Source organism: Dinoponera quadriceps, unplaced genomic scaffold (assembly GCF_001313825.1).
Source record: "Dinoponera quadriceps isolate SergipeBrazil2010 unplaced genomic scaffold, ASM131382v1 scaffold5229, whole genome shotgun sequence".
Taxonomy (NCBI): Eukaryota; Metazoa; Arthropoda; class Insecta; order Hymenoptera; family Formicidae; genus Dinoponera; species Dinoponera quadriceps.
This window is the reverse complement of record NW_014559163.1, coordinates 326517-392664: the sequence shown is the minus strand read 5'-3', so window position 1 is coordinate 392664 and position 66148 is coordinate 326517. Positions and strand designations below refer to the sequence as shown.

At 46.0% G+C, this 66148-nt stretch overlaps 1 protein-coding gene across 1 annotated transcript; it reads left to right on the top strand.

The window, feature by feature from the left end:
* The first annotated feature begins 23702 nt into the window (after positions 1 to 23702).
* Positions 23703 to 60793, top strand: LOC106750227 (agrin-like). The gene is made up of 18 exons (XM_014630418.1): positions 23703 to 23934; positions 25387 to 25573; positions 30551 to 30648; positions 36533 to 36674; positions 36934 to 37167; positions 39095 to 39244; positions 39959 to 40219; positions 40767 to 40913; positions 41303 to 41539; positions 51799 to 51972; positions 52814 to 53153; positions 53716 to 53943; positions 54034 to 54665; positions 54913 to 55324; positions 55718 to 55971; positions 56241 to 56337; positions 58019 to 58193; positions 58541 to 60793. Exons 1-18 carry the CDS (start codon positions 23797 to 23799, stop codon positions 58796 to 58798), a joined length of 4164 nt encoding a protein of 1387 aa, XP_014485904.1. The 5' UTR covers positions 23703 to 23796; the 3' UTR covers positions 58799 to 60793.
* Positions 60794 to 66148: the final 5355 nt, after the last annotated feature.

Sequence of the window (66148 nt, the reverse complement as noted above, 5' to 3'; positions counted from 1 at the left end):
TCATTTTACAATGATAATACCAAATGGCTTGAACGGAAAGTTCAGCGTGTACGCCCCACGCGGCAGGGAACGTGTTAATAATGTCGTCTCTCTCTCGGCGCGGAACGCGAGAACGATGAGATCGGAGAGAGCGGAACTTTCGGTAAGAGTTGCGTCGGTAGGCGCGCTGGTGGAAATGTACAAATAGGATTTTCGCGAAATTTGGGGAAATTTTAGTGGCTCCAATGTGGAACTGAAAGAAGAAGCGGAACGTGCCTGGACCTCGCGCCACGTAGTAGATACTCTCGGTACATCGTCAGACATCGCCGAGACATTTCCCTTATTCACTCGCGCGCTCTCTGCCGCGATCCTCGTCGCAAACTCGCGCCGCGAGACGACCGATCTCCCGGTGTAACGAATACTAAGTATGCGGGTGAAAAATGTTCCGCTTCCCTGGCGGCCCCCGCACCATTTTCTCAGGTCGCTGGCCTCGCCCAGACGAATCACTGTCCGACGCAACAAACGAGCCGCGCATTATTTTTACGAGAGCTCGCGTATTTCCCCGGAGGTGTCGGAGGACCCGTTAGCCGGCGTTTTTCCTTCCCTCCCATCGTTCGCCCGTTACTCGCTCCCTCCCGTTGCCGCAGCCGGCACTCCGATACGTCTCTCTCTCTTTCTCTCGACGAGTGAACAAAGTTGCCATCCGAATTCGTTAACGCAATACCGCGAATTAACTGTCCGCGTTACCACAAGATATCGTGGGCGAGCGTGCGGTGGAATCGGACGCTCGAAATCGCGCGAGATGGAATTTATACTGGATACAAAGCTTGCGGCGCAATCGAATTAATCAGTTTACAAGCTTGACAACAACAGTATTATGAGCAATATCGCGAGCCTTAAGCGAGGAATCATTCCTTTCGAATGTTTTATGCCGTTTGGCAAAATATTCTAAGTATATCGAATACCTTTTACAGCTGCTAAGCTGAATCTCTGGTAAACGTAACAACAACATTAATAATATTAGATTGATTCAGTCTTTTCTAGTAGAATACACATTTCATCTGTCGACATATTTCTATTTTTTTAATGTTTTGTTCGTGCCGACATTTGTTCAGCATTTACGTATTGAGGGAAAAAAATATTTAAAAAATTAAAAAAATATTTATTCAGTGGGTACCGACAACATATTTAATTTTATTAATATACATATTTTCACTGAAAAAGCATTTTTTTTCAAATGAGAAAATATACATTGTCTTAAAACAGTAGCTTTTCACGAAATCAATTGTTTATTTTATTAAATGTATTTTATTGAAATATAAGAATTTGGAGAGATTGAAATAAACATGTGATTGTTATCCACCGAATAAACACCGAATTTTTATTTTCCGGATATTTTTTTCCCTCGGTCTGGAAAAAAACTTTTGAGAATCAATCTAATAAATGGGAGGTGATACAATAGAAACGTCAACGATATTGCGATGTCGGCAATTCGCTCGAATCTTTGATCCGAGTCAGAAACTATAGGGAGTTCAGCGTGATCTCCTAATTGTCCCGAGCCACGACTATTCGACCCGCGCTCGTTACTTGCGAGCAAAATCGGAAAATTGCTCGTCTTATTCAGGGGAGACTCGCTCGGGGAAAATCCGCGGTTGGACACATTTCGGGTCCAGGCGGAAGACGCTAATCCGTGTACAGCGGCTGTATCTGTCCCTAACTCGTTTATTTAAATTCCCGGGCGCAACGCGAGTACCGTAACTAACTACACTGCCCATTCGCCGAGTATTGTCACCGTACGTACCGACGCGACGAGCGAGAGGGTTAATTACGTAACTGAAAGAAGAGTCCGGCGAATAACGTCGGACGACGACGACGGGTTGATGTAGCCGGGCGTAAAACTCAACCGCGACGGTAACACTGAGGAAAGGGGAGGGGGGAACTCTTGGAGCGCATTAACGGGGACGGGCGGGCCACAAGCGAACGAACGCAGCGCGAACACCCGCTCGCACGAGCGCGCGATAAATCGAGGAAGCGGCGATAAACCTCGGGGAAACGGTCGGAAGTTAACCAGCGGTCTTAAGTGATACGATTTAAAACGATCGCGACGGTAATGGAACGGACGAGTTCCCTTTTAAGAGCGAGACGCGCCCGCGCGCGTTATTGCGAGCGCAACGCGAGCTCCCACCCGAAGGAGTCACGGGGGGTCGGGAGTTAACGACCTCGAAATACACACCTCCGGAAGAGGACGCGGCGGCCGCTTCTTCTCGCTGTGAAAAGGAGGAGGAGGAGGACAGCCGTTACGAGGTAACGAGAGCAACAACGCGCCGCCTCGTGTTCCATTAACGCGCGCGACCAGCCGCGAGACGGATAAACGCGGTTACCGGGTGCATCTCGACGCAAGGATGTGACGGGAAGAAGGGAGGGGAAAGGAATGCCCCACTGACGAGGTATTATGAAAGACTTTCAGCTCTGGGTAAAATTCCGTGCGGGCAAAGGGATCTCATGGGTCCAGGGGGTAATTGAAGAAAGATGACATTGTCAACCACTTTCAGTTCATTCGATATAAATGCCTGGATATTCTGCAGTGTGTAGTGAAGTATTCATTTTACAATTTACAGCTGTCTCGAAGTCTCTTATGTATACAAGCATACAACGAAGCAGGGGAAACCGTATGCGCTGATTTGACATCAATTTACGATCGACTAATTTATCGGCTGGAAGTCATTAAACAACGAAATTTTCCTCTACGCTAAATCTTGTAATCGTTTTTAGTACCACCTCGCAGGTGGATGAGCCTTATGCCGGAATGCGCCTCGTTATCGGATAGCGGTCGGAACGGGCGAGAAAACGACTCGGACTCCGCGCCGGCCGGCCGGTCGCGCGGCTAAACCGTAATTCAATCGGTGCTCGCAATCGCGTAGTGGATGGATCGAAACCGGAAACCCGTCTCGGAATCTCGGCGAGATTCTGCGCGTGTTCCTGAGGAAGCCTTCGCGAAAATTGACTCTCTCTCCGATCCGGATGCGTCGCGCGGGCTATCTCGAGATAGGATACCTATTTCGTTTTTTTTTTTTTCTTGTACGCAACTCACCGCGGATTTGCGACTTGCGAAATAGCACAACTCCTTGCTACGAGACATTCGACGACGTTGTGAGAAGTACATGGCCGTGGGGAGGTGAGGAGCTCGCGTGTCTTTTTATACGAGTCCTAACATCCGCGGATTTGGCGTTTACAACGTTGTCCATGGGTATTTGGAGCTTTACGTCCCACGGATATGGCCGTGACGCTGGAGGACTGAGTAAAGTAGGAATTGTCAAATTGCAAAAAGAAGGAAAGCTTCTATATATACGCCAGTTTCGTTTAAGGTTGTCGTAAAAGATTTTGATAAGAATTCGAGGGAATTTGTACTATGAACACACATTGAAATATTATCCGACTGCTCGTGTAATTAGAGAAAAGTGTACAGGAACGTAATTTTGTTGGACAAATATTAAATTTATGCGTGGCTACCTTGATGCGCCATTAAAAATAAGACATTGAGCCTCCTTGACGCAAAGCACGCGTTTGTATAAGACTCTAATTTACATAGGAGTCCGACGTGACGAAAAACAGAAATCGATGTATGTAATGTATGCTTTCGCATCTAAACAAATACGTGACGTAAAATATCATGAATAAATACAAAAGCTACAGGGCGCCGCTTCGAATTTCCTTTAATTAAAAAATCGCACGATACCGCAGCTGCATCGTGGATTTTTTGCGATTAAACATCATGCGGATAAACGTGTCGTGAATTTCGCTGAAGTAAATAAAATCACCCGAGAATATTAATCATAACGCATTAAAAGATGAAGCTTTCCGGAATGTGTAACACGCACGTGCGCGTCACGTTGCGCTCTGACTGTGCGATGCTTTTCAATTAATATCACAAAGTATCGCGCTTCATCGTTGCGCATAAAAAATAAAATATTACGTGCGCAGACAGCTAAATTAATGGGCGTAATCGGAGTCAAAAATCGGTTAAAAATGATCGAGCCTATAATACTATTTTTTCCCCATTTTTTCCATTTTCCGTTTTTTACCAAAGGAAACTCGACCCGCGATAATCGACGAATCAACGACGATTAATATGAAATTACATTTGGCATCAAGCGCGCAGAATATTGATCTGTCCGAAAAGCAACTGTTATCCGTAATGAGATCAAATTGAAATCAATTAAATGGAATATCAACTCGAGCATTGCGAAGTTCGAACAGGATGAAACAGACAGTATTATGTACTAGTAGTATACCGCACTATTCCCTAACACACATACAGGGTGTCCCAGTTTTTGCGAATTTTAATTTTACCGAGAGGTGCTCTCAATTTCTTTCAATTTCAAGTTAACTGTTTTTCAATGGAAATATCGAGGCACCAATAATTTCCCGAGATACAATCGATTGAAAAAAAATTAAGCTTTTCGCAAGGAACGCACCATTAATCAGCATCGGCGAATCAGATAACGCTGGTAATCGCGGCTTATCGCCGAGTCGGTACGTCCGTGTGGACGGACGGATAGACGGACGCTGAAGTTTACCCTGTTTAACCCTCTCGCGCTTAACCTTAACGCTCAGTCTCGGGAAGTTTCACACGGGCATGCCCCATGCTTGGCGGAGTCGCCTTGATTACGTTGATTACCATAGATAACGGTGGCGAGGCTATGTCGCCGCGGCTCGTCTCTGTCCTTAGAAACGAGAAGAGATAAGTGGAACGATCCATGCTGTGGTCAGACCGAGCGGCAGATAAGCAGTTCAGATGCCAGAGATTAGAATCGGCCTACGTCAATAAGAGCGTAAAAAGTAACACTACGTTTAACGGCGCGGCAAAAATTGCGTCGATTTCGACGCAACACGTGACGATTTTTCGTCTCTAATTGTCTTACGACTTCGCGTATATGCAATCGTACCGCCGCGCCAAACGCGCGACTGTACCCTTGGGAATGAGAGAGATGAGGAGCTGGTATTTCTTCCGCTTGCGACGAGAGAGCGAGATCGTTTTTCTAAATTAATCGATTGATTTATATTGAAAAATCGAGCGTCTCTCTCTGGAACTGAAGATTAATCTACGATCGACACATCGTTCGCCGAACGTGAGAAAACGCATTTTGCTAGTCGGACGTTGTTGGCCGGGCCATAAGTCATCTCGGATCTCGACAATGTTTTATGAACAAAAATTGCCGGGAACAAAGATTGGACAATGCTGGAGATAGTCATTCAACAGTGCATTGATTCATCTTGTCTTACGAAGAACGATCAAGCGTTAATTAATGCTTAAGATATTAATTAGCGAGTAAATTTACTTTCTTCGGAATTCGAAATTTTTTCACGTAATTTTTGTTACATTCCTTTAGACCTGAAAATATACTCTAATTAAATACAAGAGCTCACCAAGTCACAGCTGTTACTAAATTGGATTAACGTTGCCGTGTAATAGGACTCATTATCGTCTCTCGCAAGAACCTCCTATCTACCGTTCTCTCGCCACTCCTCGGTCGATTGCTCGTGCATTCTCGCTCAATCCCCGCACAATCGTATCAGAAAGATCGTCTCCCGTCCTTAATAACGTAACACACAAGTTATCGGTAAGTTCTAACCTTTGAATATCGCATTAGTGTACTTACGGCACGCGAAGCTCCATGAGCCGGTGAGCTCTCAAAGGGATTAATTTCGCCGGTAGCACGGTACATGACGTGGATTCTCGACCTAAGATGATTGAAAGGGAACGTTTTTAATCCAGCGTGCATCTAGTAAAACGAGTCTCTCTTGGGGTTTTATTTTACGAATGAATTGACTTAGCGGAGGATTATCGCGCGGGCGTGCGCGCGCGCCAGGCACTTCGTGAAAGAGGAGCTAGTGTCAAAAGAATGAATAGCGGAGCCGAGCCGGGGAAAAGCAGCTGATATAACAAGCGTCTCTAATTAAGCTCGTGATAATTGCGCTTTTAATGTCCCGCGCATCCGCTCCCTCTCGCTCGCTCGCTCACCTTTCGTTTCCCGTACGGTGTCCGACTGACCCGAGACAGGTCGAACACTGGGAGCGTCGATTCAGACGAACAAAGTCCATTGTCTTCGCCAAGCGAGGCGAATATTGATTAGCACTTTGATCCGATAATGACCCCGCTACAAAAGCCGGGATAACTAGAGGTCAATTTAGGTGTGTGGCTGGTGGCAGGATTGCCGTAATGTGTCGTAAATTATATAATAATTATGAATGTTAATATACATATGCCGAATGATCGCCGTTGTTATCGTACGGGAATATATCGCGAAGGATGAGCAAAAGAGCAGAACGTTCGGCGAACGTCACGTGTCGCGTGTGGAATAAAAATAAAACCAGCTGGCTTAGGAATTAACTTTTACACGGAGAAAAATAATTTGCTGGCACAGGAAATTTTATGCTGTCGCTACAAACTCTGTTTACATGCCACCTGGGCACGCCAAATACTTTTTGTATGGAACAATTTTATTTTCGTAAAACTTTAGAAATGTAGCAAAATTTAATTATTTCTTAAGGATTAAGTTATAATATAATTTTTTTATTCTTGATTAGAACACACACACACACACATACACACCCACAATTTTCATATAGCACTTTTATGGGGAGAGGAAACGTACTTAAAATTTTAATTTTTTTTAATTTCAAATTATTGTATTTATTTCCTTCTTTGTTTTACCGTTTGCTATTTTTACAGATTAAAAATCCCAAAAATTGCCCATTTTCTTTTCCTTATAGCACGTTTCGAATATTTCACTGTACTTTGGCCTCAACAAAGGGAGAAAATTCATTCAATGCTCCTAATCTCCGCGACTCGGTGTTTCCTCTTCCTCCTCGGAGTCATGTTCACCGCTGCAAGATAGCATCCCGGGTCGCGTTTCGTTTCCATTTCGCAAACATCGAACGCTGTATCGGAACGTCGTGAAACCGGAGGGAAAATAGTCCGTCGCTATCTCGGCGGAATCTTTTCCTCCCACGAGCACGTACCCTATGAGCGAGCGTGCGTCGAGATATCCTCGGCGTAAGCAATGCGCGCGCCCACATAATTCCGTCGCTATATCTTATCAGGCATCATCCCGTTGTATGACGTTCCTTTGATCTTTTCGTCCGGCAAACGCAATCCCGGCTTTAATCTTATCCCCCGCGCGTTCTGCGCCGGCACAGCGCGTCAACGAAATTACATTAGGACATCGACAATAGCCGGCTTCTCGGCTACCTGGGATTTCCGTTAATGACGAAAGTCAGGATTTCCCGTGGTATTTAATCAAGCCGCGCGCAACGAAAGCTCTTCGATTTTAACGCGATCGAGCGTCATGCGCGCGAGTCTCCGACGTTAAAATACCGTCAGGTGTGTATTTTTATCGCTCGCCGGCGAACTCGAACGAGTATGAAATCGCGGTTTCGAATACACGTGAAAGGCCCCCACCGTGATGAATACGGTCAGTTTTTCGGTCAGTCGCCACGAGACGAGCCACCGAGCTGACAACGAGACGCGCATACAAGCGGGGGAATTAATGGGGGTGTTATCCCGAATCGATTTCGGGCTGCGTTCCAGCGATTCCGGTCGATACTCGGCCGGTGCGAGCTGGATCCTTACGTTCAACCTCGTCAACCAGCTGTCCGTCGGCGTCCACTTCTCCGTCCTGCTGACCCGTCAATAGCTGTCCTCAAAGTTTGCCTAATGGGGCTCATTCGACACGGCCAAGCCGTGTGTGCTGGCCGGAGCTTCGATCCCATTATCAGGCATCGACCAGCATCCCACATCCCCCCCGTATACTCCGGGAAAGCATCGTCTACAATTCCACCGCCTGATCCATTCTACCGGGCCGTTGCTGCCACGGTCCACTGTACGTTTCGGTAATGAGCCACTAATTGGCAATTGCGTCGAATTGCACCCTAGACGCGCGCCCGGGAGAATTCTACGCCCGTTACGCGCCCCGCGTTCAGACGTCCTTGTAACTGCTCTTGCATGAAACGAGTGGCGTTACTGATGATCGCGAACGAGCGAGCGAGCGAGCAGCGATGGCCTGTTCGACGTGGCGTTATGGCACGACCTGGGTAGCACGATGCTCTCTCTTTCTTTCTCTTTGGGAAACGTAACCTACTGACGTGGAAAGTACCTGAGAAATACTTTTGAAACGCAACTCCGAGAGCTCTTCGGTAGGATGTTCCCCGGCGTTGCTCGTTATTCTCTCGCGATGTCTTGGATCTTGTTCGCAGACCGCTTGCACAATTGCCGCGATACTCGTCCGCTTCCCGAGGTGGCATCCTTCACTTTGGCTTCTACTCGCACTTCCCTCGATACTCTTCTACCCGATGTGAAATTTGAAATGTCACTTCGAAAGATGTCAGAATATCTTCTCGTCATCCAAAGGTTGATCAGCTGTTCCACTGTCGTGTAAAAATCATTATTATAGGTAGCGATTATTATTATTTTGTTTCTATCGCTACTCCCACCTACCTCGATATTTTCACTATGACGTGATATTAAAAATGATATTTAAAAAATATCCGAACATCCCTTTGTGATTAAAAATCAGTGGAATGTTTTTTTTTTCTTCCGCTACCCTTGGGTAAATTATTTTTCCCAACTATCGACTGCTTCTTTTATTTTTGCCTTTACATCCATTTTCCTCGATACATATTTTTTTATCCCGGATATGAAATTAAAAATGATATTTTTAAAACCGTTCAAATATCCTCCCATCATCAAAGGCCAACGAGTTGATATTCCGTTATCATCGCGCAAACTGTTATTAAAAGTATCGATCGTTCCTTTCACGTTAAATAAACCCGGAGTTACTTCGTGCGAGCGCTAATCAAAGATAAAGCGCAAGGTGGAAACCGTGTGTGTGCTTTATTCGTGGTAGGAAACGATAATAACCACCCCGAGAATCAGGACGGTTCGCAAACGGGAGCGAGAGAATCGGTTGTAAAAATCGACATTGACCGCAGGCGAAGATCGAAGCGATCCTCTGCGAAAAAAGCGTACAGCCTCTGTATAGCCTCTGTAATGCCATGCAGGTGGTCTGCAGTAATAAATTACTCGTAAGCGGTAACGGCAAGCTGCGACGGTCAGGTGCGTCTACAAAAACCAGCTAGAATGGATTATTAATTACGATATTACGTCGGCGCTGGAGAGTCCGAAGGGACGGGGAAAGTCGAGAGGGCAAAGAGAGAAAGAGAGAGAAGATTTCGTTTACGGTATGCGTGCGCATTATGTATTCCTAATACATTTACAACAATATCAAACTTTCATAACATCGTTGCTCGGTTCTCGATTTTCGCAATCACGCGAACAAGATGAAATCGTCGGAGGAAAAGGCGTGAAAAGCTGCGGCTAATTGCGCCGTGATATCGATGAATCGAAGCGATTTTATTTACGACGAGCGAACTCTCATTCGAAGGCTGTGCTCTTTTTCATGAGATCGACGGCGCTTTAGAAAAACCGCAATCGATACAGCGCTTCCCGTGTTCAATTAATCTAACGTGCAAACGTTCGTATATTCGATAACCGGCGCATTGTAATCGAATAGCCGATGCAATTCGACGGTAACAATTATCATCGGCATTATTCTGATATCGCGAACGCGGCGCGTTTCATCGTCTTCATCGTCCAAGCCGACAAAGTACGAACGTCGCACGAAATGATTAAGAAATAGAGGAAAAGTTTCAACCGTATTCTGTGAGATGATATTTCACATTAAAGTTATGTCGGTTAAAAGACTTCAGTATCTGTCACTCAGTTATTCTCATAAGTATCTTAATTCGCAGAACAATCTGACCATTCATTTTCTTGTGTTTCAGTGACAGAGAATAGAGACTGTCACAGAATCCAAAGTAATTTAAAGAAGTTCACGACTCATAATATAAAATAACGTTGTCAAATAAGTTATTTACTGCTGACATTGTTATTTTAATGTTCGCAAGGAAACCGCTCAACAAAAACTTCAGCAGCGAAAAATCAAACGACGCTAACAGTACAACCGACGTGCGCGTGCAGACAGAAACTACCATTTCACCTCCAACTATTGTACACAGTAGATGAAGTCCATGTAGTATCTGATAGAATTTACAGCCGAGGAATATAAGTATGTCGATTTATCATACTTGTGTCAGTTTTGGTGTGCTTTTCCTCTATCAATTAGACTATAAGACTGAGACTCGCGATCGCATAAAGATCGATGCATGCCAACTCTTGCATAAAAAAGCTCTTATATAAAAGTAATATTTAAAAAAATTTCGCCCCATTCTTGAATGTTCCTTACGACTCGGGCATAACGAGCAACATTTGACCGTCGTTAGATGCGGACTCCGGGGAGTTTCGTCTCTCTCGTGGTTTGTAAAAAGAAAAAATGGGAAACTTCAGCTTCCGACCGAACTTCCATACCTGTTCAGCTTCCGAACTTCGCCAACTTTAACACCCATTTCTCAGTTAAGCCACCTCATTAACTTCAGCCGCAATTTAAATCCGGATCTAATTTCACTCTCTGTCCGTCCCGATATCTGGCCTCGAGAGCGGCGGGATCATTAGAATGTTTTGAAGTTACTCTCTTCCGCTCTCGCTCTATATCTTCTCGTCATTTAATTCTTCCGGTTCGTGTAGAATGTCGCTTGGAATTTCGTCGACCCTTTCACTCACTCCCTCGGGAAAGTCGGAAACGGAAGTCTGCTTAGCGTTCCGTGTGATTCTAATCCGAACTTGAATGAGAATTGTGCGACACGAATGGCGCGCGGAACCAAGTGTAAGTGTAGTTCAGATGCCATTAATATGGTCTTCTTTAACTCCCAACTTACGTTATACTTTTCAGACGAGAATCAGCCCATTTCACCCATCGTCCGTTCGGCGACTGTTGCTTCAAACAGCCGTCTCCGCGCCACTCACTCGTCACGTTATTCGCGCATATATCTGCGATCGTTCTTAAAGGCTCGCTCGTCCGACGAACGTTTCCGCCGCCATTAACTGCCTCGTTATTTCGTCCGCGATGCAACGTAAAAGTTCGCCCTTTCCGTTCCATCCACCTCGGTGCTTGCCCACACGGCGGCAAAATGTTCGCTCCATTAGGAAAAATGCCGCTACATTAGGAACAAATCGACCTCTCTCTAACCGACGGCGCTCGAGCTCTGCTCCTGCGAGCGAGCGAGGTGCGCGACCGCTAATTGCGTTTGTCATACCGATAATTAATAATGCATCGCTCGGAGCGGCACGACGACTGACCGGCGAATTAAATGCATTAACGACGATAATCGGGTTGCGGTGAATGCCAAATCGAAAATACACCGGCGGGGAGTTATTGAATGCAAACGAGGGCGCGATCAATCATCCGGCTCAGCTACTGGCTTTCGACGCCCGTAATGACGTTCCGCCGCTTTGCATCGCTATCACTGATTAGGGCGTGGTGAGGGGGGAGGGGACAAGCGAGGGGGGCTGGGGGGAGCGGCGGGAAACAAAACGCACGAGTTCTCTGCGGGGAGGGAGGGAGAGCAGGTGAAATCAAAGAGGATTAAATAGACGCGCGCGAAGCTCGAAAGCGCGCGCGCGCCGCGGTTTACAAATGTCATTTATCGAAAAGGGCTCCGTGTTCAACGTCACGGAAGCACGACGTCGGCCGACAACCAGCTGTAATGCATTTTGCGTAAGCCGTTAATAATTACCCCGAATTACTTCGTGCCGGTCACGTATTAAAAAAAAAAGAAAAAAAAGAAAGATGCCGCTGAATTTTGAGATGCACGGGAATGCTTGATTAACACAAAAGACATGACGTGTGTGAACGATTAATAAATAACTCTGGGATTTATATATTTTCTTCTTTTCTTGATGATATGTATAGTCGTTCCTTCATCGTCGTTAATTCGATCGAACGAAGTTGGTTCGGCTTAGATCCCGCGACGACGACTTGGCGTGCACGTGAACGCGCGGTGAGTCGCGTAATTTGTATAAATTCGACTAATGATGAAAGGATTACGAAGGGGGTGGGGATACGTAAAAGACCTTGCGGGAATCATTAATTCCTCGTTAACACCGCGAATAAGCGCTCTTTTGCCATTTACGGGGCTCCTTGAACGCGCGAACGCTTGGGCGGCTTGAATTTCCAATTACTGTTCCTAATTGACACCGCTGATATCCGTAGCGTAGAAACTCTCCGCTTCTATTTCCATATCGCTTTGTTTCGCCAGCATGTGCGCCACGAGACTACAAAATAATCCCTCCTCCGGCGATACTCGAATGCGCGCGTATACACACACACATTCGCAGATACCGCGGCCGGTAGATAGATTCCACTATCCCGACGAAGAAAGGGAACGAGCAGCACTCGAAGGAACGGAATGAATAATTGCGCGTCGCGAACGGCGACGGCGAGTCGGATGGCGGATTTGATTTGCAGAAGGGGCGGCAGCCGACGACAGCCGCGCACAATGATAACGTACGCCATGCTGATAACGTGCGCCACGTTAACGATATCCCACTGCTGCTACGTCTTCCCGAAAGGTACTCCAGCGCGCGTAACAAACCTCTTCATTTTCCATTCCCGACGACGACGACCGGCATCGGCGAAGTTGTTACGAGCTAGATTACTCCGCGTGCGCGAAAAGTATCGGAAACTTCTCCCCGTGGGCGGGAACTTCGGCGCGTTTATGCGTCTGGCAAATTAACGCGAGAGCCTGTTGTGAGTCCTTTCCAGCGTGTTTCGAAGTGAGACGCGAGTTACGAGTGTGCGCATGAATATTTGCGACGCACTTCCCTCATTTCCTCCTCGATTGCAGCTGGAAGTGGAGTATGTAGAGCGTACACAACGGTGCGCAACGTGTTAAACTAACAGCCGCTAATTTAGCGAGGCAACTTTTCAGCCGACACAATCGGAATTTCTCGGAATGAAATCACACTGGAAGAATGGGGTGACCACCGAATTCGACTGACCTCTATCGCGCGACTCCACCCTTCCACGGGAAAAAGCGCGGCGCGTCAACGATTTATGCCGCGCAAAGCGTCGCTCCCATTTACCTTGAGAAATACATCTCGTCGTTTATACGAACGCACGGCAAGTTTCGCTAGCAATGAAATTTTCACGAAGCGCAAAACCACTCTCTTTCGTAACGGTCCTTAGGGATCGCGCCGCCGGTTAATGATCCACCGCGCGCGGCCCTTCGTCGCGGCCCGGGACGACGCTCGTGCATTTCCCGCGAAAAATGCGACGCCGCGTAAATTTTGTCGCGAATGAATCCCAGTGGGCGATAGTTTATTCATCGCGAATCGCGCAGATTTAATTTCACGGCGCGTTACGGCCGTCGGGTCCGCGCGCCATGTTTACAGTCCGCAAATTACATTCGACGTCGGTGGCCAGCGGCCAGTGAGTACGGACTCGCGTTACGGGAAAAATATCATTGATTAAGCCCCGCAGATTTTTTCGGTCGCACATACGCCTCCGCTCCGTCGCGCCGAAAAAGTCGACTTTTTCGCGCACGCGTGCGCACATATTCGGGCGGAGAAGCCGACGCGTTTGAAAAGTCGAATACTAGCTTACGTCAATTTGGCATCTCGGTTCAATTCGAGAGAACAATCTAACTGAAAAAGTATGCACACCGTAATTTAATGCTTTTTGAGATACCTCACTTTCTGTTTCTTGCTCTTTGAAGCATCTGAAAAGCAATCAATTGTGACGTATCGTATATACTTTTTTATTTGATTATTTCTCCGAGTAATCGGGAATACTAGATTGACATAAGTTAACTTCCATATTCAAACGCAAATTTCTGCTCGAACGCTAAAATCAAGGATGCGGTATTAAATTCGCGCTTAATTAGCCCTTGATTCTGGTGCGCTTAACTTTTCGATGCTTTCTACTTTGTGTCGGCTCAACGAGGATAATCGCAATGCATCGCACGCGGAAGAGCACACCGTTCGCGGGTCGATATAATGCGCGAACGTTGGCAAGCCGGAAGACGCGTTGGGATACATTCCGTGGAAAGCACCGGGGACGAAGGATTACACGCCGCTTGACATTTCCGTCGTAAACTGGATGCGAGCGTTCCGATCCGCAAATACGAGAGCATTAAATTCTACGTATCGCCGTGATTGTCTTCGGCAAACATACCGCACGATGAAACGCATTGATCCTATTCGTCATTGGCTTCGTCTCATTACTTCGACGTCGCCGTCAGCGGCCTCCATCATCGGGATTGATCGTAACATCGAGCTGCTCTCGTCAACGGATTATCGCACCATTACCAATTCGTTTCCGGTATACACGTTATCGGATGAAATAGTAGAGGAGGAGAGAGAAAGAGAAAGGGAGAAATTTACCTTTGCTTTGATAGTATAACTCACGATCACGAAATCGACTCGTAATCGATATGCAAGTCTATTTGTGGGAGAAAATTTGACGAGAAACGTCATGGTGTACGGTGTGTGGTAGCCCCCGTAAAAGTTTATGAACGAGACATGTGTCTTAATTTTTTATAGGAAGGTAAAAACTATTTCTCTTCTTTTGTTCTAACAGTCTTCATTTCAAGGCCGTCAAAATATGCCTAATAATGTAATGTTCAAAAGGAATTTTAATTTTTCCGACAGTATTAAACATGAAATTAAGAAACATTAAAATAGCAAAAATATAGTGCTTTCTCTCGGTTTATTTTCATGTCTCATGCTATATTAATTTACCAAAATTAAAATACAATCTATATCTTTCTTGAACTATAGCTAAATAATTTTTTTTATCGTCATATTCTGTTTCAACACATAAATATAGGTAAAAAAATTAAAATTCTAAAAGGATAAAATTTATGATATAAGATTTGTTGATCAGTGTTATCAAATCATATCAATGCAGTTATCGCACCGTTAACTAATTTCAAACGGCCTCCGGTCTGCTTTCTTTTGCAGAGATCAAGGATCCGTGCACGAAGCTGAATTGCTCGCAAGGCTCGCACTGCGTGCGAAGCAGGGACGGCAAGGAAGCGATCTGCGAATGCTTGGAATCCTGCCCGAATTTAGGGAACCACGAGGGATCGAGTCCCGTCTGCGGCACGGATGGCATCGACTATCCGACACTGTGCGACCTAAATCGAGCCGCATGTACGAAAGGTGCTAACATCACCGTGGCATTTCGTGGCAAATGCGGTAAGCGCTTCTCGATACTGCCGCGGATACGTGAAATTCGGGCACACGCGTCAGCTTCTGGGAAGGAACAATTTCACGCGGCAAAATTAATTTACGACACATTTTACGAAACTTAATCATTTTACTTTATTACATTTATGTGTTTATTTATTTAGATATTTTTCTCGCGTGGAATCTCGGTTTGAGTATCCTTCAGTCGAGGAAGTAAATTATTCCACTTTTATTTCGCGAATTGATTGAAACCGAGACTTATCGATTAATCTTCGGTATTACGTGGTCTCGCGAAATATGTTTTCCCGCTCATACAGGCCGGAATTATCGCGGTCTCTCTCGAGCGTAGATATTTACACACTCGACGCGGTCGAAGCGATTTTGATCGGTCGGCTGTTACGCGACAAGCAGCAGGTCGAACGTAAACACGCCGGTCATACAGACGGCCGCAATTTTGTTTCATTTCTGTTTTCTGTGAAAATCGGTTTGGTACACGCAAAAATGACCGTTGTTTTAACGTAACAACGTAGACTCTTGTACGGAGACTTCGAGCGAGCGTTTCCACGAGTCCGTCACGTTCCGTTACAGTGTCAACAAGTTTAGCGTCTCGGTCGAGTCGCCAATCTGTGGACAGACCTGCTTACGCCACCGCGTTGTTCACATCCACTCACCTCCGCATCATATTTCGTCACAATTATTTGTCTTTCGACTGAAGTGATCCGTCACGCGGCGGGGATTCCAATCTTGTAACTGAGCTTCCCTAAGCGTCCCTTAACAATCCGCAACAACATCACTCTCGCTTTCATCTGCGCGCGCGTACATCCACTATGACTCTCCTGGAACTCTCCGGTCTCCTTTCGGAGAATTCCCCGCTCAAATTGGAATCGATCAGTCGTCCGGTAACCGATCAGTAAAGATCCCGAGCTTCCAATTTCCTCGAAAGCGAAGGTCGAATCGGAAGTCATCGTTTATTTCATTCTTCTCACCGGTTAATACGCTCAGTAGTCTCTGCGAGCTTAAATCTCGGGCTTAATTCTCCACCCTCGGAAAGGACTATGTCCTTCGGGATATAATGGACCCGAAGGAGAGAAAGGAAGTTGAGAGAAAAAGAAGCGAGATTCCATCATTAATTCACATCTGAAACTTATTTCGTCGTGACGCGAGATGTTGAGTAACTCCTGAAATATCGATGAAACGCCGTCGGCGAAACTACCGTCATTTCTCTTCGCCGAGTCTAGTCGTGTAGTCCATGGAGCGCGCATCCTATATATATCTAGCCCTTAATACGCCATATTCCACACAGCTGTCATCGTTCGTGTCCGCAGGTAGTCGTAGACACACCCACGAACGAGAACACCCTCCTCCCCCTGCACTTCATCCTCTCCTCCAGCGCTCTTCTCGTCTCCTCCAGGCCCCGGTGCGTTACCGCCAGCTTCCCTCGCGCTCCCACCCGCGGAAGCAGTACAAACTTGGCAGGCGTTTAATCAACCGAGTAGTAAAGACAAATGTTTGATCAGACAGGTAGCTACCAGGAGTAGGCAGTGTTTGTTTAGGATTAGGTAAGTCCATCCACCCCCTGCCACGTTATCCCCTCGCCGAGGAGGTAGGGGGCTTCTTCGCGCTATGCATTCCGGGCGGAAACGGTTGCGGGAATCGCAGGCGTCGGTTAACGAGCTGGCTAAATATGCCGCCGAACGATTCCAATTTGCGCGTTCCTTTGGCGAGTCGGGAACGTATGTGCGGCGCTGGCGCACTTGGACGACTGCCTGGACGGAACGGGTCGTGTAAATAGCAAATCTTGCGCTAATTCGCTGATAATTCGAGGGCAACGCGAGCCGTTAATTTGCGAGCGCCCTTTCGAGCACAAACACGCGACCACGGCGAATCTTGCTCTGCAAATTTCCCGGACTGAGATCTCGCGCTCTCGAAATGAGTGAAAATTCGCTCGAGACGACGGCGCAAGTATCACCACTCGAAAGAGGGAATGTTTCAGTCAGATTAGAGTGGATTTTCTCCCGAGACAGTGAAGCACATCGGATTCGCTTTTCAATTTCGGATGAAATCGTCATTCGATGATTTCAAGTGAAAGAATTTGTTCTACATGAACGAAAAGCCACTCGAATTTGAATGACTTGGCTGTCACTCTGCTTTACCGAGTGAATTTCACTCGGGAAAATTTAAAGAGTACTTTTTGTATCTCTTCCGAGATATTTTTTCTCGTGAAATAAAATCTCTCTCATGACGAGTGCATTGCTTGAATTTGAGCGACTTGACTGTCACTAGAATTCCGCTCGAACTAATTCAAAGAATACGAATTGCGGACTTGATTCTGACGGACTCGCTCGCGAAAGCTCGATTCTTCGCGCGCGACCAATGCGAATAATTCGAAATCGATGACCAATCTTTCGAATATATCCAAGTAACGAAGAATCTTTAGATCGAGAATGACGCGGATTCCCGTTGCGTAACGTCACCGACGAGATCCAATTATCTCGCGCGGATTGCGACTTTCCAGCGTAAAACTTACGGACACGGCGAAGTTTTAGGAGATACCAATGTCCGTAAAAGAAGTCCAGGATATCACGGCGGCGGCGTTAAAAGGTAACGCAGATATTTTTCATCTAAGAACGCACGCACCATAGCGGCGGCGACACCACCGTAAATCGCGCGAGCGTGTAAAAGCGATATTCGAAAATAATAACCCTTTCCGTGGCCACGCCGAGTAAATCTGCGGCGTACTCGTCGTACAACGATACGATCTATCTTCTCGGAGCTTAATAACGGCCAACGAAGTACACGATGGTAAAAGGAAGTGTAATANGGGTGGGCGGGCGGGCGGTCGCCGGAAGTTTACAAAGACGAACGTCTTCCCCTTTTCGTTCCACTGTTTCTGCCTTCGTATTATATCAGGAACAATGAAACGCAATATCCGGCTGGGAATGGTCGTGGAGAATAGAGGAGGCGGGCGGGCGAGCAGGCAAGCGTGCACCCGGTGGAGAAGACTCTCGGTGCTACCCCGACGTCGATTCGGGCAGAAAGCCTAGTACAACAATGGGTCCTTTTATCAATCGGCGCCAGTTGCGACCCTTTTAAACACGCCGGAATCAATAATAAATTCTTGCGTAAAGCGCCATACCTCCGGCACATCGTTTGCGAATCACACGAATCACTCTTGCCCCGATTCTCTCCGTCTGAGTGAAAGAAAGAGGGAGAGAGAGAAACTCGAGACACAAATCTGAAGTGACGATAAATCAAATTAACTCGAAAGTTTCGAGACTTCTCGGCCTCCCCTCTCTCTCTTCTCTCGGTAACTCCGCTACTATTTTGCGGTCGTGATTGGATGAAAACGGAACAGGGTGAAAGAGTAGGCGTCCTCGAGCGTGCCCTCGTGCTGCGGGAAAATGGAAACCCAGCTCCGGCACGCGGCACTGCGAGGTCGTAGACGGCGTTATCGAACCCGTCATAATTATCGATTTCTCGATAAATATACTCGCCACCGTAAGTTACCTTTATCAGCATCGTAAATACAATGGAGAAAAATATATAACGTTAAGGAACGTTTATTTCTCGGAAATAACGGGTAGGTAAAGGAGAAGGCGATGGAAAGGGTAGAGGGGAGGGGAAACGGGGGTGAGCGATATTAATATTTCAGAAAAGGAGAAGTCGTGTCTGTGCGTGCCGGATCGGCGAGCGAGCGAGCACGATGAACGGGCGAACCCGTTCATTTTTATGTAAATGAGATTTAAATCGAGTTACTCTTAATCTCAATCGCAGTTTGTGTCAATTGCTCGTTTATCATTGCCGCCGGAAATTATCGACAAATTTCAGTGCCACTCCACGTGTTATATCAGCGCCGCTGCTAATGACAATTCATTGATCAAATTCCCGGCTACGGGTTCGGTGGACTCGCTCCGGGAAATATTTTCCCAACTCATTTGTCGTCCCCGCCGAGAGTTCCCTTCCGGCCGAATTTTCTTTCCGACACCTTTTAAGAGAGAAAAGAAATAGGTAGAGAAATAATAATAGAGTGAANGGGGGGGGGGGGGTGAAGGAAGGTAAAGAAGACACGTTTATCATTGGCATCGAGCTTGGTCGCTCGCTACGCTTTTTCGCGAGTCGGTCGTCACGCATATCCAAACCTCGAGAAAAGGGAGGCCGTGGGCGCGCGCGCTATTTTCCTCACGCTCGAGCGTGCCGAAATAAGGGTCGACCGGGAAAAGGTAGAGCTGGCCATGAAGAAACGTCGGATTCCTGAGGCGTGGCGTCTCGGAAATGGATTCAACTAAATTCTCACACTCGCCTTAGCCGGGCTGAGCCGAACCGAGCCGAGCGGAGGCGTTACGCTCTTATGCGGCCGAGAAGCCGGAAAAGAGGGTGGAAATATGTATCCGTGTGTGTGTACATGTATGCGCGCGCCGAATAGAGAGCCGAGACAAATTCCCGAAAGCAAATGTGTTTATCCATGAAACCTTTTGCAAACGGAACTCAACGAGTCGGAAATTTTGACGACGTCGATTCGGCGAAACGATTTCCACTTTCGCGCCGGCTTGGATGCGCAATAATCGCAGCCCGTGACGACGATGACGACGGTGGCGATGGCAAGAAAAGGAAGAGCGATCTGCTCCTCTTTTCCCTCCCTCCCCACCTCCCGTATTCTAGGAAACGATTTCACGCCGGAGGCGTGAGTTAGTTGGCAAGAAACGAGCGGATATAAGTAACGGTGCGATCGGTTATCGATGATCGTGTAAGTGTCGATAGCGAGATTGCGCCGCCGGTTAGGGGCGACAAGAACGAACGTTGTCCTCGTTAAAAACTGGCGGAGACAAACGCCGATACTTGGCAGGGCTCGTATATGTATGTGTGTGTGTGTATGTGTGCGAGGTGCTTCGGTCACGAGGACGGAAGAGGAAATGAGTATTGGTCTCATTATTCAGATACGTTAACGCGCTGCTGGTCGCCACGCTTGACCGCTTGGAAATGTCAACTCCATAAACTAGAACTATCAATCGTGTCATAGTATAGCCGGTTATGGGGTCGGTATAATCGCAGTATCAAGCGTGATCGAAAAAATCGCAGTAACGAGCGCAATCTCAAATAAAGGGAATTAAGGAGATGCCGAAATCAATTATGAACTTAATAAACATCGATAACGTAGAAACTATATATTATAAATCATGTTTATAAATATTTAGCACAGGTTTTTCAAATTTCTTCATTGTATCAACTGTTATTATCTGTTTCAACAATTTTATTACAGACCAACTATTTTAAATGTAAAAGCTCCTAATCTCTTACACAAAGGTTAAATAGTTGACGATCGCGTATCGATAACGATAGTTTTATTGTTTGTAGCTGAACTAGGTTGCACTTTTATAGTGCAACAAATATGTAACTGAGCGTTGCGCCGGGAAAAGAAACGAAATTCTAGTGTTGTCCTATTTCAGTTCAGAGAAGAAATTAAAAAGAACAGGCTTAATGTCATAATGCTTATTGGGGAAAGAAGAAACGGGCGTAAGAAGTATCGGAGATCGACGGGCATTCAATCAGTTGACACTTGTCAAACGCTCAACGGTCAAGGACGAACACGCCGCTTTAGATTCCATGGATTAACGTTATCGCGCATCACGGCGTTGTCACCGTCAGCATAACGTCTCGACCGTGTAACGTAACGACGCCTCGTAGAGGCAGGTATCAAGCCAGCCGCACTTTCTGCCTGACGCGCTCGTAAAAAACTTATCTTTACGCATCCAGGCGGCAATTTGTCCGGCTTGCTCGCCGGGTCGAATCGCGCCGAAATTTTACGCCGTCCGCAACCCCGTAAATTGCGTTTCGCGCTCCTGACCTGACACCGGCTCGGATGCTCTTACGCGTTCATGTTTACGCGTCCCGGGCCTAAGTGGCACGAGGAAAGGAGAGAGAGAGAGAGAGAAGAGGAAGAGCGTGGCTTGCGAAAGGAAACTCATGAGAAGACTCGCGTGAGGCTTACGCGAGGCCCTTAGAGACGCGGATCGAAAGAGAGAAGACGGCAGAGCATGCATCAGGCCGGAAGAGCACCGCGGAGGCGCTGTTAACATAAACCCCGTCATTGCTCCCCAGACATAATACCCTTATACCGCACGCCCGCGCGTAATGTCGCGCCGAGTCTCGTCTCGCCTTACCTTCGTATCTCGCGCGCTTTCGGAGCGAGCGAGCCACGAGGAGAGGCGAGGAGAGAAGAAGAGCATCAAGGTCGTTCTACGAGGTGGAACTGAAGAAAACGACGCGGGGGCGGCCTTTCGATAAGAGAGTGAGGGAGGCTTCAGCCTATCGCGACTTTATTAGACGTACACAGTAAACAATTTTGTGTCACAAACGGTTCATCTAAATTTCTGTCACTTTAACAAGGTGAATATGTTGATTCAATATATATTTTTCGATCGACGATTCCTTCCGTAGTTCCTTGGTTACCCAATGCATTTTATCGGAATTATCGTCGGCGAACGAGACGGCATTCCCTCGTATTCGCATTCCTTCCTCCATTAAATTAAACGCTTATTCGCGAGTAATACGAGGAATGTACGAGGGGCTCATCAGTCACTCACTCACGTTGCGATACATCGCATCGCGACGCCGTCTTTGCAACACGTTCTACGGGAGATTCCCGGTCGAACGGCGGCCCGTCGTCCATACTGAAAAGGTCTTCCAGCGGCTTTCACGTCGTGCCTCGACGATAATACAAAGAAATCCGCATCAGGGTAATGTCGCGTGAAGTTAACGCGCCGGCGTAACCATCCCCGCCCGCCTGTCGGGGGTCGAATCGTGGCCGGTATTTCGATGAAGGCTGCAAGGCGGACGACGAAAGAAGCAGGGTGAGAAATCCCATTAAGGGAGACCTTGAAAGAGCCCGATGACATCGCTCTATCTATCTCGTCCGGTGCAAACGGCCGGGGACGATACAAGGATCTTTCTTGTGATCGCACGGTGAAAATTACGAAGCGGCGACTCAACGTCGTCAATAAACGTTGATTCGACGGGCATCCGAATGAAGAAGAAATAACGATTACGCCGTCAAGTTCGGGGAACGATGCGACGGCTAAGCGTGCGGGAATAATTTATAACAAACAAACACGCACGGAAGTATCCTTCGCCGATTTTCGTGGACCTGTCGAGATGCTGTTGAGCAGGTAAAATTAAGGAATGCGTATTCTTTATTTGTGCTTTCTCACACGTTTCAATATAATCTAATAATTAACTGTTAACAAATATTTAGGTACATACAATAACTATTATTTTACTATTATTATCGCCTTGAATATCTTCGAAGAATAAAAATAACCCCGAAACATTTGCACATTCGTCTCTTCATCGGAGAACTCCATCGGCGAAGTATGACGGCGCATATAATGCGTCGACGCGCCCGCTGGCGTTCCTTCTTAACTTGGGGCCGAGGTTCAAGAGGAGAATCTCCAAGTTTGTGTCTTGTTTCTCGCCGTCGTATTTCACCTCTAATGCGCCAAGCAATCATCGTGCTTTCGCACGACGAAATAATACGTACGTGTCTTCGGTAATTGTACGCGTTAACACCAATCGCGAAAGGGATGACGTTTGCTGCGACGCGAGAAGACGTCTCTCGTAGCGAGCAACACGACGAGATACTTTTCGAGATCGATTAGCGTTAGGCTCAAACTAGCTGGTACACTACTGACGTGGGAGAAAGAGGAGGGTTGCGGAAGGGGTCGGGTTGCGGAAGGCTCGAGTTTAGTCGCTCCACTGGACTGTAACTTGAGCTAACCCCGAGAAACATCACCGTCGGGAGAGAACTTGCCTCGTCAGCCGCCGGTATAAGGTCGAAACCTACCTACCGCCTGCAGACAGGAAACGGAATCCAACTTCCTTCCTCGGTCGAGGGCGAAGATTAATCTCGGCGCAGCCGTGTACCTGCATCCAGCTCGGCCACCCCCTCATCGCTGCCTCGTTTATATTTACGCATATTTATAAAAGGCATTTGTGGCGAAAGCGCGCGAACCGCACGGGAAGCAGCGGGAATATTTAGTCTGCGAATGCTATGATTCGCGCAGGTTCTCGTGAAACAGTTGTTTTCGATCCGTTCAGGATGAACGGATATTTCATTCAGCGACGGGGAAAAACAGTCTCGGATGGTACTTTATCCTCCCGCTAAAATTTCGCGGCCTATATCCACCGACCGCTTTTAGTAGCCTATCATTCCTATGCACGTCACTCGAGTCTGATGTCGACTCGCGAATTGATCCTTCCAGATCCTTGCGCCAGCGTGGAATGCGTGGAACCTGAGATCTGCCAACTGGACGGCTCGCGGCAACCGGCCTGTCGCTGCGGGGAACAATGTGGCTTGGAATTCGCGCCGGTCTGCAGCAGCGACGGCAAGACGTATTCGAACGAGTGCAGCCTCCGCCAGGAAGCCTGCCGATCGAGATTGCCGCTGAGGAAGGTCTACAACGGCGCGTGCAGCTCCGGTAATGCGAAAACCATTTCTAACGCGTTCGGCCGGTTCGAAATTTCAATTAAATATCACGCTTTGTCGCGAATCCCCCTTTCTTCCGTTCGTCGCAGGAACGAATCCTTGCGACGAGGCCAAGTGCAGCTCCTACGAGCAGTGCGTGATCAATCGTTATGGCATCGCCACCTGCGAATGCGGTCCCGAATGCGAGCCGGTGATGCGGCCGATATGCGCCCGCGGTGGTACCACTTACACGTCCATGTGCGAGCTGAAGAGACAGGCGTGTCTGGAGAAGAGTAACATCGAGGTCGCCTATGCAGGCACGTGCGGCTCTAGGGGACCCTGCTCGGAGAAGGTCAGTCGTCACCGCGCGGGGAACGCGCGGAACGCGTTCGTACGCTTCGTAGCATACTCTCGCGGTTACCGTTCGCTTCGCGATGCGGGCGAGATTACGGAGTTAGGTGGTCGGCCCCGAATTATTGCTCTTCAGGGAATGTTCCGTTCTTAGGAACGTTAACCACGTCTTGCGCGGCATGCTTCGTTAAATCGTGCGGATTGGCGACGAACTAGTGTGAATGCCGGGATATGTATCGGAAAGACAAGGAACGGCTATTACGCGTCACTTTCGGTAAATGCGCGCCCACCTCTATGCGTAGAGCGTTTATTTACAACGGTGGATAACGAAAAAAGAAGCAGAATCTGGAAAAAGACTTCCGTAGAGATCGGAATTTCGTTTGATTCGACAATAAACGAGTTATATATCATAAGACTGTCCTACATATATATATATATATATATATCTTCTAATCTTTCTTTATCTTTCGATTTCCATCTCTCCCTCTTTCTCTCTCTTTCATTGACATCGTCTACCGTTGTTTTCACAGGAAACCCTTGTTGCTATTCCAAGCGACGCGATTCAGTTAGATTTAAGTTAGGAATACTATCGGTCTGCAAAACAAGGTTTGTAATCGACATCAAGCGAGCTCGCGAAATGGAAATTGCTAGATGTATTCACCGCAGAAATTGGAAGGGATCAAGAGTCGAACGGCGCGGAATTTTTCTCTCTCTTTCTCTCTCTCTCTCTCTCTCTCTCTCTCGCTATTTCTTCTTCCCGATACTTTCTCGATTTCCTCGCGAAATTCGAAAGCTCGAGGTGAGATCCTCGCCGTTTCGACGAGTTCCTTCGCCGAAAGCAATTGTCGCTAATTGGATGACACCGAGCCGCGGTATCTCCGTGGGAAAGCCAGTGGTAGTGGATACCAGCGGGAAAAGGAACGGGAAAAGATCGTGCCCGATGAATTTTACAAAGCACTCGCGCAGTATCGAGCTGTCTTTCGCGCTCGCTTTCTCTCTCTCTCTCTCTCTCTCTCTCTCTCTCTCACCGGCGCCTCTCTCCTCGTGGATAGCCTGATGAACTTCGATATTTTCGATGTAGTCGAGAAAGTTTCCCCGCCAACTAATTAATTCCTTGTCTACATTTTTAATTCGATCGTCCTTCCCGCTCGGCGCGGAAAATCTACAGGAGGAAAAGTCCCCCCCCCCCTCCCCGCGATACAAGAGGAGAGAGATAAGCGCAATTATATCCTACGGCCTCCGATATTATTATTACAAGGCGACTTTATCGTGCTTTATTGAAGAGAGAAACGAGAGGAAGATCCCGTCACCCGAACGAAATTAAAATCTCCGACGGCGACGAGACAAGGAAGAGAAATGTGATGCGAGATAGTCCGTTCACCGTCAGTTGCATTACGCACCCAAAGCGACCGGCCGTTTAATAACAGTGCGTGTGCGCTTATTCGGTTCGCAGGTATGTCAATGGGGCGCAATCTGCGCGGAAAACGGCGGCAACGCGGTATGCGAGTGTCCGACTTGTCCGGCAGAATTTCAACCGGTCTGCGGCGATGACGGCATCAGCTATGGCAACGAGTGCAAGCTGCGCCTGGAGGCGTGTCAGCATCGACGGGAGATACGCGTTCTGTATCAAGGACTGTGCAGTGAGTACCGTGAGCGGAATTATCCCGTCGAGCCCCGTCCGTTTCGAGCATTTTTCGATAACGCGACCAGAGAGCTGAACGAACGAACGAATTTCGATCGCGCGACGCGGCTTGCCAAGAGGCTAAAACCGATAATATGAATCCTCCCTCTCTGCCTCTCTCTCTCTCTCTCTCTCTTTCCGCAAAACGATCGCCCACACAGAACCGCTTTGGCTTCTCTAAGTGTATTTAAATTTGTATTATCATTTTCTAATTGCACCCTCGCTCTGTCTCTCGCTTCTGCCTTTTGTGCCGCTATCTTTGTTCCGTCGTCTCGTCCCACCATCGCCGCGGAAAATATATTGCCGGCGAGTTAATCTCTTAAACAGCTCCCTCTGCCCCTTTCCGAGGTCCTTCGAAAGGTACTCCGATTAATCACATAAAATTCTGAATTCCCAATCCCAAACGAGCGGATCGCTCCGCATTGAGCATCCTTATCGGCGTCCTGCGATATTAAGCGCAGAAAATAATTTCCGACTCGCCGACGGGGCGTCGAAGGAGGACGGGAAGGAGAGGGAGCGTCAAGAGAACAAATCTGCGATTTTAATATGCCGGAGTGGTCGGACAGCGGCGGAGGGTTAATATACGGTCGCGTAACCGCCCCGGCGGTAACTTAAAACTTGCTACGACTAATTTGAATATCCGGCCGGAGTAAATTGAATTTATAACGGATTTCTGAACGATCTTAAGTAGCGCGGCGGCATGAAACTTGATTAACGTCGATGGCCTCGCGTGTTTCCCTCGGAATTAAACATCGATCGAACGGCCGGTCCGCACTTCTGTCACGTCGAAACGAAAACGATCGACGAAACGACCGCGAGAAGGAAAACGGAAAGAAGCGATCCATCGATCTATCAGAGAAAATAATCCTCTTAAGGTTTCATCGTCTCCATTCTGTTATTCTCGCATATAATGACAATTTTTCCGTTCTCTCACGGGGATACCGTGCGAGTGAGTGCTGTATACACTCGATAAAGTCATACACACCGGTCACGTCAGATACTTCCAGCGATACCGCGCCTCGGCTCGACGCTTCAGCGCGGAGAAAACGTTTCTTTTCTTCCAGTGTTCGCAATAGGAATTCCGGCGATATCGTAAACAACTTCATGAATACTGTACACGGCGATGCATCATCGCGGCTGCACGCGAGCCCACGCCATTAATCTTCATTTTATTATTTTCCACGATGCCTTTAATAACGACGACGGTGCCTTCCCGATCCTGGAAGGGCAGAGAGGGCGGTAGGGAAGAAGGGAAGGAAGGCGAAAGAGGCGAAGGAGGTTTCATCGACCGTGTACTTTACGACGTTGGCCCCTACCCTGCAATTTCATTCTTATTAATCCACCCTCTCCGCCCCTTGCCCTTTCCCCGTCTCTACTCACATCTCGATATTCCGGAACGAGGTACTATCGGAACCGCGGACTTGAAAAGGATGCGAATTCTTCGGCGATTTTCCCGTCCTGCGCGTCCTTTCATAAGTATACGATGAATATCGCGCTCTCGATCGCCTTTCCGTCTCTGTGTTTTCGTTCGGCAAATTTCCCGACGTATCGCGCGATCTCGCCGATACGAAAATAATAACAATGAGAACACCGAAGGGGGAGAGGGGGAAACTGCGTGTTTTCTCGGATTCGCGAAAGAACAGTGAAAGACGACTGACTATCTCTCTCTCTCTCCCTCGAAAGAGAGAAAGAGAAAGTACCTACCGAAGCAAAGTTTCGTAATTTCGTTTATTATTAAATAAATCTGTACTAAATAGCAAGAAAACGCGGGAAACTAAATCTCGTTTCTTCATAAACGGAAAGTTGAAGTCGCGAGTATGCGAGAATTTGAAAATAGCTTCGGTATCATTCGTGAGGTTACGACACATCCGACATAACCGCATCGTCTCCTCATTTTTCATTAAAACTGTAAGAGTAATTTAGTTGCTAGAATGAAAAACTTGATATCGGAAGACATTTTTTCTCGTACTTGTGATACATGTAAATAGTGTAAACTTTGATTTCAATTAACGCATTTTCGGTATGTTCAATCTTTTTCTAATTTTACATATAGATGTAAATCGTGCCTCGATTAATATGCTGTTGAAATTCGAAAGGATTCCTAAGAAAATAAATTACGGACCAACTGCCTTAAAAGCGTCGAAGTAGCATCAAAATTTCAACTCGGGTTTCGACATCGAGCCGAGATCTCACGAGGTCACGCGCGGTTATGCGATTATAAGAGGTGCGCATTAGTTGAACGATGAATATTACACTGATAAATATTACCACGGCACTTTTCGCTCTTCTCGAGTTTTTCTCGGAGCTGGCGGCCTTTTTTCTCCGTCTAACCAGAGACGGGAGTGTATCGCGGGAATTAAACGAGGGAGAAAATCCTTCATCCTGCTTCCATCCGACCCCGTCCACCCGTCAGCCTCATCTTTCCGCTCGTCTTTATGGAAATCACTCGCGAATGAGGTGCTTTTCAGCGCGAAACAAACGCACAAGTTGACGTTAGCCTGGAGAAACGATTGCAGAGCGACACCTGGCACTGTTCATTTCCAACGCAAATCTGCGTACTCGCGAAAGCATTGCTCGATGCTCGCACGTATTCCCTCCAATGACTCTCAAGTATAAGTAACCTACATCGAGTGGTCCGAAATCGCCGACGTGTAGTAGTTTAGCTCGTTATTAGTTCGTTACCGGTTGATTATTTATTAAAATGTAGAATCACTTTTGCAATTTAACCGTTGCCCGACCACTATGTATCAAGTATAATAGAATAGGTGGCACTCTAAAATATATAATCTAATTACTATATGTATTCGCTACTAGCATTTGATAATGTGGCAGCAATTCAAAATGGAAGATACATTATTTATACATTATTCATACATTAAAAATCTTAAAAAGGCAGAAATGAACATTACATTATTACCTGACAACTAGTTATGATTTTCCATCTGAACATTTCCAAATACAAACAATTCGAAGAGAAAAACACTAACGATACTCCTTGACATTTCAAGGCATTGGAAGTATCCTGTTGATATATCTCCCGTTGCTTTTTCATGTTATATTTTTTCTCCTTCGAGGCATAAACAAAACGAAAGATGATACGCTCAAACGAAGCGTGTTCGGGACACTTTTTTTCGTTCAGGTCGGGCGTCAGGTTTATATCGGTCGATCCGCGAACTTTTCCGATGTATCTCGTACTCGTGTCTTCTACGCCCGACGGCGGCGACGACGCAGAAATAAATCGTAACATTTCCGATTTGCATCTTTATTAAAAAGTTCCACTTGTCAACACGGCACGGACAAGCGAGCCCGCTATCAGAAGGAAGATTTATCAAGCGCGCCCGCTGGCATGGGAATACGTTTAAACAGCGATTCCATCAAACTACTTCCCACTCCCCCTCCTCCTTCGCCATCACTACCATCACCCTCCGCTGCCAGTCAACGTGCGACACTCTAAGGCACCGAATATAAAATCGCGTACTCACGAAAGTTAGTCTAAACACAAACAGTAATTTCCATCACAAAAATCTGATGAAACGCGATGCGGGACGATGAGGTTGGGTGATCCGCCGTGGAGTACCTACGAGACGCGTACCTATGCCGAGGTTTACCGAACTTTCCTCATAACACACTCGGGGAGCGCGCCCGGGAGAAAGATTGGATTGCTTTTAATATCGCGCGGCAACCGGTGAATTTGAAATCGCAGATTTGGATTTGGAGATCGAGAAACGCAGATTAGAAATCTAAGAAGCTTTAGTCTCACTCAATGTTAAAAACAGCCGGTCAGCAAAGCATTAAGATAACGGAACACTCCGTGCAATTACACCCTTATCGCGTAATATTCCGCCTTCACAGCCGGCATTTCGACACCCTCCTACAACGGTCTGTTCGAGACGTCACACCGCGCAATATTTCCCCGTAATAAGCTCGCGGTAATAATAGAATTACGGTTCCGCGACGCACGCGATCCGCTATCGCAGTCGCCTATAAATCGCGCGGCGCGCGATGATTTTCATTAAACCGCCCCACCTCTCTCCTGCGCACGGACAGACCTCTGTCCGGCCGAGAGCGGTGGAAATCGAGCGGAACGCGCGCCGGTTAGAATTCGGTTTCGTGCGCCTCGCGACGTCGCTCCGCGCTGAAATCATATGAGTTGTTACCCCGCGGCATGCACGCTGCATATGCATACGCTTCCTTGCGCTCGTCGCTATCCTCCCGAGCCCCTCTCCGTCCCCTGCCTTCAACCCTCCCTTTCTCTCGTTTGCTATCCATAGTCACGCTCCGCGTGACGATTCTCGTGGCACCCGTCGTTTTCGAGCCCGTCGGAAAACCCGGAGGGAAGCCACCGCATCCACGAGCATCATCGACGCGTCGACGACTGGCTGAATCTCGTATATACCCTTCCCCTCTCTCTCTCTCTCTCTCTCTCGGTCTCTTTTCCTCTAGTTCTTCGTCCCGGCGGCCCTCATACCTGCCGTGGATTTCAATGAATTCTAAAGATAACTTCTCGACTGGCAAGCCGCCGCCGTCGTCGCCATCGCTCTTTCCACTCTTTCCACCGGCCACCCTTCTGTTATTCGCGTTTCGGTAGCGCCCTTTGTCTCGACCGTTTCCTACCCCTCTCCCTGCAGCTACCTACTCACGGCCACTGGGAGAGAAAATTCCACTCGAAACGGACGCCGTTATGCAAATAGCTGCGCGGGAATCTTTATTAATGTTATCCTGAGGCGGTCAGAGGGCGGCTCTCGCTCGTCCGGGCGGCCGAGGGGGTGGCGAGCGCGTGATTAGTGAGCCGAGTGATGTCACGAAACGAAAGGAACGTGTCGGCGGAATCTGCGCGCCGGCATGTAGACCAGCAGACCGGAAGCTCAGGCGCGGGCTGCGTCACGCGAGATGCGCGATTTACGCTTTTAATCGCGTGTCAACGATCTGTTTGCAGACGGTTGCGAGAACAAGAAGTGCGAGTTCTACGGCGAGTGCGAGAGCGACAGCGCCGGGGAGGCCAAGTGCGTCTGCCCGTCCAAATGTGAGACCAACGTAAGTCTGTGGAAAAGTATTATTTGTGTTTCACTGGCGAATGGAAAATGCATGCAATTCTGACCGCTCATGACGAATGTGTCGCGCATACTTTAACGAAGTCACATTCGTTACTTTTTTTTTTTATCATCCGTGCGGATATTCTATTGTAATATTTAATTTCAACTTGTATAAATATTCGTTACGCCTGACAATTTTTACTTTTTATTTTGTGACATGTATCTTGTACTCTCGCGCATTTATGTGTGATCTCTCTTGATTATTCCGGATCTATCATAGCTACATCAAATATCAGAGGCAAAAGCATCTATAAAAATATTTTTTGCAATGACTGGTTATACTAGTTACTTTCCTTTATCATCCACGAATAATCGGTCGAAGTATTTAATTTTAACTTGAACAAATATTTATTACACGCGCTACCCTTTATTTTTTATTTTGATGCGCATTTTGTTTTTTCTTGTATTTACATGCCGCATCTGTCTCTTAATTATTTTGTATTTATCATATGACGTATTAAAAGCAAAAACACCAGTAAAAACATTATTTACATAATTGCATTGCTGAATACGCGATAGAAAATTTATGTTTTCACTGCTCGCGATAAATACGTCGCCCATAATTTAACGAAGTAACTGATTACTTTCTTTCATCATTCGCGAACATTTGATCGCGATATTTATTCGCGCGACTTGGATATATATTCGTTATACGTGTCAATTTTTGTTTATTCCGACATGTACTTTGTCTTCCCGCGTATTTATATGTTTCCTTGATTATTCCGGGTCCATCACAGCCGCGTCGCACGGCAAAGGCAAAAATGTCGGCGTTTCTATTTTTCTGTATTTCTATTTGCGCGACGTTTCGAGAAGATATCAACGTCAACGAACGTTACGAACGCGCTCGTTCCAGCTCTAATGAATAGCGCGACCATAAATATGTCAGGAGAACACGTGACGCGCATTATGGAATATTAAATGGAATGTTCAAGTTGTTTGGATTATTCAAAATTGTCATTTGCATTCGCGCCACTTCGATCATCTAAATTTTATAAATGTTTCGCCTGTCTTGTTTGCATTTCGCGAAAATATCACGCCGATGAACGAGCGCGGCCGCGCGCGCACTAGAGAAATGACTCCCCGAATCGAGGCTTGACAGTCGCGCGGTCGTGCGAAATTTCGAATTCAATAAATCGCGCGTACGTATCGCGCGCGTGCCTGCTTGTTTGAAAATAATTCTTTCGAACGGGTGTTCAGATTAATTCACGCCGTTCGGGAGCGGAGTCAGTGTCGAAGGAACCTGCTCGGCGAATTAAATATTCCCGCCGTGTATTTTATGCCGAAACAGATTCGCGCATTTAAATAGATACTTGTAAATGCTCTGCGCGTCACACAATGCAACGCATACACGCGCACACAGAAAAATACATACTGCGCACAAGTAAATGTTACTTGTTTGAAGTATTTTGCGAATTTATATGTCCGCGAATATATCATAAGTTTATCATAAGTATTAAATTTATCCAGAATATAGTCATCCTGGTAGGTTTAATATTTCAAGGAATATTAATTTTCCGTCAGCAATGTGTAATTGAGCACCTCGTATGTGCATTCTGCAGTGTGAGTCTTCGACCATGCAAATTTTTATACTGTTCTAGACTGTGTAAAAATCTGAGAAAAATTTTCCTATTCTTTTGAAAGCTTTAATAACAAGTTTTTACAATCGTAAATGTCGGATTGTATTTACTTGTCTTTTACAAATTGAAAGAAAAAGCACCGATAACACCGAGAGCACACACATCGTGCCTTCCAATCTCTCCCCGCCGTCTTTCGCGGATGCTCGCGGGGCCCGTTCGTTAGCGTAACCGCCGTGAAATATTCACACGATGATGAATGGTCCCCACGCGCGTGCGTACGTATCCTCGAGCAGTGATATTTTGTGTTTCCCCAAGATCGTTCGATGCTGAGCAGAGAGAGGAAGCCGCTTCGTTAGGAACGTGACGAGAAATGTAGCGATGGCGGGAGGGGGAGAACTTGGCGGTGCGCGAAAGGGGATGCTGACGCATTTGCATGCGCTGTTTTCAGGACTTTCCATCAACGCCGTTGAATTCTGTGCGCCTCTAGCTCGCTTTATTATATCCTTCTTCTGCGAATGAATGGCCTTTTCATGTTTCATTAGGCGGTCGACAATAGTCAATAGCTCCCGCCGCAAAATGTCGAAAATTCCGACGATGGAAATGCGACGCGTTCGCGTGCGAGAGCCGTTCTCGATGCGCGACGGTCGCGCGGCATGTTGCGCGCGTGGAAAGAAAGAGAAAGAGATGCCTGTACACTCACGCTCGCGCGTGGGAAAAAGTTTTAATTAACATTTTGTTCTCGCGCGCATCCGCACGGTTTCGTCGGCCGCGGTTCAATGCGCTTTATCTGTCGGTGTTCTCTCTCGCTCTCGCGCGCGCGCGCATACCACGAGTAAATGCACGGAGCATAAATAGCCGGCACATTCACAGCGACCCGGATCCTAAGCTAATTAGTCCTAAGTTAATTAGTTAAATCAACGAGTCACCGTGCGATTCGCCGCCGCGATGTATGTACGGACCGAGCTGATTGTTACGGTGTAAAAAAAATATAGGAACGAAACTAAATGGGAAAGGAAAGTCGCGAAACGCGCGGAGAAAGGTGAATATGTCTTCCGAGACGAATTTTTTATGCTATTTTGAAACTACCAAGAATAGTTTGCCCCTACATGGCTTATAGACGAATAAAGACCTGTTTTGACGACATTCATTAGCTTCACTCTCGAACCGTTAATTGTACATATAGAAAAAATTGTTAAAATCAAGTAGGGTGAAAATCTTAATTCGGACTAGGTTGTGCGAATCGCCGGCAGATCGGTGCGGCTGAAATCTCCTAGCCGGATCCTTATTCTCGCGTTACTCCCGCTAATAACTGTTTAATAGCAACGATTTTTGATACGCGCGCCGACATAAATCCAGCCGCGCACACCCGCGGGTGCTGCAACCTCCGCGGATTTATTTGCCTATTTCGGATCGATTTCCGATAAATAATTTTTCGTACCTGCTCGAGCGAGCGAACGTGCCCTGATATTACAGTCTCCCTTCCTTTATCTAACTCTCTCTCTCTCTCTCTCTACCTCTCTACCTCCCTTTCTCCTCTCTCTCTTTCGTTTTTTCCCGGTCGGTCGCGGTGGATCGCGGCGCCCAGAATGCAATGCATGTTCCGTTCATCAAGATAGCGTTCCGCAGAAAATTTAACCGATCACGCCGGAGATAGGGCGGACAGATAGCAGTTTGGATTTCACGGATTCGCGGAACGTCCTGCTGACGGCGAACGGCGAACAATTCCGAATTTCCTCAGCGCGTTCTACCCCTTCGTGGTCGTCCGTGACGGTGCGGCGGCGGCGAAGCGACAGGAATAAGGGATGCGCCCGGAGAGACAGGGGTTGAGAAAAGGATTAGGTTGGCAGGTTTCGCGCTGTAGGAACGGAAGAACGAAGTCTCCGTGCCGACTCTATTTTTCCGGAATGATGAGAGAGAGAAAAGGAAAATCCGAGTCACTCGGTCACGGACGCTTATCGGCCGGTGCGACCGAGCCGACGACGAAAACCGCGCGGCGGATCTCCCGCTCGTCCGTTCCTCGAAAACGGTGCACCGTGTGGGAATTCCGGAACGTGTTTCCGCCGGATAACGCGGGATCAATTACGTGGGACGAACGGGAGAGAGCTGCTGAAATTATTCGAACTGACCCCGATCGCAGCCTCTCTGACGGATTACTCGATGTTCATCGAAAAATTACGAACGAAGCACCATTCCAAATGAGATAATTAATTTTTCGCGTTACTCGGGCGCGCCTGCTCACTCGTTCGCTCGCGATGTGCGTAAAATCTGGACTGAATTTGGACCGAAGCAAAAATTCGACTAAGTCGATACCTTCGCGGTGTTATCCTCGTAATGCGCGCGCGCGTTACAGTAAAAATCATCCCGACTCTCTCCAGAGTCGCTTTGGCGCCTGAAATCGCATCTCCTCTCCGAGTCGGAATGAACTCTTCAACCGCTCTGTCTCCGTTAGATTTGAAAGAAACGCGCGTTAACTTTTGCGTCATAGATTTAAACCGGTGTTTTTATTCTTAATTCAGGACGGAACGTCGCGCTCGCCCGCGCGCAGAACGCGGGGAAATGCGTTCGCATACAATAATCCTCTTAATGAAACACGAACCACGGGTTCGCGCTCGTGCACACGGATTAACCTCGGAAAATGAGCTGACTGACGTCAATTAAACTTAACGTGGGAGAGCGACTAAATCGTGCGGACTCTCGCGGAAACTTCCGGCGCCCGCATGCCGGATGCGGCTATGCTGCGTCTCGCAGCAACGGCCGTAATAATAATATCGTTCTCCTCCTTCTCCTTCCCCTCCTTCCTACACCTGCTCTTCAAAACGGTCGAAGATACCGGTAGCCTCGAATTCCAATTAGAAACGAAACGACGTCAACAACGAGGATTTTCTTTACGCAAACATGCGCGCGCACGTGTCTATTTGCATAACCGTTTGCATTGTTATGCCGGACGCATCGGCGGAAGAGACGAAAGTTGGTACAAATTATAAATTATACCGGTAACCGCTACCGTCGAATAATTCATCGCTGATTAATTGTACATTTTAAACACGTAATAATCGCAGGCTCGTTGTCGGCTAATTCGATAGTCGATCGCCGATTATATTCTGCGTTTTGTAATTAATTTGGATTGCTCGCGCCGATCAGTCGGCGCGCTGTGTTCTGGGCAGGAAGAGAAAATAAAAAGATAAGAAGATTAAGACTTTTTCGTATATATTTTAAACACGTAGAAGAAGAGCACCTACGTACCATTTTGTTTGTAGGCTCTAAGGCTCTATAATGAAGGTGCAAAATTAAAATTGATGTGTATGGACACAAACCAGAAATACGTTTCTACCGAAATATATGATAATCGGGCGAAAGTTATTATATATTTCCTCGCAGATAACTACCCTTAACTATACTTTTTTAAGATGTTTGAGGATTGACAGATTTAGAAATTAGATACGATTACCAATTTACGTTATCTGCTAACTCGATCAATCGCCGATTATATTATATTTTGTGCTTTGCAATTAACTAATGTCAATCGGCGATCAATCAATGTGCTGTGCTTTTGGTAAAAAAAGAAAATAAAGAAATTTACTATCAGAATTGTCAGAGGACACTGTTGTTGAGCGGTTCTCTCTTTCTCTCTTTCATGCCGGTAAGCGCGCAACTGCGCAACGTAACCATGGCGGTCGGCGAAGGGTGGCAAGTGCATGAAACATGCGTGTAATAAGCAAACAAGAGCAGCCGCGAATATGACGGTCGGACTAATTAAGTTCTGCTCTTTCCTGTGTTATTGCACCCATGCTCTCATCCTGCCCCGCCCCGCCTGACCCCGTATCACTGTCCGTCAAAATACACCGTGCGTTTCCTGGCACACTCGTAATGCGCAACAAGTGAGACACACAGGGTCCGTGTCTCTCTCCTTCTCCCCTCCTCTCTCTCTTACTCTTTATTCTCCACTTTTAACTTTTACTTTTCGCACCCCCACGGGTGCAGCCGTGAGCGAAGGCGCGGTCCCGTGCTTTCTCGTGGAAAAGTCTTCGTTACATGCGAGAAGGCGCATAGGAGATGGTCGTAAATCGCAAATAAGGAAAATGACCTGTGTCATTTAAGAAATTGCCTTTGAATTCCTGTGTCGTTCACTGTATCGCGACTGACAATGGGAATTGACATTAGGCGAACGCGCGAGAAACGAAGGACACATTAACGACACGAACGTTAACATCAGGACTGTTAGATAAATTTGCAATTCTGCTCGCACAGGTGAAAGAAACCGCCGGGATAAAGGAACCAACCGAGAAGGTTTGCGGATCCGATGGGGTGACCTACGATAACGAGTGCGCCTTGAAAAAAGCGTCGTGCACAAGCCAGACTCTCATCACCATTAGCTACGTGGGTGACTGCGGTAAGCAACGTATGCTTCATGCGCCTTATAAGCGCGAACTAATGCGATGAGATCAGCTAGCTGGATATCGCACCAGCAAAAGTAAAATTAGAAATCACTCAGAATTTTAGAAATCATTTTGTTTTTCTCAAATTTGGAAATTACTGAGTAGTTCGGGAAAAGTCGCTCGTTGGCATTTTGAAGTTTCGACGAATTCAACGATTTACGTTGAGAAATGCCACGCGAGCCGCTTAAGTAGCGGAGACCGAATATTTTCCAGAGCTGTGCGCAAGGGTGGAGTGCGAACACGGGGCGCACTGCGTGGCGGGTGTGTGCGTGTGCCCAAAGGTTTGTCCGGAGAGCAGCGGGGAGCTCGTTTGCGGTAGCGACGCGAAAACTTACCAGTCCGAGTGCGAGCTGCAGCGCGCGGCCTGCGGTAGGGACCCCAAGTTGCCGGCGTTGCACGTCACGTTTTACGGGGACTGCGGCGACAGATTCGCCGTGGCGGCACTGAGTATGTTTCCGAAATCACATCTAAGCTACCGACCTCGGCGCGCATCCCGCATGACATTTTCGTTTCGCGAGGAATGCTCCGTGGTTAACGGACGCTCGACCGCCACCGCGCGACGGTAAAACACGCGAAACGGACTGTCAACCGCGAAAATGATCTCCCCGATAGTAACCATGGCGGTTCTGCAATATTAAGGCGATTCTACAATGATACATACGCGTAACAATATGGCGGTAAGTCCGCAGCATTTGACCGAAGGTCGTAGTATTTGACATTCTTAACCCGTAAGTGAGCACCTGATATCTTGTGACGTGAATATTTGCATTTACTATATCGTAAACGAGCTCCTATAACCGTATTTTATGGACTTGCGGCTATATTCTTAAGACCATTGTAGAATGGCTTTTAGGTCTGTCACACAATAAAGTTGCACGTCGGAGTCGGAAAAAATCGAATGTCGGAACGAAGTTGATTGTCCAAGAGATTGTTCAACAATTACGTCACACCACGAAGGAAGAGGGGTCTATTAACTCGCGTGACAGTCTGTGATGGCACAGAGGAAAGGAGCAAAGGTCATGGAACGTCACATTAGGGGACCGGCATTCATAGTCGGATCTTATATTTAAGACCGCCTTAAGTTCATCTTCGGATGTTTCGCAGCCAATGAAATGAGCCGTACAGTATCTAAAGATGAACTTAAGACGGCCTTAAATATAAGATCCGATTATGAATATCAGCCTAGATGGCAAAGGGGCCCTCTTAAACAAGTATCCAAATTTGGCGCGATTTCATTGTTGAGTAGCTCACAATGAGAGAAGTTATTTTTCGAAAATAAATGTTCTCATCGGCTGCGTTCCGACATCTGACAGCGACATATTGTATAGCAGGCCACACACGCGACAGGGTGCGAGAGATCAACGGCGAAAGCTGTCTCTTTCTCCCTGTTCGACGCAACATCTGACGCAGCGCAAAACTCCTTTGAGCAACGCTCGGGACGTGAGTCGTGCTCGCGAATTTCCAGACGCCGCTCAGACGTCTCAGGCACGCTCTGGGTACAGCTGCAATCTTCGGAAGTTGATGGTCCCGCGGTAAGACGACGGTGGCAGTGACGCGTAATCGAAAATAGTTGGCGCGAATCTCGGCGACGTCAGTGGCGGTCGGCAGCTTGTTAGAGTCCTCCGATCCCTTAACGCTAATTCGCGCATTAACCGCACCTCATTAACGGCCTGGCAGTTTGACGCCTGTAACGACGCGCGCTCTAACCGCCCCCTAACACCGCTTCTAACACACGCAGCGACCAAGTCGACGCCCGCGGTGACTCGCGTGGCCACTACCGTGGCCGAGGTGACCAGCACGCAGGAGCGCGAGGCCTGCAAGGACATTCACTGTGACTTCGAGGCGACCTGCGAGCTTGGCCCGGACAAGTTCCCTAGGTGCAGCTGCAGGTTCGACTGCGCCTCCATCTCGCCGGAGAACATGCGACCGGTCTGCGGCAGTGACCTCAGGATCTATTCCTCCCTCTGCGCCATGAAGATGGAGGCCTGCCAGCGGCAACAGGAACTGCGACTCAGGCCTCTCGAGCTCTGTCAAGGTTGGAAAACGTCGTCGCTTCACCGGGACAACCTGATCGATCGACGCGTGAGATTGGCCGACGGGACTCGCTCTCCGGACTTGTTCGCTCCCATGACCTTGCTTGCGATGCTTTTCTTAGTCTTACGGCTTTTCGTTGCGTTACTAACTCAGGAAGTTGGATGCTAACACTGTACACGGAGGAAATTTTGTGGTAAAAATTATCGGAGAATATTGCAGACGAGGATTTGCGCGCGAGGGTGAAACGAGATCGCGTGTAGTCGTAATCGCGCATTGACTGTTTTATCGCGATACGAGCAATGACTGCAAGCGTCTTCTTTACACCATGACATCTGTGCAGGCATGGAAGTGAAGCCTTGCAACGGTGACCCTCCGATAGCAGATGCCGATGGCAAAGAATACGACTGCGGTAGCGGACCAGAACGTAAAGACTGCCCTAGCAATAGTTACTGCCATCAGACGACGCGATTTGCTCGTTGCTGTAAAAAAGGTTAGCGAGAGCTGACGCTTCGGTCTCATAATATCACGTTGATTAACGTTGACACACGCGCATGAAAACGGTTAAGGGGATGCCGAAGCTGATAAACGTCGATTACGTGAAGACAATCCTAAAAAAGTTACATAAACACTGACACGATCTCAGTACTCTTTTTATATTTCTCGTGGTAGAGACCCAGGCGTTTTTTAAAGGTAATGAGTGTCTATGTTTAATGGTATCTATATTTAATTGGAAAAGTATAAAAATGTTGTTTGAAATTTCGCCAATTGAAGCATTGACACATTCGATATGTACAAGCTGCAGGATTTCAGTATCGGATAAATATTTACGTTAACTGACAGCTGGAGATGTCAATTTTGAAACGTTTAATCGTTTTCCTCACTTATTGAGCAATATTCCGATTTATTCTCACGCGTATTTTCACTATGCAAAAGCGTTTGCAATTCTCTACGGCTGCTACGACGTGAACTTTGCGGAAAGAAGTTAGAACTTTGCTAGCAAAGTTTTTGAATATAGCATCCCCTTAACACGCGAGACGTATTTCCCGCGGAGTATTAATTTTGATTCTTCTCCACGAGAGGGATCAAGCATCTTTCTTGAGATATCAGCCGCTTCGACTCCGAGGAGAGATCGCGCGCTCGAGTATTAACGTATTTCCGCATTACGTCGCGTCACGCTGACAGTGACCGTCTGCCGGTTTTCCAGTCCAAGGGATCCAGGTGGTAAAGTGCGCGGATTCGTGGCACGGCTGCTGCCCGGACGGGAAGACCGCCGCTCTTGGCCCGGACAACGCCGGCTGTCCGAGCTTGTGCAACTGCAATAGACTTGGCAGCGTGTCCGACACCTGCAACCCGGAAACCGGTCAATGCGAATGTAGGCCAGGTGTGGGTGGTCTCAAGTGCGATAGATGTATGCCGGGTTACTGGGGACTGCCGAAGATTAGCGAGGGTCATCAGGGATGCATACGTAAGATTAGAATTAGAATTAGGAGCCTGCGACCCTATTCAGAGACTCAGAACATGACCCAATGAGGATACATATTATAGGATAAACATTTTATAATAGCTCTTTCGGTCATGTATAAAATATATCTTACGTATTTATTTTATATCACATTTGTATTCTTAATATTTACAACAATTTTGTTTATCCATTAAGCATTACTTTCGCGCGAAAACCAACGTGTGAGTCTTGTTAGCCTGTTTTTACATTAATGTTTTGATCTCAGAGCCTTATATTTATTTACAATATATTTCGATAAAAGATCCAGGAAGGGATTATCCTGCGATACTATTATTCTAGTATATCTTTGTTATTACGTGATTGATTCTGATATATCGAAAGAATCGTTTACTTTCCACAAATATACGAAGATATTGCAACGATGATAACGTTTGATAGCATGAACGATCGTAACTTTATTCTCGTTACACGAGGAGCTGATATAAATTTACTACGAAACTAATATAAAATCGATGTAAAGCTCCTTTTTCTCTCTTTCTCTGACCCATAGCATGCGGCTGCTCGCTATTTGGCTCTGTCAGAGAGGACTGCGAGCAGATGACGGGACGTTGCGTCTGCAAGCCCGACATTCAAGGGCAAAAATGCACGATCTGCAACGACCACAACAAAATACTCACGCCTACCGGATGTTACTCAGGTATCACGCGTAAGAATAACCAACCGTGAATTCAGCGCAGCTAGCTAAACGCAAGAAAAACGGAAAAATAATTATATTTGCTGCATTTAATTACATATAACTGCAAGGACACGCGTGATTCGATCGCAACGCGACGGCTCGCGCAATATCCCTTGCGTGCCCGGTTAGAAACGTGGCCCGCCGGAATTTTCGACTTTTATATTCCTATTTCACATTCGTTAAAGTACGTCCTTAATTTAGCAAGCTCTTAAGGGGTTGTTAACGCGCTGTTCGAGTGGGCGCTGACACCTTGTGTGGTGTGTCGCTTTCTCTTCAACAATGCCGTCGACGACAATGACCACGATAGGACGTGATTTTATTAACGCGACGCTAACCCGTTTTGCTCGCAGCCGATACGATACCGCCCATTCCGACGTCCTGCAACGAGCTGGAATGCTACTCGGGCGGCCACTGCTCGGAGATCGGCAACGCGCACTGCATCTGCCCGTCCTCCTGCCCCGCGGACATACCGGCCGTGCCGGTCTGCGGCAGCGACGGGCAGACCTACGACAACGAATGCGAGCTACGGCTGTACGCGTGTCGCCACCAGGCCGACGTGGTCACGCAGGCCTTCGGCCACTGCAGAGGTGGGTTCACTGAACGTACGCCGAACAGGTCGCTTTTCGTCCTGCGCTACTGAGAATCTTACGTACACCCTCTTTACGTATGTGTATATATATATACATATATATATGTATACATATACACATATACGCGCCCCTTCTTGTGTGTATTGGAATCTACGCCAAGTTAATTAATCCACGCGCAGCGACTCGCGCCGCGGCGAGTTTCGTAGACGCACGCACGCGACACGCACGTGTCGGCTGTAAACGAATCCTCGAGTAGACGCTGTTGTAACGAACTCCAGATCTACCTTAGAAGCGCAACGGCCACGACGCCGGGGCCAGCTCTGTAGCTAGATAGGTGATAATCGATGTTCGATACTCATAGTTCCAAAGAGTACGCCTTATTGTAGAAAGAAGAACGATGTTAACGGAGGAGATCGCGTCGGCACGACGAAGGTAACGCGTGGGGAGGAATCTATCTCGGTTCGATTCACGAAAGATCGTAGGCTGAACGATGTTAATGAAGTCAAAACCTTCCTTTCTTTTCCTTTCTCTACTTTTTTCTTCCCTTTTCTTCCATTTTCCTCTACTTTCTTCATTTTCTCCATTTTTTTCCAATTATTTTTCATTTTTCTTCTTTTTCTCCTTTTTTGTCCCTTCTCTTCCCTTTTCTTCTATTTTCTTCCTTTTTCTCCCTTTTCTTCTCTTTTCTTTTACCTACTCTTTATTTTTCTTTCTTCTCCCATCTTTTCCTTTCTTCATCCCTCTCTTTATCTCATACACCGAAGATATTCCGAACCTGTGACGCAATCAGCTTCATCTGTTGAGACTGAAACGCTACACAGGGAAAAGCCGTGCGATTTCCACGGGAAGGAAGAACTGGAAAGTAACGTGACTACAAGTGGGGTAATAGTACAAGGAAGTAATCAGCATCTCGAAATGCGAGATCCTTCGAAAGCGGCTCGCGCATGAAGGATAATGGCCATCGGGTAGAGCAGGAAGACCGCGCGTGCTCTGTGACACATCGGTACATAGTTTAGGCTCACGTTCGAGATAGAACGTTGTTGTAGTTAATTAGCCTAGGAATCGAGGGCAAAGTTAGGCGAGGCGATAAGTAGTGTGTCGATGAGTTGTCTCTGTCTTTTCTCGCGGAGCAGCCTAATTATGAGGAAAAACGTGCAACCAGCCTGTCCTATAGATGAAACTAACCAACCAGTAGCCTACTTTGTATCCAAACGTGATAATAAAAAGCTCATCAAGTTTCTACTGACATGTATATATATATATGTTTGTAACCCCGCACCTGCAACAGAACCCGGATCATACATACGTACACACACGCGCGCGCACACAGCTACACTTTGCTTGCTTTCTTAACGGAGAACGCGCATTGTCGTCGTTCATCGTGAATAACATTCTGTGATTAATCACAAATGAGTTCGGCGAGAATTCCCAACCCGCGGAATGTCTTGGAACCTCCGCGGAGGAAGAAAGGAAGCAAAGTGAATGAATGACACCTGCGTAGAAGTTGATGGAGGACGTCTCTCGTGTGTGAGGTATGATGGAGACATCGTTATTGAAATTATCGCGACTGCGGAGACCGTTATCACTTGTCACTCGTCGTTCATCATTTTTCGGCCTCCTTTTATTTGCAAAGCTCTAAAAAATATTCCAAAATCGCGAAACGGAGAGAACGACGTTAAACGTATACGAAGCGCGGTTGCCTCTCCCATGAAAGCTATTTGAAGGCGAAATGGTGTCTAAACGTATTTACGTACTCGATTCGCTCTTCTCTCTCTGGGTCTCTTTCACTCTCTCAAGATTTCGTCGCTGGTACTAGCCTTTCACCCTGCGGCGTGCGTTCGATGATTTACCGGCGCGTTTTATTTCCCGCGCAGGAGAAGAAATACGGCGTTGCGGTGAGAGAGAAGAAAACACGTTGCCGCATGCGGCTTTCTGGATTCGGTTTACGCCACGGGCTCGTGTTAACGCGAGTTCCCGGGGGAGGAGAAGAAGGAAGACGGGGGTGGATAAGAGAACGAGGACGAAGGGAGTGAAATAGCGTCTCTCTCTCTCGCGCGCACGTGCGCGAAGAAAGTTGGCTTGAACGTTAACTCGCGAAACTGAGCTGGCCGCGAAGACGGTTTTAACTGAATCACCGCGGACTTCCAACGGTGATCTCATCTTAAGTAGCGCTCGTGGAACGTGTCTGGGAGAACCGACATCCAGAAGCCGGCTAGAAGAGGAGGAGGGGAAGGAGGAGTCGGTCAAGCCGCCTTGGCACGTTAAACCCGAATGTGACGTGCCGTCGCGTAATTCTGTTGTACGTCACGGAAATATACGAAGGAGCGACAGGAAGTTTCGGGATGATCGGTCGTGACAGTTTTACCGCGCGAGCGAAATTCCTCGACGCGTGCGGCGGCGTGATTCCGCGCCGCCGCGGAAAGGATCGAGACACACGACTGCTCGTTGGGAGGTACCGTCGTATACGAGAATCTATCGCGTCCGGTTATCGGAGAACACGTCGTCGGTGACCGTGCGACACGATGTTGTCGCTCAAGATTGCCGCGCCCCGGGCAAGGTCGTCGTTACATCGCAAATCTAACTGTGTGTCGTTGTTTTTCGCTTAAGCGTGTGATTTAGTTGAAGCTTTTCTTACGCGTTTTATGCCGTTTAAATTACACTTCAAGGCATACTGAAAGAAATGTCGAAAAAATAAGAAATATTTATTCGGTGAGTACTAGTAACATATTTACTTAAATCTAAATTCTTTTATTTAAATATGGAATAAACAATTGTCACAATCTTTGCTCAAAACTACAAATTTAACTCTGAGAGTAACATCCGTGATCTTGATGGTGAAATATCATCATACGTCTCTTAGACTTATATCACGAAGAAAATGATAAAAATCATGGTTTTTTTGTTTTCCCTCGAGTCCTTTATGAATTATTAAATTTCTTACAATTTTTATTTGTTATCTTTGTAGGAATGGGGTGTAGCATCTTGCGCAAAATGTGGAAGAGGTTGTAAACAAGAGAAAACGCGTGTGGGCCTTGTAAATCTGACATGTTACTATTAAAATTAAGAAGATCTAAATCATTTTATTTGACAAGTTTTCCCTCTGAGCACGAAAATGTATTTATATGTACATATAAAGTAAATATGCTGTTAATACCCACAGAGTAAATATTTTTTTATTCTTCTTTCTTTCTTTTATTTATTATATAGGTGTTTTTTCTGCCCAGTGCGCGTGTTAATTTTGCGCACTTAGACTTGCTCTCGAGAAATCGCGATCACTACGGCTGGACAACAAAGTCAAACTTTTCCTTCCGTCTTCTGTTCTCTTTCTTTCTTTTTCTTTCTAACGCGTTTAAACGTGTTAAATAACAAACGTCGTCACATTCTGCGACTTCCCGAGCTCTTGCACGTCGTCGTCATGACACGATGAGGGCGATGACGCTGGTCCCTCGGCCGGAAGCGCACCGACAACGGCCGCAACTGGCGTATACATTTTCTCTCTCGTTAACGTGAATCTCCCTCTTAATTCAAATAACTCTCCAGTACCGCTCCATCGCGATCTAATTTCGCGAGCCGTTGATTATCCCGACGTGAAATTCGGCTCGACTCAATCAAACCGGCGAATCTAGCGCGATGCGGTACGATAAACCGCTGCAAAAAGAAGGCCGGAAAGAGAGACCCACCCTCCGCGCTCACCTTCCCTTCCCTTTCCGTCCCACGACCCTCTTTCTCCCTCTCTCGCTTCTCATTCCCTCGTACTCCTCAAGATATTCCGAACCTCTGACGAAGTTCGTGGAGCGAAACGTCGGAATCTATTAAAGTCTCCAGCTCACCCTGCGAACCCCTTATTTTCGATTGCTCAGCCCTACCGTTCTACCTCCTCATCCACCTCCTCTTCCTCCCCCACTTTCAACCGGTCCCACGTCTGGTTCTCTCACTGGAAGTCAATCTCTTAAAAAGTTCTTCTTCGGGGCTCATCCTCCGGAGTCAAACATAAATCAGATTACGCCGTCCTCGCGGACTCCCCCTGCTTTGCCCCCTCTAGCCCTGTCTCGCCGTTTCTCCTCCTCCTCCTACTCTTCCTTCTTCCTCGACTCTAGCAGTTCCATCGAGTGCACGCCGACTTCGCTAGGAGATCACGGAAATCTCCTCTCCCTCTCTCTCTTTTTCGATGTCCTCTTTTTATTCCACTCGCCCAACGTCGACACACGGTATCGATGTGAAGGACGAGGTAACGACGTCGGCGACAACGACGATGGAGGCGGGAGGCGAAGGGAGTACAGGACGATATAGGCGCCGGCACTTTGGATCCTGTAAATAATGCATGCCGTAATTTCTCGCGACGGTCGCCGACTTCCTGCGAGGCCTCTCGTGCCGGGATATCTCCGGAGGATGTGGACAGGCGGCGGGCGATTGGTCGCCGGCGATGGCTCGGATGTCCTGCGAGCGTGTGACGCCTTTGACGCAAGCGCGTGAGGTATAATGATTGGATTACCGGGCGAGAGGTGATATATGTATATATGTACGTTATACACCGGGTGGCGAAAGGTCGTCGCGTCGCATCGGGACCACGCCGAAAGGACGAGGGCCAGGAGCTGATCATCGGACACGATCGACGCTTACTTTTTCATGCAATCAAGCGGCGAAAACGCGCCCGAGACGCCGTCGAAAGAAGAGACGCGTCCCCGAATAAATTCCTAGCGACGAGAAATAAATCAATATGCTTGCATAACGTAAAACATAATGTGGCTGAACGTTATACGATTATTGATACACACTTAATGGTAATGAATTTAATTCCTTTTAACTTTTAGGTTTTATATGCTAAAATGCTGTTAATTATGCACAAAAAATGTTGAAGTAAATGCACAATTCTCCAAATTCAGGACATAAAGGATTAGTCGTGTCGAAAGTTTTGCCTCGATCGACGTGAGAATTGGAATATAGTTTGCGTTTCACTGAGAGAGAGAGACTCAAGTCCGGAAAATGCAGACCATCGAAAAATAAAGCATTCTTGCGTTGGAGAATATCTTCGCGTTACAGAATGTATTAACGCGTGTTTAATCGAGGAATTTGTTAGTCGAGGCTCACTGTCAGCCGTTCTCGATTTCCCGGTCGCAGCTGCACCTGCCGGAGTCGGCACGGCGTCGTCACTCTGACGAGGCAACGTCGACGTAGATATTTCACGAGCCATGTAAACTCGTTTGGTAAAAATACCCATCAACGCGGAAACAGGAAGCGGAAAAGATTCGTCGGTCGTAAAACGTCAGCCTCGTATCCTCCGCGTCGCGTCTGGTGGCCCTTGTAGTGATCGTCGGGATCTTCATCCCTTAAATGGACTGGAGTCGTTACCCGACAGCGGAATAATGCAAGAGAGAGAGAGAGAGGGAGAGAGAAAGAAAGAAAGAGAGAGCTGGCGGTATTTGCAGCGACGACAACGAGCGGGGAGAACTCGTCAACGCTTTCGCAACGGAAGTAAATAAACGAATCGATTATACGGAGACAAATAAGCGAGTAGTTGTTGGACGCGGGGGAAGGGAGGATGATTCGGCCTTGCCAAAGGCAGAGAGAAAGAGAGAGAGAAAGAGAGGCAGGCTTGGCCTAGCCTGGGGATGATTGTCGAGGAAAAAAATAGCGGAAGTCCTCGACGGGCAATAATAGGAAGCAACGCGACAATTGGAAAGTAATTAAAATCCCATCAAGACTCGTTCCGACTCCTGTTAACAGTTCTGCGTTACTCCGAGAACCGATAGAATTAGCTTTTCGATTTTCATTATTTAGAGGAACTCCGACACGCCACGCTCGGCTGGGCTCTGTCGCGCCCCGCTCCCTATTCTTCCTTTTTCTTCGACCGTTCGAGCGAGACAACGCGAATCCTTTCCGCGCGAACGGAAATGAGATAACGGACAGCCGAGACGAATAAGGGATAATTTATTTAATGCATCGGGATCGAATTCTATGTTGACGTAGTCGTACAGTTAATAATCCGAGATATTAAATGAACGATCAGAAATGAAAGGGAGGGGTGAAGATAAAAGAGGCGTCCCGTTCGTAAAGATACAAACGGGATCTTGCGTTTTCCCGTATTTTGCTTTGGACGAGATATTAGTTACATCAAAGTTGCGCTGATTTTAATTGATTTTAATTTCACAAAAAGATCGTAAGAAAGCTTCATCCTTTTTTTCTCTTCTATTTGATCTATTTTTCTTTTGTTTCAAGGGAGAAAAGAAGAGTGAGAGAGAAAGAGAAAATTTTCCGGATTAGATTTACAAAAGATATTGGATTGTGCGTACGTGTCTTGATATGAATAATATTTTCTTAAGCAAATCATTCACGGAGTAGAAAAGCGAGAGTGAGAGAGAAAGAATGAGAAAGAAAGATAGAGAGAAAGAGAGAGAGAGAGAGAGAGAAAAGAGGAAGGATACGGAGGAGTGTCGGGTGGAGAGATTAGGAGAGAGCCGGCGGAATGGCTTTCAATAGCTCAAGTTTTTGTCGAAATCCTCGGATGTAGCTTTCAGGATCGCAACTTAAATCACTGCGGCAGCTCACCGGGTGATCCCAATGACTTCTACTCGTTCCGCCGAGATTTTTTCGGGGCGGGAAACGAAATCGTGAATCGAAACGATAATTCTTACCTCTTTCGCTGAAAGTTCTGGAGATGTTATCCTTGGAAAGCCCGTTTGAAGGATTCCTACGCAACTTTCGTGCCGAGCTTAGCGCTATACTTCATACTCGAGTCCGTCGCGAACTACAGCAGGCATTATACAGACACAATAATTCATTACGTAACGCGTAAAAATAAGGAAGTTCATATGCGCGAGAAGTGTAAATTAATTAATGCCCCAGAATAATTATACACGTTTGAGCGCGGGAATTGATAAGCTAATTTCAAGCGAACTGCTTCTCTCGTTTCACTTGCTTTTTGTACTCGGATATTATTATATTAAAGACGTGTAATTTTACGTGTAACACCAAAATGTCTGCCTCAGCGTACTTTAATCCCGGAAAGCGAGATGGGTGAACCAATTATTTCTACGAATCTCCATCTAGAAAACTTTATTTCGAAATTAATTAACAGAAATCCAAGCAGAGAGCAAGAGTGTGAGGGAGAAAGATAGAGACCTTTCTCTACGAGATCACCTGCATACATGTGTCGTCATCGTTATAACTTTTAATGAGGGAAAATTAATAATATTATAATAGAACTTTACCATGATAGAATGGTGAGAAAATGCGAATCCTGTTCGGCTAATAACATCACCCTACTGTGCGCGTGTTACGTTATGCATGATCGAGAACGATTTCCGCAGGAGAGTGTAGTAGCTGGTTAAAATCGGGTCCGGATAAAATTAAAATCCGACTTTTTTAACCGGTTATATCCGTTGTACTCCGCACTTCGTTATTATTAATATAGCGCCTCATAATGTCGATATGTAACGGCCCATTTCCGTGCCGTGGAAATTTCTTGATTTAATTTCTTTCTAGCGGTGCAATTTTCCACGGATAGAAATCGCGTAAATCACGACGATTTTTGCAAAAATGCGATCGCTGCTGGAGGCAACGCGAGAGCGATCGGCACACACAGAAAAATATCATTTTACTGCTAAGAAAAGCGACTATTCGGTTTATTTTCTTTCTTTTAAATAAATTGTTTATCTTCAACAAAGAATACTTTCTTGATAACAGTCTTAAAATATACTCATTATAAATTTTAGATAGAAAAACTCTCATTATCAAGTATTCAAACGAAGACTCCATTCTTTCTTCAAGAATATCGTAAAACTTTATCGCAGAAAAGTTAGGTGCAGTTAATTCAAATAAATAATCCTATTGTTTTTTTTATAATTTAATGTTCTTGAAGATACTCTTAACTAAATTTACTGGGAAATTCAAACTATATTTCGAATAAATTTGGCTTATGATGAACTTGTGGTATATTTGCAAGTATAAACTTATGAGATACTTGAGACAAATAATATTTACAGTAGCATTTACTTATATATAGTATATATTTTTCTGTATGCGATGAGAAATTATTTATTTACTCGTGCGCTTCTGAGCGAATATTTTCGTTTCAATCGCGAGCTCCGGTCAGGTAATAAGATTCGTCTCGATTCTCGCGTGATACGCGCGAACAGAGGATAATAGAAAATCGGAATTCACGGACATTTTCAGACGACCCTATGGTCAACACGGACTTCCCCGTTAAGAGATATACAGCTGTACAGTACACGCAACCAGCGGCCGCCATTTCGCCGCTATCCAAGTCCACACGACATCTCTTGGTGCCGGAGCCGGACCCACGTTATTATTACACCCATCGAGCTCATCAAGAAACTATTACCATCGACCGAGATAACTTGAAGCACGGTAAAAAAAAAAGCTTCCCCTTCTGAATCTTTCACGGACCAGCGGCCGTACTGTCGAGGTCGGACTGCGTTGCGAGGGACTCGAACATTTTCGTGCGCTCTCTTTCGAGAAGCGTCACTAATTATATGGGTCGTTGCTAACTTGTTAACGGCCAGTGTCCTATCTGTGGGACCCTTCTTTGTTATTAAATAAAATCTTAATATAGAAGAGGTCGATAAGAGCCAACGCATGTGACTGATTGCGGATCTTCCATTAACCCTCTGCCAACAATGTGCAATTTTATTTTTACGTTTATATATGGCTCTAATTTCCAATCATGTATCTGCGTTTTGGACAAAAATTAACAGTCAATAAAAATTCATCAGAATAAAATAATCAGAAAATAATTCCGATACTGATTTGGACCGGTGGAAAACAAACAGAGCGGACCTTCAATCTGAAAATATTTGTGAAATAATTCTGGCCTTTGGCAGGTCAATTTCCGCAAGATCAGAGAGAAAGAAGCCCCGGCACACGCTTGTCTCCACGTCGATGCGAACTCGGCAAGATTTCAAAACGCACGTTTTCGACTGACGCCGATCGACTGATGCATCGTGGAACAATTGTTAATTAACTGTAAATTCATAATGCAATTGACGTGTACCACTCTATTAACCGTATTATCGGTTCGCCGTTAATTCGGTTTAATACGATCGGAACATTAATGCTTCGCGAAGTCGCTTGTAATGCTTGAAATGTGGCATAATAATAACAATAATAAACGACAGTGCTCGGCGACATACACGCACGCGTCTATTTTGTCTAGTTGCAAAACTGAGTTGTTGTACGCGAACGCGATTCGAGGTCGATCGCGAACCGACAACTCCGGCACAACGCGCAAAATTTCGCCCGCCCGACGATTCGCTAAATGTAAACGATACTTTTTCCGGTACCGAATCGCATCAAAACAATATCTGTTTTTTCAGGACGCCCGTAAATACTCCGTTTTCGCTGTACCGACGGCGGCACCCGTAAGATCTTTGATATAACTTGAAGTTTTTTCTTCGTTCAACGATAACACGACGGTAGAGAGCGGAGGGGGCATTCGATCTCAACTTTTTAAATAACTCGGAGAACTTGAAAATGAAATTATCGTCGAAACAAAATCTCGCGGGAACGGGGGAGAGTGTTTTATCGCTTGTTCACTCGAGCTCTTAAGGTATTTGGTCCGCAAATTTATATTCTTAGGAAGCTTCTATTCTAACAGCGTATTAATTGAAACACAATCTACACACACGTCAAATTAGAAAGAGACTCACCGTATTAAAATCGAGACAATTAAATCAAGGTCAGAATTATGTGCATGTATCACAGATAACGGCTTCTGATATCACGTTTTTAATTCTAGCGAGCAAACGATTCTTATAGTTTTATTAAAAAAATAAGAAGACAACGAGAGAGACTTGTAGAAATATTATAAAAAAAATTACAAGTTCGTTGATCGTTTATTTTTCCAGAAATTTATATGTAAAGTTTCTGATAATGATTGAAGTATAGCACAGCTAATCCGTAAAGGTGGCAAATATTGTACCTTCTATATTTCCTTCTGCATCTCTTGATTAGGTATCGTTTTATATCGAGTTACTTTGTGCTGTATTAACTATTATCTTTCCAACAGTATTGCCACGGACCAATTATCTTGACATCTCGCGAGATTTTTCTAATTTCTCTATATATCGAATCTAAATCGCATATAGCCGCACGTTTTGTTACGCCGAATCGCAATGAATTTTTCACGACGTTGGCTCACAGAAAGCGCGAGCGATTTCTAGGACGTTTTACGTATTATATATTGCGAGCACCGTGGTTTTTTTCACCGCGGCGGATGACGGAGACGTTGACTTTCGCAGGAGTAGCCACGGCGAATCGACCGACGCCGGCGACGATTCGAGTGGTCACCGCTCTGTTGGGTGATCTTTGCACGGACGACAAGGACTGCACGATACCCAACAGCGAGTGCTCCAATGGCGGCTGCATCTGTTCCGAGGGCTACGCGGAAACCAGCGATCGACAGGAATGTTTTGGTGAGACAAAGCCCGAGTCGAAATTTTGGCTCTACATTAAACCTGCAAATTCCGTATCAATGGAGAAACTCGAGATACAATGCTGTACAGAATGTCGTTCTATCTGGATGCTACAAGTGGTTACTTACCGTCCTTTGTTCCGTACTGAAGCTTCAAGAAGCACTTATCCGAGAATTATTTAATCTTCGATTATCCAGTATATTCGAGATTCTATATCTTCATTCTCAATTTCAATCGGCGACGTAATTTATTCCGTATGAAGTAGTCACGCTCTTTGCCTCGAACAAACTAACGCTATGATTTATATTTAATCGCACTTTTTCGACTGCAAATAAATAGCGATATCAAAGGACTTATTAAAATTAAAATACATTGACTTCTTTGATCATAAAGTTCATACTTTTCTTTTACTAGTGAACAATGAATTTCATTTTTTGCATTTGTTTGTATTTATTTCTCGAACAGTCAGAGCATCAAGAAAAGTCAAACGGAGGCATATTGATCCTTTGAGATTATAAATATTGTTTTTTGAAATTTCTATATAATAAAATACATTGTCGAGTTTACTTTGAGTATTATACTTGAACGGTAACATTTTTATTTCAGTGTAATTTTTTTATGAAAGCAATCGTTTACTCTTTTCAAACAAAAGAATTTCCATTTCATAAATATGTTATTAGTATCCACTGAAAAACAGATTTTTTTTCAGTTTTATTAATTAAATGTCGAAAGAAGGATTTCGCAATTAAACTTCCGTTCGACCCAGCTTGCCAATGTTCGTTCACCGTGGTCGCGTTGTCCACATCGTCGTAATTAAAAGAAAATGAACTTTCTGTCAAAGCCAATTACGTGCCGGTGACACCGACCGAGGAATTTCGCGCGTGCCTCTCGTACCCGTGTCACATGACCTCCACATGCATCGACCTGCCGAGCGCGACTTTCGTCTGCGTGTGCCGGCCAAATTACACCGGGCTGCTGTGTGACGAGGAGATCAACAAAAGAGATTACGAGGTGCCCTCCTTTGACGGCAAAAGTTACGTCAGGATGAACCGGCTGAAAGCGTATCACAAATTCAGCATCGAGGTCGAGTTCAAAACGTACGCGGACAACGGCATCATACTGTACAATCAGCAGAAGAACGACGGCACCGGCGACTTTGTTTCGCTGGCCATTGTCGACGGGTCGGTATCTCCTGTGAACGCGATGATCTTTCGTCGCGCGCACAAAGTATGCCCTTTGAGCGGACCGAGACTGACAATCGCGCAAGATGAGCGCGGTAACTCGATTCGCCTGATTATTTCCGTTGTTGACGACGAGATCTAATTTCGCCGTCGCTTTGTGTAAATTACTCCGACAGCGGCCTACAGGCTGATTACCAGTCGACGTTTTGCATTAGCGCGGAGCTCCCCTCGTTGAGCTCCTCAAGATTATCTTCAGTTGCTCGAATAAGAATCTCTAAATGATCGAGTTGGCAATTTCTATTTTGATTAAAGAAAAAACGACGATCTTACTTCGTTTTTTTTACATACTATAATTCTTTAAGTTTCTTTCATTTTTTTCAAATATCTCTTTGTACTTGTTATTTATAGTTGTTATATCTATTGCGTCAAAGGAGTAGTTTTGTGTATCGGTAAATAAATAAATAGCATAAATAATGATAGCGAACATAAAATAAACGTACTTTCTTATCGATCGTATTCGAAGAACTGATGTATTCGCTAAGCTCATTATTGCGTGTCCCAGATACGTGCAATTCAGGTACAACTTGGGAAACGGGCCCGTGATACTCACGTCGCCGGAAAAGGTGATTATGAAGACCTTCCATCGAGTGGCGGCCAAGAGATATCACAAGGACGGAGTCCTGATCTTCAACGACGGTGAGGACGTGGCCGGACAGAGTCAGGGGATGCTGAAATCCTTGGATCTAAATCAAGACACCTTCATTGGGAACATGCCGAGCAATTACACCAAGTAATATTTTCACAATTGTGTTAAAAGCTCATCATTTCTATATAATTTTTAGTTGTAACGATACATATCGTTACGTCATCTTCTGCGCAGGGTGTACGACAACATCGGCACCAACCACGGGCTGCTCGGCTGCATACGCAAGCTGAAGATCAATCGGATCCACGTGGACCTCCATATGGGTCGCGACAAAGACGTGCTCGAGAGCTACCGCGTGAAGGAATGCGGCGATAACGCGTGTGCCAATCTACCCTGCCAGAACGGCGCGACTTGCCAACCGATCTTCGAGGAGGATCTGTGCAACGGTCGTGAATGCAGGAGGTTGCAGAAACGAGGTAGAGGCAGGAACAGGGGTGGTGGCAACGGCAACAAAGGTGGGGTGAACATTGTCAGGTGCAGAGGTACTCACTGCACCTCGATCGACCCGGGAAAAGGAGGCTCGAAGAGAAGTGCGAGGAGACGCTGCGCTACCAACAAGTGCGACTACGATTACGAGTTCGAGTACGAGAACAATTACGAGCACGGCAATTACGCGGTGGAGAAGTACGAGCCGCCGGATTACAGATGCATTTGTCCGCCGCAATTCACCGGTCGCAACTGCGAGGAGTCACTGGACCCGTGCATCGGCGAGCCCTGCCAGCATGGTGCTACTTGTGACATTCTGCCGCAGGGAGGTTACGTGTGCAAATGTCCCCCTGGCAGGACCGGCGAACATTGTGAGATCTGTAAGTGCGAATAATGCATCTGTTGCAACAATCGAGTCGTCGTATTCCTAACCTCCCGACAGTCGACAATAAACGGATATATAACACATAAATCTCTCACGTTTTATATAGCGCAAAAGTAATTTTTATATTGTGGGTATTTTTTATATTGTGATTAAACAGTCGAATATTTTGCTCAGCAACTTGGCGAACTCGCTGAAGGATGTTGAAGGTAGATTTTAAAAGCATTAAATTGTCATTCTTGCAGTGGACGCCGAATTGACGGAACTATTGATACCCGAGATGTCGGGCAACGGATATCTGGAGCTGCCGTGCTTGGAAGGCGTCGCGAAAGCGTTCTCCATTGAGCTCTGGTTCCTCACTCACGCGAGCGACGGTCTCTTACTTTACAACGGCCAGCTGAACAACGCCAAGGGCGATTTCATCAGTCTGAACTTGGTACACGGCAGGCTGGAATTTAGATTCAATCTCGGCAGCGGCATCGCGAACATCACATCACCCGATCCGGTCAGTCTGGACACCTGGCACTGCGTGAGAATCAGCAGACTCGGTAGAGAGGGGGTGCTTCAGCTCGACGACGGCACAGTCGCCAGAGGACTATCCGGAAGTCCTCTCACCGAGCTGAATCTGGAAATGCCGCTTTACGTCGGTGGCGTCAAGTAAGTTATTTGAATAAGGAATTTATTAACAGATTTAAATAAATATGTGTTATTAGTTCCCACCGAATAAATAGTTTTTATTTTTTAGATATTTCTATTCAGTGTGCAATATGGTAACAATATTATATTGTTACTTCCATCCCGTTACTGATTCAATATCAAGAGAGAATTTGTCCTTTCTCTTTTGTCCGAAATATATCATAAAATAAATATAATAATAATAATATTTCCTATTAAAAGTTTCCTTATTATAAATATATTTATTGCGAAACCCATGAATCTGCACGTTTAAATTGTAATGCTCGGTCAAGTTCGTGTAAAAAGTAACCTAAGTTCACGCTAATTCAACTCGTCCGAGCGGTAAATAATAATCGCAATCGCTCGATTTCTTAGACACTGGCGAGAAGTACATCGCCTGGCCGGGGCGTGGACCGGATTGGTGGGTGCCGTGCAGAGACTAATGGTAAACGGCAAAACATATCAGAACCTCGCGGTGAATGTTACTCAACACAACACGGAGATTTACGACGGTCTACCGTGCCCCAGCAACGAGAACCCTTGCCACAATGGCGGGGTCTGCCTTCCACTTCTGAACAGTTATCTCTGCAAGTGCGCCAGCGGTTACAACGGCTTGCACTGCGAATTCTGTAAGTTTTCTTCTCCGGTCCCGTGATCTTTTTTACATGCTACGAGTTTCATTCGCGTCTCATTGTGCGCGAATCTCATCTTCAAATTCATTTATAATATCGGCTAATTTATTCACAATGTATACGCGTAATAATTAACTAAATTTACACATTCTTATGATTCCGATTGGCGATTTACTTTGAGTGAAGATTTTCATTTGTTTTGAATGAGTTTTCACTTCAAGAAATCTCAGGCGTAAACAACGAGCCGACTAAACCGTTTCTTGCAGTTATGGGCTACGATGTTTCCGGCACCGAGATTTCGGAGCGGCCGGTGCGATTCGAGGGCGACAACTTCCTGCAGTTCAAGCATCGCTACGGAAGAAGGTGAGTAAGGCACGCATGTGCGCACAAAATCCCGCGGCATCGACGATCGCCTTTAGCAGCGCAACGGCACATCCTTTAAGATGTTCGATTAGGTGCACTTGCAATTAGTTTGTCGGTCAACATGTTAGCGTGAGAAAGCGACCAAAGAGTAGACCAAAGAGTATACATGGAAAAAAGTTGGCATCAATTCAAATCTCATATTCTTATGTATAAGCGTATAACACTATATATAATTTTATATGAAAATAAAACTTTCTTACACACGTGAAAAATTCTGTATAGTTCTATTAAAAATGTCACATTCCTATTATTCAAGAATAGTTTTTATGAATTGAGAAGAAAAAATATTGGATAGAAAAAACGATATATTCGAACTAAGAATCGTATCAGTTCAAAGATATCGTTCTTTCTATCCGATATTTCTTCCTCTCAATTCATAAAAATTACTCTTGAATAAAAATATATTTTTAATGAAACTGTATAGAGTTTCTTCATATAGAGCAAGTGTTTTATCTTCATAGATAAGATTATATATCCTTGCTTATATATAAGAATATAAATCTTGAATTTTGATACTAATATTTTGTGTACTATTCTACTACTACTATTACTAATTAGCGCTCCTGGCTAAGGACTAATGTCACTAACCTTTTGATTGTGTAACACCAACTAGTACTAACACGACTAACACTACTGCCACTACTACTACCCTCGGCGAGTACTTTGAGGAGTCCTACTCCGACTACGACTTGGAGGAGGACGTCGACTACGACTACGACAGTTACGATTACACGGAGTAAGTTTTCATGGCGGCGAATGCCTGTGGTTGTGTACTCGTTTGAGGGACAGTAGACCTTCCTTTCCTCGCGTGTAGTGTATCGTGTGTCGTCGACCCCGATAATCGCATGCCCCCGTGGTAATCCCGCCCTTAGACGCAGGAGAAGCCGGATTCGTTTGAGCGTAATAAGAAACGTAACAAGAAACGTAGATTGATGTAGATTGTGTAGCGTCGCAGCGCTAAAGATATAATTAGACGGGCGGCTTCTTGTAACTCGCAAACGAAGGGATGAGAACTGCAGAGGAGACTGAAGAAACGAAAGGAAACAGCGAGGGCGAAATAAAGGTGATACTATGACGAAAACGAAAGTGTCTTTCGCTTGCTAGAAGCACTTATTTCTGCTGGAATTCGATATTACTGTGGTGTAACATTTTTGTCTTTTCTGATATGAGACAGCTTGATGATTTAGGAAAGTATCGATTAGGCGACAAAGAATAATTGCGAACATTTATAACAAAGTATAACGTATCACCCTTATTCACTTGCTTCTTCGTTTTTTATTATTATTTATTATCATGCAGTACATATTTTTCTGTGTATTGATCAAAATTTCTCCTTTGCTTCGATATATAAAGATTGCTGGTTTAAAGTACAGATTAAATTGAATCATAAATTTGCTAGAAAGTTTATTTTATGTTCATTAATCACCTGTTATAATAAATTTGTCCGAGTTTCTTTTGTATCTTTGATCATGGCTAAAAATTAATTTCCTACAGAATTTATTATAAATTTTTAAACGTATTTTGATGTAGAAGTCTGTTCGTATCTGTAGTGCATATTATTGGGATGATTATGTTTGAGTCTCCTTGACGAACGACGTCGTTATCATGGACGTTCTTTTAGACGCAGGGGGCAGCAATCGAATAAGTTCGAGCTGCGTCTAAGGACCATACATTCTGATGGACTGATTGCGTGGGTGGGCAGAGGAAAGATCGAGCACCTCATCTTGTCCCTCCACAACGGACATGTGGTGCTCACTTACAAGAGTAAGACCGAGCAGATATCCGTAAAGAGCAGAGTAAGTTACTTGTTTCTCTCAACTGACGCACGTACAAAAATTGTTCCTTCTCGTCGCCGATTATAACATAAGTATACTTTTAGTAGAACTATACAGAATACTTCTTTACGTAAGAATAAATGTATCTTCATACATTATTTTATTTATTCTTGCTTACATATGAGAATATGAGTCTTAAATCGATTTTTTCTGCGTATCTCTATCTTTTTTGTCCCTTCCTTTTCTATACTGTCAAACATGATTTGCCAATTCATAAATTTATAAGTAAATAGATAGATAAATGACCGACCCACCCTCGCTTTTCTCAATCTCACTAATTTTCATCACCGCGATCAACATCGTTACAGGAGAGAGTAGACGACGGGATCTTCCATCACATTCGAGCATCCCGGCGCCGGAAAGCGTCGACAGTGCAAATCGACGAGTACACACCCGTGAAGGTCGCGACGGAGACGACGTTACTGACGACCAACGGCAAGCTCTTCGTCGGCGGCAAGCCGGGCCATCGCGGCATCAAAGGCTGCGTGACTGACTTCATCGTCGACAAGCGGCGGTTGCAGCTGGCCAGACGGCGGATCGAGTTCTGCCACGACAACGACGTATGATAACGAACCCCGAGCCCGACGATCGTCGCCCACGTCGCGACGCCAACGTCCGAGGAGTCCGTCGACCTGACGACGCAGCCATCGTCAACGACGACAAGTTAATGCGCGTGAACTTCTACGCTCACTCGCGTCCGATTGAAATCGACGATCGTCGCCGAACGGTGCTACCGACCGCAACAACAACGAATCACGCGAACCCATCGCCTTCGGTAAGCCCGGTCGACCTGGTGAATGCCTCCGCTGCCGAGACGGACTGTGAACTCGACGTGACCGTTCGTGGAAAGAAAGTGTAGAAGAACCGCGTGTTCGAGCCAATCGCCGAACGCGTTGATTCCTGCCAAGGTGAGGCACGAAGAAGAGCATTCGTGAACAGTGTTGGTGGACCGCATCGAAGCCTCAACGCGTCTCAGAGAGAAGAAGCGGGAAGCCTGCTCGGAACTTTGATACTACGTCTATCGCAAGGATTCTCCGGCTGAGGACTGAACGCAGGACTGAGGATCGGCGGACCTAGGCGGAACTTTTCCTCCCTTACCTCACCAAAACACTATATTCCCGAACGAGCGGGAGTTTGCACCTGCCGAAACACGAAGAACCCGGACCAAGAACCAAGAATTCCTCGCTCTGATCGAGGCCTCCGAGCTGTACTACCACGCACCGAGCACGATCTGAAGTAACGAGGACAAATTCACCCGCATTCACGTTCGATACGGGCGGAAAGTCGCAAATGGAAGTCGCAGGCGCAGACGAGAAGCGGAAAAAAACGAGCTTCCACTTCGAAATACCGCGAAATATCGTTCCCGGGGTTCACGAAGCCGCACACCGCACAGAATCCGAAATCATGAAACCCGCGACTTAGTCGTCGTCCAGTGATAACAAGATCAAGTGCTCTTATTCTGTAACTTTTAAAGCATGCGTTACAAACTTTTGCGCGGACAAAATGTATCACAGGATAGCTGCGCAACGTTAACAATTTGCGAAATTGTCGTTACAAGTTACAGAATAAGGCCCGAGCGAAGCGGAGAGACTCGCTCGCACGTTTGCCACCGTGCGCTCGAGGATGCTTCGTGCGCGCACCGCCATTCTCACACCATCCAGTAATTCAACAGGATACGGAATAAGAAGTATAGTAGTGTATCGACCGCGATATTATTACGGTACTCACACGGATCACGAATCAACCACAGTTGAGAGACGGATGGGCGGACAGGAGGGAGGGAGGGAGGATCGTTCGAGGATCCGATCGATCGCTTCACCTTATCGTCCACGTGCGATCGATGAGAGAGGGACGGGGGAGGAAACACCAAAAAAGATCGATCGTCCCGGTTCGTCACGTGGATAGACGAAGGGTGATTGGAAGGGCAGCGGCGAGTTACAAGTGCTACACACTACGTTTTCATCGAAAGACAATAATATATTTTTAAGGTGGCGTAATTTAAGGTATACATTTGAATATGGTATGTACGTGTGAATTTATCTGTATACGTGTGTGTGTGTGTGTGTGTACGTGGCGCGTGTGTGTGGCGGACACGCACGAACAGCGCGGATTTAACGCGAAGGACAATGAAGACGCGCGTGTCACGCAGGATCCTCTTCTCTCCCCTCTGTCACGGGAGAGCCCTCGTTGTTAGAGAGTTTACTCTGTAAGTTGTAACCCGAAGCACCTAATAAGCGTTTACGATGCCAAGACTGACTTATAAAAGAGCGGACGGGCGGGCGGACGAACGGGCGGAATAAAACTACTACGACGACGAGAGAAGCGAGAGGTGAAAGGAATATAAAAAAGGGAAAAATGAACAAAAAAAAATGAACAAAAAAGATAAATCGGTGTTATGTTTGAGTGTTCGGTAGAGAGATTTAATGACCGTGAATTTTTCCAGAATAGAGGAATGTATTTTAAAGGACTTGTTGATTTATTCGCCAGTATATAGTAGACGAACTCATACACACGACGTGTTGTTTTTAGGTAGGGGAGGCTTTTTACGAAGAAAAAATAATAAAAATGCGAGCGAAAGAATAAATATATATAAATATATATATATATATATATAAATAAATAAATATATATATATATATATATATGTATATATATATTATACATACACACACTTATACGCGACAAGCAGACATTCCACTCGATGGACAGAAACCGGGATTTAAATTTTACGTAGGTAGACACATTATAATTATAGCCGCGGCGCGAACGCGGTCCGTGAGCGTTCAGACCTCGCGAATCACACAGATCGGAGAAGCATCGTCGCAGTAAATAGACTCGAGCGATCGTTTTTCGACCTACCAGGGGACTAGACGCATTCGTTTACATAATTCTCCGAGAAATTAAATATTTTTCGTTCTCTGAGATCGGACGTTTCGAATTTACGCAAGCAATAAAGCGACGTGCGATCGATATTAATTTTGTCTGTTCGTTGTGTCGACTGATCCAAATTAAGCGATCATCATTAATGTAACATTTGCGAAACAAGTTATAAATAGGCCTTAATTATACGATTGTAATTAGTTGAATATGCAGCAAGTCGACCGCCGGCGAATGTTTAAATTAAGGGAACACGGAGAACACCTCTCATTCTAACGGGCTTACGTACGATTTCACCAACGTTGATCAAACTTGAACTTGAATTTAAACTCTCTTCAGACAAAAGCACTTAGATTACAGTTAAGGTTTAATCGACGTTAGTAAGATCGGGCACTGATCGACGACCTTTTTACACGCCGATAGTCGGGTTTGAACGCGAATGGACCACTTTCGAAAGTTACGCCTGTGCACGCTTGTGTTACGGCAGAATCCATTATAATAGAATGAAGAGTCCGCACGGGGCGCTGATGTCTGCGCGCCGAGATCGTGCAGAAAGCAGGAGTCAACCGGAAACAATCGTTACTTTCTTACGATCTTGTCGTTAGGACGCGAAACCGCGATGATGCGGGGTTTCACAGTGGGCCTTCCTAGTCGCATAGTGACCCAAGTCATTGTTGCCTCCCGGTCAGAGATTATTTCCGGATGACCAGCCCTCTCAGTAGCGGTAGCTGAGAAATCCCGAGTCAGACATCGTCGAACGATGCGCGACCATGAGTGTGCGTGCGAGTACCTGTTGTTCTCAGACTCGATTCTTGCGTGCAACTCTTCGAAAACACCTTGTCGGCCGGTGCGACCAGCCGGTCTCAAGAAGTTAGACATACCGCTTGCAATAGCGTAATTGGATGCACAACGACAAGGCGTGTGCATGAGCGACGCGAGAAGACATGTATGTGTGTATGCGTGATGTATATATATACATCTGACATGTATGAAAGAGTTCGCGCGCGAATGACCTGTAAATAGTCTCTCATGGCGCCGCTAAATAATGACGAATTAAATTATCGTTTTAGAATGTACCACCGGACCTAAGGATCATCGTAATGACCTAATTATTGTAAAACACTTCACGGATTAGCCTTCGAACGATGCTCGCGTGCGCATCGATTTATTTTTCGCGCGACTCGACAGAGCGCATTATATGCACACGTATAAATATGAATATAAATATAAATATATATATACACATATACAACACAACACACATATACACGTACACACACACACGTACGTGATACATACGTCGAGAATGTGAACGTGTTCTTCCCCTCGGACGGAAAGATAGTTAAACGCCTAAGTTATTGTTCAATCGTGAATTCATCATTACCTCGTGCGCAACTGTTGTTGATCATTTCGGGACTTTGTCAAGCGTTTCCATCCCCGTCCCGTGTGTATATTCCGTAATGTAATTTTTATCGCTCCAAATCTCCTGAAGTGGAATCTCACACAAAACGAATGACAAAGGCAGGATTTTCAGTCGAAGCGATAATGAAAAGACCGCCGCTCGAAATCACAAGAGTGAATGCGTTCCGCTCCCCTATTGAAAATTTCCCAGGTGATTCCCACGGAACTCCATAGGAATTCGTATGAATCTATATAGGATAATAAAAATCCATATAGGAATCCATCATGCTTTGTGAAAATTCATGTAAGAATCCAAATGGGTTCCTACCTAGGACCTGGATTTTTGCCGCTAATCTCCAGGGACAATCATGGAATTCCATGTGGATTTCTTATATATATTCTCACTTGGTTTTTTTTCAATTTTCAAATTTCTTTTCAAGCTTAGAGTAAATTTTGACTATACGAGCGAATGTTTCGATCAATCAGGGTAAATATGTCCCTGTGACGGTGCAACACATCGGATTCACTCTTCGATTTCGAGTGAAATTGTTCACTCGACAATTCAGAATGGAGAATTCACTGTATAAGGTGAAAAATCACTCGAATTCGAATGACTCGCTGGCCACTGTGCTTTTAGAGTGAAATTTTATTCGAAGGAATTTAAAGAGAGAATGACAGAATACCGTTATCGTTAAACGTCGTCACACAGCTATTATGTTATGTATTATAATTGCACTACGACGCGTAACACACACGTTACACCTAAGTATGACGTATGCGCACATAAAGAATACATTGTACAATAAGTGTCCGTCGGTCCAACGAAGAATACGTGTAAAAGAAAGAATACGCCGTTGTTTTTCGCGTCGCATCGAGAATCCACGGTAAAAACGATACACCCTCGAGACGGTTTCGTCAAGCATCGACTCCTCTTTCTGTCATTTCGCCTGCGCAAATGTCGCGAAAACGCGGTTGCGTATCGCGACGGAATACGGCGATTCTCGAAGCGAAACGCGACAGGAAAACGGCAGACCGGCGAAGGAAGTTGAATTCGAAGCGCGGCCGGGATGAGGGTTGGAAACGCTCGGTGGATGTTTACGTGATTACAGTCGGCAACACGAACAGCGGAAACGCTTCCTTCCGGTCACGTAAATATCGGAAATAAGATCGCAAAGGGCCTCCATCGAGAGCAAGAGAGAAAGAGAGAGAGAAACACAGCGGCAGCCGGCACGTCCAAGCGACGCGCATTTCCACTGCACCGGAAAAGCTCTTGATAACGCGTGACGTTGAGAGACACCGTCGAATTTCGCTGTTTTCTACCACGAGATATACTGTAATCCACTTTAGTTGCCAGTTACAGTCGCGACCGCTGCGAGAGCGTCGTAACATTATTACTCACGGTTGCCAACATCGCACCGCAACCCGAGGAGAGAAACGAGCCGTAAATGAAAGCGAGGGAACACACGTCGCGAATTTAACAGGACGATCGGTGCGCGTTTGTAGAGAATCGACCGGTCGTCAGTCGGCGTACATGTCGTACTACGCGGAAAAAACTGACTCGGTTGTAGCAACCGAAGATATTCATTTAGTGGAGTTTCAGTTACAGTAACGTGACGTTTTTCTATACTAACTGAGGCGTCGACATTTTTACACCAACAAATGCTTTCAGTTGGAGGAACCGATATTTTCCGTTCCAAATGCTAACGCAGAGCATTAACTAACCGGTTACCTAAACTGTAAATTATTGTATATTTCAGCCTGTTTGGCTGAAAATTGTGTAATTTTCGATCTAGGAAATGGTACAGCGTATATGACGCCGATTGCACGACTTCCAGCGTTGTGGAGGCCGAGGGAACATGATGAAAACGGAAATGCGACGATCGGACGCGCAGCGAGTCGGGGAAATCGATGTGTCGCGCGTGTAATATCGCGTTATTCGAAAAGAAACCGAGAGAATTGCGCGATATCATCTTAGAAAAAGAAGATTAGAAAAAAGAAAAAAGTGCGAAATAAACGTTTATCGCTCAAGCGGAAGCGAGAATCCTCGGAAACGAGATAGCGCCGTTGACAGCCGGACTAATTACTCACTGTAACTCGGTTTAAAAAACGCACGTTTAAGCCCACACCAATTTTTCCACAAAATCGCGACGTACTTGATGATTGTTGACAAATGTTTACAATAGTTATACAGAATAATGGAGACAACGACCGCTCGCTCCCGTAAGGAAGAGGAGCACGAGACGATCGATCGATCGATCTTCGTCGTTAATTGTTCGTTACGAATATCTATCCGGGGACAATGTATGAAAGGCTTGATTCAACTATGGGCTCACACATTGACGTTTCAGGAAATTTCACCGTCGTTATTCGCGGTTACCAAGCAGAGATGCATATTTCATTCCGATCTCGGGTCTCCCGCGACTCGAGCAGTGCGCTGGAACATCTGTCAGAACAGCAACGACTCGTTCGAACAGAGAGAGAAAGAAACGAGCTTCGTCGCGAATTTATGAGTTATCGGTTCTTTCTTTGTGTTTCTTTCTTCATATTAGGACTTTCGATTTCAATTAATGAGCTTTTAAGAATCGTCCTGTCTAACGTATACGCTAAAACATGCGTCTGTGAAATTATATCCGTACGTAACACGATGCCGCGAGAAGTAAAATAAAGACGCAAATCGTTCTGATTGTGTCACATGCCGAACAACACAATTGCGCGAAGCGAACTGGCTGATGCGTTGATGTTTGACCCGAGAATAGAATTAGTTATATAATTGAAGATAATAGAATAATAATAGAGAAGTAATAGCATAGGATCGCGTGAAATTGCGATAAGATTACTTTCCCCGTGTAATTGTGTTGAGCACGAAAGTAGCCTGCCCAAAGTATCTCTCTCAACATCTCGTTCCAATATCTACTAATCCGTCCCTGATAGTGTGAATCAAGCCTCATTGATTTGTGCACGTATCGACATCCCCACGGCACTTACCGCCGATTCGCAGCTATTTGCGATCGACAAAATCCATCGACATATCGGACCGATCGCGATCGCAGTCCAAGAAAGCCATATCCGCGAGCAAACGCGAATATCAATCGCGCGCAATCTCCGCACACACACACACACACACACACACACATATCCTTCCCCTTTTTCGACACGCGAGTTTTTGTCTTTTGGAAGGTCTTTTACTCTCCCCCGTGTTTTATCTTATGGTTGACATATCGACAAATGCACTTTGTGACCACGTAACGTGCCCCCACGAATGAGAACAAGAGAGACCGACACTGAAAAAGAAAATATGTGTGAGAATGAAAGTGAGGAAAAAGAAGAAACGATTTTGTGGAACGAACTTTGTTCTATCACATCGTTTATCCGGAAACGGAGGTGACAGGAAGTGAAAGGACGACGAGAAAGTATATTTGCGCTCCTCGAGACTCGATCGTGCGTATCGTTTCGCGAATTAAAAGCGTCTAGAACTAAAAATATTTATATAAATTATTACGTCGTTTTATTTTGATTAGTCGTATATTTCTCTCTTATTATATTTTCCTTATTTTGTCTCACCTTTCCGAGAGACAGAGAGAAAATATCTCTACCTTTTACTTTCTAAATTTCTTCGAGTAGAATCTCACTCGAATCTG

What these genes read in the sequence shown, in the direction of transcription:
- LOC106750227 (XM_014630418.1), top strand. Translation starts at nt 23,797, where the DNA reads ATGCGGCCGATATGCGCCCGCGGTGGTACCACTTACACGTCCATGTGC. An exon ending in GGGGACCCTGCTCGGAGAAG is followed by an intron (nt 23,935 to 25,386) that starts GTCAGTCGTCAC and finishes TTCGGTTCGCAG; the next exon opens with GTATGTCAATGGGGCGCAAT. An exon ending in TCTGTATCAAGGACTGTGCA is followed by an intron (nt 25,574 to 30,550) that starts GTGAGTACCGTG and finishes ATCTGTTTGCAG; the next exon opens with ACGGTTGCGAGAACAAGAAG.